General features: G+C 38.3%; 1 protein-coding gene and 1 long non-coding RNA gene across 2 annotated transcripts; one reads left to right on the top strand and one right to left on the bottom strand.

Annotated features, from left to right (window-relative positions):
• Positions 1-16,631: 16,631 nt before the first annotated feature.
• On the bottom strand, positions 16,632-18,975 carry LOC141621325 (uncharacterized). Its single transcript, XR_012532228.1, has 3 exons — positions 18,531-18,975; positions 17,029-17,084; positions 16,632-16,818 (listed from the first exon to the last, which is right to left on the bottom strand). It is a non-coding gene; the product is annotated as an uncharacterized LOC141621325 (long non-coding RNA).
• Positions 18,976-26,154: 7,179 nt separating this feature from the next.
• LOC141623205 (patatin-like protein 1) lies at positions 26,155-67,315 on the top strand. Its single transcript, XM_074439282.1, has 7 exons — positions 26,155-26,436; positions 26,698-26,882; positions 38,741-38,927; positions 39,082-39,243; positions 66,169-66,459; positions 66,734-66,909; positions 67,022-67,315. The coding sequence occupies exons 1-7, from the start codon at positions 26,302-26,304 to the stop codon at positions 67,077-67,079; spliced, it is 1,194 nt and encodes a 397-aa protein (XP_074295383.1). The 5' UTR covers positions 26,155-26,301; the 3' UTR covers positions 67,080-67,315.
• Positions 67,316-72,089: the final 4,774 nt, after the last annotated feature.

Raw genomic sequence — 72,089 nt, 5'->3', positions numbered from 1 at the left:
GCAGCATTCCCGTCAAGCTCTGAAACATGTTTTTGAGCTCAGAAGCCTCAGAACTTTGAGACTGCTGCTGCGGCTGAGGTACATAGGGTGGTTTTTGGTACGGTTGTTGCTGCTTATGAGGGGGCACATAATTCTGCTGCTGCGGAGGTGGAGTTGGATTTTGGACATTCTGGCTACTCCACCTCAAATTTGGATGCACATTAGAAGGATCAAAGTAGGTGTTGGTCTGCCTATAATGTTGAAAAGCAGCACAAACCTCATTGGGACTGATACAGAAATCTGTAACGTGTCCTTCTCCTCCACATCTCTTGAATGAAAAGGGACCGTCTGACACAACATTTAACTGATAAATACCACCTTTTGAAGCTCCTCCTAACTCATACTTGTCAAATCTCGCCGTAAGAGCCTCTAATGCAGCTACGGAAGGAGATTCAGCAGCTCTTCTTTGATTTCCCCTAGAGTTTCCATGCTCAGCTTTATGGGTGGCCATATCATCGATGATTTTCCACCCCTTTGTCTCACCGCTATTTTCTTGAAATCTCCCATTAGCTGCAACATCTAGGATAGCTCTCTGATCATCATAAAGACCATTATAGAACAGGTTGCACAGAAACCATTGCTCAAACCCATGGTGTGGAATAGAGCGAATTAGCTTCTTGAATTGGACCCAAGCTTCATGAAAATCTTCATTAGGTCCTTGCTTAAAACTCGTGATCTGAGCTCTAAGTGCGTTTGTCTTGGCCGCAGAATAGTATTTCTTGTAAAAAGCCAAGGCCAACGAATTCCAGTTTGTAATCCCTAAGGCAGCACGATCCAGATCCCTATACCACTCCCTTGCAGCATCTCGGAGTGAATAGATGAACATAGTCTCCTTGATCTGGTCCTGAGTAACGCCTTCAGGTGGAGGGATAGAACAGACATAGTCAACAAATATCTCCATATGCTTGGCAGCATCCTCATTTGCACCTCCTCCAAACTGGTTTCTCTCAACCAGATTGATATAGGAAGGTTTTGCTTCAAACCCTCTAGTGGTACCAGCTTGTAAAGTAAATCCCTTATAGAGATTTTCAGCTTTTGGCTCGGAATGACTCGCTATACTAGCTTCTTCAGCCATATCTGGAGATGTAACGGTCTCAGCTGATGAGGTAGAAATAGGAGATGAAGGTGGATCCTCCTCAAATAACTCGTTCTCGTAGTAACTGGACAAAGTACTCAGCTCTTCCTTTGTCGGCAATACTCTAGATGATCGTCTCAACTCACGCAAAGTCTTCTCGATCTCAGAATTTAACGGTAGTAATTCACCACCCTGTGACCTGCGCATAAGAGGAAACTACAAGTAGAATATGAGAAAAGTTTAAGGAACGGAAGTCCCTTAAACTTAGAGAATAGACTAAAATAAAAAGGAACAACTAAAACTAGCGTTGCCTCCCCGGCAACGGCACCAAAATTTGATGCGCTGTCGTTATGTGCACCAAAAATAAAATTTATAAAACCTATTAGGACTAACAGAAGCTAGTGGTAACAGGGTCGATCCGCAGGGAGGTAGGGAGTTAAGTTGTTTTATTTCAGTCTATGAATTTCTGGGGGGTTTTGGATTGGATTAAATCTAATAATATAAAATAAGAATGCTAATAACGAAAGAAATGTAAACAATAATTAAAAGAAGGCTAAGACGATCGGTTCACTGTAGCTACGATGGCGGTAAACCTAGGTAAGTCTGAAATAATCATGTAAGATGGGCAAATAACAGGTCCTCTCGGTCCGAGTTAACTAGTACCTCCTTTCGGCCTATGCTACTAATCCCTAAGTCTCACTAAAACTAGCTCTCGCCCTGAATAGTGATTCCTAAAGCCTAAATTACTTATCTTTCGATCTTAGCAATTTAGTCGTCTCAATTTATTAATCAATTTTCCCTCCCCTATCTCTCGATCTTGTGGGTCGGTCAATTACTAAGCATTTAACTAGTCGCATGCATTCGATTTTGTCAAATATTGCAATTAAAACATTGAAACGATGCTAATCTAACACGACGCAGTCGATCGACCAATGGAGGTAGTCGATCGACCAACAAGGTCAGTCGATCGACCATACCCCGACTCAGGTCTACCTATCTTACGCCATCTTTACTACGGATCCCCTCACATCTTAGCGCGGGAGATTTAGCTACTCATACTGGAATTAATAATGATAACGAAACTAAAGATGCAAATAACAGAATTCATAATTAAATTAAATAAACAGTAAAACCGCATAAAAGAAGGAATTAGGGCTTAGGGATTCTAACTAATCAATTCTAATCTATAAAGATAGAACAAAATTCAGAGCAAGAATTACCAGAAATAAGTAAAGAAGAAAGAACAAACCCGGATGCAAAGAAGAACTTTATTGAAATACTTAAGAAAACTGTAAATTAGGTATGATAAATCTGAACCCCTAATACAAAGTTAATGAATGATGAATCCTCCCTAAAGCAGCAGGAAGAGTTACGTTATATAGAAGTATTACGTAAAACTCTTCCTAAAACCTAATTACAAATGGGCCTAGGTTAAAAATCTTTTAATTCCCGTCAGGTTGCACAAGCGGTCGATCGACCATTGATATCAGTCGATCGACCAAAGGTCGTGATTATTAGAAGCTTCTGATTTGGAAATAAAACTTGTTCGTCAGCTCACGTGGTCGATCGACCATGGGACACAGTCTATCGACTGACTGCTCTTCCTGCAGTCAACTGTTCAGCATTCTGGCAGTCTATAGACCATGTAGGTCAGTCTATAGACCAAGTTAGCTGGTAATCCGCTTCTAAAACTCTCGCAAATATATCTTTCAGGCCTTGCTACGCGCACCAAGTTCATTTCCCGAGTCAAATTTTTATGTCAAATCCTATGCCAAGCACTTAGGGACGGATTCGGCTCGATTTCCGCTGGATTCTTCACATTTCTACAATATTACACAAAAACAAGAAAGTAGACGGAAATAGGGAAAATAGTAGCATAAACTACATAATTGAGCTCTGAAATGCGTGTGAAATAGGGTGTAAAACATCATATTTAGGACACGCATCATTGTGTTTACTTTATCTGCTGATCATCAGAGTGTTGGTGTTGTGGTGGTGGCTGTGATGTTGTGGTGGTTGTGATGATTGTGGTGGAGTCACTTGCGGGAGTGGCTTCACACCCTAGTTCGCCCTCCGTGGAACCCGTCACGGGAGGGTATGTGCACATTATGGGACAGGGTTATCGCTCGTTGATGAGCAGGATTTAGGTAGGGATTTGCTGCGGTCCCCCACTGGCGGCGAGGATTACCTGTTGCGATGGGTAATCTGGCAGGGCTACACACTTCGGTGTGTATTCGGTTACTGTGTGAGATTGGGAGACTGGGGTTGGAGGATGATCAGCTGGTTACCTTGTGCTTTTGTCTTATTTTGATTGAACAGTACTGACCCCGTTATTGTTTTATGAAATTTGTGGTGATTCATTCGGGGATGGTGAGCAGGCTCTGACAGGTATTGCATTTGGTGAGCTTGGGGAAGTCATGGGAGAGTTATCTCGCCAGATGTAGTGTCACCATCATGAGTCTTAGCATATGTTTTTGTAGTTGTTAGCATTCGGATTCACTCTTGTTGGCTTTTGGAACTTGTAACCTTTTTACAATTACAGTATTTTAATAAATGTGCTTGGGACAATTGCTTATGATATGTACTAACCTCGGGCAACCGAGATGGTAACAGCCTTTCATGCTAGGGTAGTCCTGGTAAGGTACCTTGGTATAAGGGGGTGTTACAAAGTGGTATCAGAGCCGACGATTCCGGCACCTAAACAAATGAACCCAATGAACTTAGGGAGTCTAAATAAAATGAACCCGGGGAGAGTTGTTTAGAGCTACCGCAAGGACTCGGGAGACGTCCCGGAGTCGCATTATGGCCCTCACGAACTCAAGCCGGTCACGGGGGGAATGTGTTGAGTGTGTTTAATATATGTGTGTGGTGTGTCAAACTTGAATGATTGGAATATGTGGTAGGAAGTGTAATGTATGAAATTGAGAAGGATATTGATATTGCTAAAAGGCGTGATGGAATTGTTATGTGACATCATTGGAAACGGTTTGGTATGAAAGTGATTGGCATGTTACGTGTTTACTATGTGGCATTCAGAATTACAACGTAATGTGTTTGATTTTTGGGTAGAAAGCATGATAGGATGTATTCCTTATTGTTTATAGCTCGTTTTGGCATGACTCGGCCGAGCAGGGCAAGTACTCGACCGAGTAGGGGGTACTCGGCCGAGTAACTAGGCACTCGACGGAGTGTTGTTTGGCAGTGAGTAGCTTTGGCTACTGGATGTGTATACTCGACCGAGTACTTAGGTGTACTCTACCAAGTAGGGCATACTCGGCCGAGTATGGTTTATACTCGACCGAGTATGTTTCGTATGAATTTGACGTTGGCTACTGAAGTGGATTACTCGATCGAGTATCAGTGATACTCGACCGAGTAGTCCTTACTCGACCGAGTATTGCTGCATACTCGGACGAGTGCTTCTTTGGCGGAGGGTCATTACATTTTGAGCCGTAGGCTTTTGTGCTTACGTTTCCTTCTTCTTGTCAGCTCAAAATGCCGCCAAAAAGAACTGCCGTGCAAATTCAAACTTTTGAGATGACCATAGATGAGATTGCTCGTATGATCGAGCAACAATAGGCTCTTCTTAAGGCTCTCAAGGATGTGGGAAAGGGGGCGGAGAAACCTGTGGATGCTACCCAACTTAGCATCATCATCGCCCGCTTCAACCCACCTACCTATAAGGGCGTTGGGGAACCTAAGTTGCTCGAGAACTGGCATCGTGAGATGGAAAGTGTCATGGAAGTAGTCAAGTGTCCGCAAGACATGATAGTCGAGCAGGTAGTGTACTACCTGAGGGGCGAGGCCGCTGTTTTGGTGGCAAAATTTCAAAGAGGACGCCAGAGCTTACTACCAAGCTGAGGGTTTAGGGGCTATACCATGGTCGAGTCTGAAGAGTGCTATGAGAGAGCAGTTTGTGCCAGAGCATATCCGTCACAAGTTGAGATTTGAGTTTGATTCCTTCACTATGACCGATGATATGATAGTCACCGAGTACTATCACCGGTTCCTTGAGTTGTCTCGTTATGCTGAGGACATACAGCTAGGGCAGAGGGGTTTCGCTCTTCGCTTTGAGAGAGGTTTGTCGGCTAAGATCATGAACCGTCTACCAGCTCGAGTCATCACTGATCTTAAGGATGTGTACCTGAGGGCGGGTCAAGCTGAGAGGTTGGTAGATCTCTCAAAGGAAGCTACGGAGAGGACTGCTGCTGAGAAGAGAAATGCTGATAGTGGAAACAACAATCAGTCGAGTAACAAGAAGGGCAACTTCAATCATGCCAAGGCTTTTTTTGGTGGGGCTGGTTTCTCTGGGGGATCCCGAGGTTGGGGTAGAGGTGGTGGTCGGAGTGTGAGTGACAACTCCAATCTTTCTTGCTTCAACTGTGGTGGCATAGGCCACAAGAGACGTGACTGCATGAGTGCCAGGACTGGAGTAGGCTCGGGAGCTTTTCAGGAGAACTTTTCACAGGGTCCGAGTCAGAGCTTTGCTAGCAACCGACAGGGTGGATCATGGAGTAATCGGGGTGGTCATAGCTACAATGACGGTTTTAACCGCAGCAGTGGAGGATCTCATCAGCGCCCGAACAACAGTGTCACCCAGGATTTGGCAGCCAAGCCGAGTACTTCTAATGCTTCGGTTCAAGGGGGAGGTCAGAAAAGGAGCGGGAAGCTCTTCATGATGGATAAGCAGGAAGCGCAGAATGATGCACATGTAGTTACCGGTACCTTTCTTGTTCATAATGTACCGTCTTTTGTTTTGTTTGACTCGGGGGCAACAAATTCTTTTGTGTCTAGGAGTCATGCTTTGTCTATGGGCTTGGGGGAGTTTGAGTTGGTAAAAGATAATGTGTTTATACCTTTTTGGGAGTCAGTGTCATGTGTTAAGTTGTACAAGGGAGTGTCTATGCTAGTTGGAGGGGTAGATTTAACGGTAGACCTGCTAGAGTTTCCTATGGATGGGTTTGAGGTGATTGTCGGGATGGATTGGTTGGGTAAGTATGATGCCAAGATAGATTGTCGGCAAAAGAAAGTGTCTTTAAGGGGTCCAAAGGGTATAAGGGTGTCTTATAAAGGTTTTGTTGTGAGACCGCCTAAGTGTAAGTTCATAGCTGTGATGACCTTAAAGTCATGCTTGAGGAAGAAGTGTCCTTTGATTCTTTGCCAAGTAAGAGATCGTCGAGTAGAGCCGCAGACAGCTGCTGATATACTTTTGGTAAGAGAGTTTGAGGATGTTTTTCCTGAAGAGATACCAGAGTTGCCACCAAAGAGAGATGTTGACTTCAATGTGGAGCTTAAACCAGGAACATGTCCTATATCCAAAGCACCATATCGTATGGCACCTAAAGAGCTAGCTGAGTTGAAGAAACAGTTGCATGAGCTGTTAGACAAGGGTTATATCCGGCCAAGTGTGTCACCTTGGGGAGCTCCAGTGTTGTTTGTGAAAAAGAAAGATGGGAGCATGAGGTTGTGTATCGACTACAGGGAGCTTAACCGTGTCACAATGAAAAACAAGCATCCTTTGCCTAGGATTGATGACTTGTTTGATCAGCTGAGTGGAGCAGGTGTGTTTTTCAAGATCGATTTGAGGTCAGGTTATCACCAATTGAGGATAGCAGATGAGGATATTCCAAAGACAGCTTTTCGGTCCCGTTATGGTCACTATGATTACGTGGTGATACCTTTTAGTTTGACCAATGTACCAGCAGCTTTCATGGATTTGTTGAGCCGGATTTTGAGTCCTCTTTTGGATAAGTTCGTGGTTGTCTTCATTGATGACATTTTAGTCTACTCTAAGACTAAGGAAGAACACGAGGAACACCTGAGGATAGTTTTGCAGACTCTGAGAAAGAACCAGCTTTATGTCAAGTTATCAAAGTGTGAGTTCTGGTTAGAAAAAGTGGCTTTTCTGGGTCATGTCATATCTAAGAAAGGAGTGTCCGTGGATCCTAGCAAGATTGAGGCTGTGACCATGTGGGAGTCACCGAAGAGTGTTGCTGAGGTTCGGAGTTTCTTGGGCCTCGCGGGCTACTATAGGAGGTTCGTGAAAGACTTTTCTACCATCGCACGGCCTATGACTGCTTTGATGAGGAAATAGACCAGATTTGTTTGGGTTGAGAGTTGTGAGACGGCGTTCCAGACCTTAAAGGAACGTTTGACCACAGCTCCTATTCTAGCTTTGCTAGAGGGATGTGAGAACTTTGAAGTATATACTGATGCTTCAAAGAATGGTCTGGGTTGTGTGTTGATTCAAGAAGGGAAGGTTATAGCTTATGCTTCGAGGCAGCTGAAGCCATATGAGGAGAACTACCCTACTCATGATCTAGAACTGGGTCCAGTTGTTTTTGCTCTTAAAATTTGGAGGCACTACCTTTATGGAGCAACCTTTAAGGTGTTTTCAGATCATAAGAGTTTGAAGTATATCTACACTCAGAAGGAGCTTAATATGCGACAGAGACGATGGATGGAGCTGATCGGGGACTGCAATATGGAGATCATTTATCACGAGGGTAAGGCTAATGTTGTTGCAGATGCTCTGAGTAGGAAGAGCGTTCATTCGCTATGTACAACTATGTCTTTGATGAAGCTAAGGGATGAGATGTCTCAGATGGGGATCTTTATGATAAGAAAAAGGGATACCATCGGGGATTTGACGATCGAGCCGGATTTGTATGAGAACATCAAGAGTAAGCAAGAGCTTGATTCTAAGATCCAAGAGTGGAAGTCTAGAGTGGATAGTGGCACAGTTTCCAGGTTTTCTATCCAAATGGATGGGAGTGTTCGTTTTTATGGGAGATGGTGTGTTCCTGAGGATGCGGATTTGAGGAGAGTGATCCTGACAGAGGCTCATTGCACTACTTATTCGGTTCACCCAGGTGGTGATAAGCTTTATAAAGACCTTAAGGAGACTTTCTGGTAGCCAAACATAAAGAGGGATGTAGCTGAGTTCGTGGCTAGGTGTTTGACCTGTCAGAGGGTCAAGAGTGAGCAGCGGAGACCACAAGGTAAGATTCAATCTTTGGAGGTACCTGAGTGGAAGTGGGAATCAATCTCTATGAACTTCGTGGTTGGGTTACCTAGGTCACAGCAGGGTAATAACATGATCTGGGTAATTGTTGACCGGTTGACAAAGTCAGCTCATTTTATCCCTATGAAAGATACCTGGTCCAAGGTGCAGCTGGCCTTGGGTTATAGGAGGCATGTGGTTCGGTTACATGGCGTACCTAAGGATATAGTATCTGACCATGATGCGAGGTTTATATCCAAGTTTTGGCAGGAATTGCAGGAGTTGATGGGTACTATCTTGAAGATGAGCACAGCTTTTCACCCTGCAACTGATGGTCAGACTGAGAGGACTATCAAGACCTTGGAGGACATGTTGAGAGCATGTGCTATGGTGTTTGGGGGTAGTTGGGAGGACATGTTTTATCTGATCGAGTTTTCCTATAACAACAGTTATCATACCAGTATCGGGATGGCGCCTCTTGAGGCTTTGTATGGCCGGAAGTGCCGAAGTCCAGTTTGTTGGGACGACAGTTCAGAGGCAGTGGTTCTAGGACCACAGCTGATACATGATATGGTTGAGCAAGTTCGGATAATTCGTCAAAAGATGAGAGCAGCTCAAGATCGTCAGAAGAGTTATGCCGACTTGCACCGCAGAGACATAGAGTTCGCAGTAGGTGACAAGGTCCTCTTGAAAGTGTCACCTATGCGAGGGGTGATGAGATTTGGAAAGAAAGGCAAGTTGAGCCAGAAGTTTATAGGTCCTTATGAGATTTTGGACCGCATAGGCGAGGTAGCCTACAGGTTAGCTTTACCACCAGCTTTGGATAGAGTCCACAATGTCTTTCATGTTTTACAGCTCCGGAAGTATGTGAGTGACCCGTCACATGTACTTGAGGTTGAGAATATCGAGCTTGATGAGTATTTGTTTGATGCTGAGCTTCCTAAGGATATTCTAGACCGCAAAGTACGCAAGACACGGAATGGTGAGACCGTCTTACTCAAGGTACTTTGGTCCAATCACAATGTAGAAGAGGCCACATGGGAACCAGAGGAGGCTATGCGAGAGCGTTTTCCTAATCTTTTTGATCAGGTACGGTTGGTTACAGAGACGTAACCGTTGTCTTTTTAAGGGGGTAGGAGATGGCCGCATGTGTGTTTTTGTCTTAGTTTGAGTAGGGTTAGTCGGGTTTTGTGATGTTTTGTGCCTGTATAGTGTTGGTATGTTGTGTCGGGAAGTCATTTTGTTGTGTTTGTTTTGGGTAGAGTGTGAACTTCGAGGACGAAGTTCTTTTTAAGAGGGGAAGACTGTAAAACTACGGATTTCATAGGTTGGTACTCGACCGAGTATGGCCTACTTGGTCGAGTAGTATGGGCCGTGTAGTCTGTTTGGCTACTGCCGAGGAATACTCGGCCGAGTTTGATGAATACTCGACCGAGTAGAGGATACTCGGCCGAGTATACACTATACTCGACCGAGTATCCAGTCTGGCGAGTAATATTTCAGCGGTTTGATTCGGGAGTAATTAGAAGTTATATAATTCGATAATCAGTTTCTAAAACATCATTTACAAAACCTAAGCAAACTTACAACGCTCTAATCACTCCCAAATCTCTCCTCTGTGTGTGTGGACGTTATAGCAATCGTATTCAATCTTTCACCCATTCGCCGGTAAGTCTGTATCTCTATATTATTGATGGTTAATTCTAGGGTTTGCCTTTAATCATGAATTGGGGGAAATGGGGTTTTGCAATTAGTAATTGTGTTATGTGATTATTGTTTAGGCGAGGACTTCGTAGATGAGCCGTTCTAGTGCCTGATTCTCTGCATTGCTGTTGTTGCTAAGGTAGGGTTTCCCTGCTCAGTTTCTGTTGATTGAATTAAGATGTGATTGTTTTGTTTTTACTGTATCTGCTGATCATCAGAGTGTTGGTGTTGTGGTGGTGGTTGTGATGTTGTGGTGTTGTGATGATTGTGGTGGAGTCGCTTCACGCCCTAGTTCGCCCTCCGTGGAACCCGTCACAGGAGGGGATGTGCACATTAAGGGAAAGGGTTATCGCTCATTGATGAGCGGGATTTAGGTGGGGATTGGCTGCGGTCTCCCACTGGCGGCGAGGATTACCTGTTGCGATGGGTAATCTGGCAGGGCTACACACTTCGGTGTGTAGTCGGTTACTGTGTGAGATCGGGAGACTGGGTTGGAGGATGATCAACTGGTTACCTTGTGCTTTTGTCTTATTTTGATTGAACAGTACTGACCCCGTTGTTGGTTTATGAAATTTGCGGTGATCCATTCGGGGATGGTGAGCAGGCTGTGACAGGTATTGTATTTGGTGAGCTTAGGGGCAGTCATGGGAGAGTCATCACGCCGGATGTAGTGTCACCATCATGAGTCTTAGCATATGTTTTTGTAGTTGTTAGCATTCAGATTCACTCTTGTTGGCTTTTGGAACTTGTAACCTTTTTACAATTACAGTATTTTAATAAATGTGTTTGGGACAGTTGCTTATGATATGTACTAACCTCGGGCAACCGAGATGGTAACAGCCTTTCATGTTAGGGTAGTCCTGGTAAGGTACCTTGGTATGAGGGGGTGTTACAGTAAGAGTTGCCTTCACGTGTTTGCACTTGGCAATTATGTTAGAATATGGGTGTTTCTGTATGCATGCTTTTTTGGGCGTTCCTTTTTTTTTTATCATTTGAATTCCCTATGAGATCTATTAAATCAAATGTGAAGAGGAAATTATATATCTGAGATTGAAGAAATATGAAAAAATACTTAGGAATCCATTCGGCATGAGATCTTATTATTTGTTTTTCTCTTTTCTCTTCTTTTGTCTATTACAATTTTTATGTTGCCTTTTCTTATTGATTTGTTTTTATTAACTCTATCAATATTTGACGTTACTCCCTCCATCCCATTGATATTGTCCTCGTTTTCTTCTTTGTTTAAGGGAGAATTGTCCCTAGTTTATATTCCGTATAAAAAAAGGAGTATAGGTGCTATTTTATCTCTTTTTAAAACATTAAAAAAAAGGACTATATAAATGGAATAGAGTGATTGCTTTTTTCTCTTATATTTTTGGGTTTTTTGTCAAACACAATCTTTAAAAAAAAATTCTTCCAAACACCACCTTTAAAAAAAAAGTTTGTAAAACACAACCTTTAATAAATTTTTTGTTGTCAAACACGACTTTTTGGCCGAATGACTGAACATTTTGTAATGGGGTAACTTTCAGTCGATGTTTGAGATAGCAAACGATGTCGGTTTGAGGCATTTTTGGATTCGTTGGAAAGGTGGGAATACAAGCTTTCCAGGGGTTATCAATACGATGGTCAAAGACGTCCTTATGTAGGGTCTATTGTTGTGTAAAGTAAGGCTGGTCGAAGAGATTAGCGAGTGGTCGGGGATTTTTAGTGGGTCTTTTAAAGAGGTTATGATGTTTTGTTTGGTCTGAAAATTTGTATGTAGATAGCGGGGAGTGTAAGGTAGGCCGTAGTTATGTTGTTTGTTGTGGTTGTTTGTTGTAAGTGCTGGTTTGAGGTGAGTGAATTGACCCACACAAAAGAAATCCTACTTTGACATTCTTTTGAACGTTTTTTACCTTCAAATTAACTCCCCTCGAACCACCACTTGTAACTAACAACCACAAAAAACAACACAACTAAGACCTACCTTACACTCCCCGCTATTTACATACCAAATTTCAGACCAAAGAAAGCATCATAACCTCTTTAAAAGACCCACTAAAAATCCTCGACCACTCGCTAATCTCTCTGACCTGCCTTACTTTACACAACAAATGACCCCACATAAGGCCACTTTTGACCATCGTGTTGATAACCCATGGAAAGCTTATATTTCCACCTTTCCAACGAGTCCAAGAACACCTCAAACCGACATCGTTTGCTATTCCAAACATCGATTGAATGTTACCCCATTGCAAAATGTTAAGTCCTTCAGCCAAAAAGTCGTGTTTGACAACAAAAAATTTATTAAAGGTTGTGTTTTACAAACTTTTTTTTAAAGGTGGTGTTTGGAAAAAAAAATTTTAAAGGTTGTGTTTGACAAAAAAACCCTATATTTTTTTCTTCTAACACTTGTTCTCATTCAAATCTACCCTCTCTTGTGAAGTTCTTCACTTTTTTTGCCTTCTCTTTACTACTTATTAGTTTGAATGCCCGTGCGTTGCAACAGGGTAATAAACTTATTTATAATGCAAAAAAGTTATAAGGGTTTAATGTTTACATTCTATGTCTAATGATTGGTTTACATATTATTAAAATATCTCTTTCAAAAAAAATAAAAGATTAATATATACGTGGGTTAACTAAGTATAACCATACCTTATACTAATCTTTCGATGTGGGACAATTCTATTATTTATATGTAATATATTCACCAAACTTGGATTATTTTTCTGATGTGGAACAATTCTACTATTTATACGTAATATATATTCATCAAACCTGCATTATTTTTCAATGTGGGACAAATAACATACTAAAATTACACCATCTTTTTTGCACTTAGTTCGACATCCAACCAGATCTCCAATACCGAATACGGACAATTGCTACTCATTATATCTAATAGTTATATTTAAATTTAATAATATGATCAAGTACTCTCCATTAATATTTGTACGTTGTTTTTCTTCAAAAAAAAAAATTCATAATTGAGATACGGAAATTTTCCGTGGTACCCCTTAATTTTGTCAAATTTTCCATGTTACCCCTGCTTTTAAGAATCTGCCTACGGTACCCTTGAGGTTCCATTTTTTTGCCCATGGTACCCCCTAATGTAAAGGTTATTAAATGGACGTTAAGTTTGATGGCGTGGCAATAAAATAACAATTAAAAATAATTCCCCCTTTATTGTTTTATTGGTACGAATATCTCTCTCTTATAAATGAAAATATAATTAACTATATCATTATAATATTAGAAATTTATCATGGTAACTTTGAATTTTAATAGATTACACATGGTACCCCTAATTTTAAGTTTCTACAAATGGTACCCTTGTGTTCACATTTTTCTTTTTCAGAATACCATTTGACAACTTCTGTCATAAGCCCATTACTCTTATGACTTGGGGACGCCTTTTTCTTTTGTTATCTATAACACAAACACTTCATTATCTAATCCCTAAATCCATATTTTATTTAATAAACTACTACTATTTAATACCTAAATAACAAAACACAAATAGCATGGCATGCTCAATTACTCATCTAGTTACTCATAGGAGTAATGGCATTATGAAAAAAAAGTAAACACAAGGGTATTATATGTAGAAACTTAAAATTAGAGGTATTATGTGTAATCTACCAAAATTCGAGGGCATCATGAAAATTTTTCGTTATAATACTGACCATTTTATCGCTCTTTCTCCCACCTAAAAAAATTGTTACAAGTTTAAAATTTTAACATTTAATTCAAGATTATGTTTAAAGTCTCTTATATAATAAGTATACTTTGAGAGATTAATATATTTGGGGTGATACCTAAGTTCTAAGGATAAATCCTATTTATAATCATGAGATCACCTCAGCTTATGATAATCTTCTGATGTGGGACAATTCAACTATTTATACGTAGTATATATTTATCACACATACATTCTTTTTCAATGTGGGACGAATAATATATTTAAAAGTACACCATATTTTTTGAACCTAATTCGACATCAAACCCGATTTAATAATAAGTAAATACTATATTATCTATTAATATTCATACATTTGTTTTCTATTTTTTTTATCATAATAAAAATATGTGCAAATGATATGAACCTATACTCTAATGATAGAATTTTTTTTAACACAGTTCTAATTATATTATTTAAACGTAGTATATTTACCACACCTACATTATTTTTTAAATGTGGGACCTATAAAAACAATAGGTAGAAAATATAATGATATAAACTTTTAAGAGCACTCAAAGACAGTACTTAAGATACTCAAATGATTTTGGGTTGATGCCTAAGTTCCAAGGATGCCTCTTATTTATAATCATGGAATCACCCACCTTATGTTATATTTCGATGTGGGAAAATTCTATTTTTTATATGTAGTATATTTGTCACACCTATATTATTTTTCAATGTGGGACATATGACATACTATGAAATACACCATCTTTAATATGTGCAAATTATATGAAATCTATACATACTCTAATGATATTATTTTCATAATTTTTTTACCGACATTATTTCTTTAGTTTTGTACTCTGTCAGGATGTACCATTAGTAAAACCTTTAGTTTTGTATTCCCGGGTAGTTCTCAACGATTTCCACTTTATTTTTTATATCATATCGTAGATAATGATTGAAAATCTTAAGAGCTCTTTAAAACAATATTTATGAGACTCAAATTTTTTTGGGTGGATCATAAGTTTCAAATATGCCTCCTATTTATAATCATAGGATCACATCACCTTGAACTAATCTTTCGATGTGGGACAATTCTACTATTTATATGTAGCATATTCATCGCACCTACGTTATTTTCCAATGTGGGACAAAACATACTAAAAAGTACACAATTTTACGTATTACGAAGTACACCATCTTTAATATGTGCAAAGAATATGAAATCTATACTCTAATGATAGCATTTTTTACCACAAAGCTAATTATATTATTTTCATAATTTTTTTAACGATATTTTTTTGCCAAATGAAATGTAAAAGGTTGATATAAAAATTGGAAATATCACTTGAATATAATTTAGGAAATATACATATTATAATAATTAAAAGATTCTCCACTTTATTTTTTACATTAAAAATTATACTTTCCTAAATTGATTTTTGATGATGTGGACGCTCTCAGATCGCTCGAAAAAACTCTCTTTTATATATATACTAGATTTAATGCCCGTGCGATGCACGAGCCTATTTGTAATGCACTACAGCATATAATGCAATACCAAAAATGTTTCAAGAATTGCATGTTTTTTAAAATCCAGTAATTTATAAACTCAAACTCTCTAATATTCGTTGAAAAGTTTTTTTTTTCTTTTTTTTTTTTACTTTTATGTGCAATCACTCCGAGAAAGTCTTTGATTTAATTTAGGAATTTAATAATTCGAATTATATTTTCTAGTGTTATACTTATAATGGAGCTCATCTCCTCATTAAATAATAATATATTACGTTTTGTTTTAGTAGAAAACTTGTAAATGATGTAAAATATTATATTTGATACTCAAGATCCATAAACTCGACTCGTGAAAAAATGTCTGTCCGTTTCAGTTATTATGTACACGAGCTTTTCTTTGTAACAACATAGAGGTTTTTCTGATATGTTTGTATCATAACTCGAACGTTACATGATGTCAATTACGGGTTGGAAATTGAGATAACACCACCCAGTGGTACTCAAATTCAGTACCATCGGTGACATTTAGTAAATTATTATTATAGTATGATATTTCTCTCAACAACTTTTCGAAATTCAAACTTGTTTACAATTGAAGGATAGTTTTGGAAGTTCACTATTTTTATAATAGAGAAAATAGAATTTTTATTTGCCAATTCATCAACTCAATTCATCATTATTGTTGCATCAAATTCATATGCAACCTTTTAATACTTTATCCAGGGATGCAACAAAAGTTAATTTAAACAACTTCCATGTTTGTCTTTCACACGCTTTAACATTAATCAATATATTGGTTGTAAAATTATTAGCACTATAATGCGCTATGTGACCTAACGATGAGTTAATGATGATGAATTAATATCTGGGGAGTTCCATTCATAACAGCTTGCACCACCACCTGCGCATCACATCCGAAGACGATATGTTGTATGCCAGCTCCTCTCGCTATAGCAAGGCCAAACGCAGCAGCTTTCGCTTCTGCCACCTCGGGTGACCACTTGGCCCTAAGCCGCCTACTACCCATCAGTACAATGCGACCCTCAGAATTACGACACACGAAACCCCGTTAAACAGAGCCGCGTCTGAATTAAATTTAATATAACCCTCCACTGGCTTCGTCCATGAGCTCCCACTCCTCTGTCTTATCCCCATAGGTATCCCAGCCACCCTCTCAGGATATAACTGATAATCAGTCACTTATTTGATGAAGCTCATCACCACGAACTCAGGAGCATGGGGTGACTCGTCACAAATAGACATGTTTCGCAACGACCAAATGAACCAAGCAATAGCTAAGAGCCTAAGAAGGGACACACCTCCTCGTCATTTAGCCTCTGTAGGAACCAGCCAAAGCACTCCGCCAACTTCGTCAATGGTGCCGCATTAATTGAATCCATATATCCACTACTCGCCCATACACTCATCGCTCCTCCGTACTAATTTATACATTGGGGCTTGGGCGCAACATAAATAATGAACATAACGGAATAAAATACTATAAAAATCACAAACAAAATTAATAGGGGGTATATTGGTAGAAAATTAAAAAATTGGAGGGTATATCGCATAGGAAAACCCTAGAAATTTTCAAAGTATGAAAAAGCTTAACATTGACTGCAAATTTGAAGAGACAAAAGACAGTAGCATTTGTCTGACGCAAATATCATTCCTAAATAAAAACTATGTATGAGCACAAGTCAATGCCTAAACTCAATAAGGACATAGACTATAAAGAAAATATTAATCCATAAATTTTCCACTTCGATCTTCAACTTTGTCGCCGCATACGTGAGTATCGTCTTCAAACTCCTATTTGAATACAAACACCCATATTACCATCAGTAGTTATTAGATTGTAATAAAAGCGGCAATCGTAGTCTAAATTGTTATGCACGGGGACGGAAAACTACCACCATATTCTTTTGGTTAAATTAAAATTAATAATTAAAATAACATATCCTTTAAAATTAATAATTAAAATAACATATATAAGGATGAAAAAATAAATCAGTTTCTTACCTTTAATTGTTATGCTCTCAATGAAGCCTTGCGTCCTACATATTCTACCTGACTACCTAAAAACAAAATATGGAGTAATTAGAAAAGATGAACAATAAATATGATAACGGGGTAGAGGTCGTCGTACCCGATCAAACAATTTAACTCAACTAGTAAGGGTAGTCGAGGTCGAACCACAGGGAGATCAAGTTTGAGTATTAGTTTTGTCTTAGATTATAAGTTAGCTACGTGAATCATGAAATTGATTAATATTAAACTAAATAACTAAACTAAATTAACTAAGACTACTAAATTAAATTAAGAAAGCAAGTAATATGAATAATAAAGGTCTAACAATAAAGGAAAGCCTAGGGTCCAATCTCACCTCCGACATGTTCATTTACTACCATAATCCCATTAATTGGTCATTGGGGTGATGTGTAAAGTGGAAAACGCCTCTAATTCGCCTACTAACTCCCTCTCGGGCTCATAAAAGGACACTAGCTATCCCAACTAACCCCCCTCTCGGGTTCGAAAGTCGGTATCCCAAGTTTAATACCCAATTACCCGAAAACACATGTAATTCTCAAGGTAGCCTAGTATTGACTAAGGTCATTAAGCTCACGTCGGTTCCCGGGTCATCCCTCCCCTTCTCTCGAAGGTTGATTTCAAACACAAGATTAAGGGTGCCCTCCCTTGGTTCTCCCTCTCGGTCTCAACCTAGGTCGGCAATTAAACTTAAATATGGTAACCCGATTCCCAACCTAATCGGCTCTTGCCAATGGACAAGGGTCAAGAGTCAATACTTACCACAAATAAGCCCATAAGACAAATCAAGTCCCCTAGTCAACCTTTACTACACCCAACAACTAATTAAAATGAAATTAATCAAGTAACTTACACATGTCGGGGTTAAATCGAATCCTAGTGAAAATACTATTCACTACTCATTACTAATCTAACATTAATTACATTTTTAACTATAATAAACATGGTGCTAAGAACAATAGAACAATAAAGATTGAGACTTTAAACTAATTTAATGACTAATAAACATGAGTAAATTAACATTAAACAAGGTAAGACTAAGAGTAAGTCCAATGGTGTAGCTTAGGGACTTGCTTGCAATTTCTTAAAATTGCAAGCTAGTTGCTACACCATTGGAGATGGCCATGTAGAATGGCTTGCCTTAAGCAACTAGCTTAATGAAGCTAGTAGCTTGAATGAGCCCACTATCACAAATCAACCAATAGAAATTTAGCTAAATAAATTTAGGTTTGATTTATTTTTAATTTTTTATTTATTAAACAAAAACAAAGCTAGAAACTCATAGCTTACCATTGGAATGGTTTAAGGGTTATAGCTTGAAATATGATATGGAATTACCAAGCTAGAAAGTTATAGCTCACCATTGGACTTGCTCTAATAAAGACTAAATCTTGGACTAATTAAAGTAATTAAACTAATTAAATACATAACAATAATTAAATAACAATAAGAAAAAGAGAGAGAAGAAATGATACCAAGTATTAAAAGAGATTAAGATTGTAGATCTTCATACAATTTGTAAACTTGAATAGATAAAACTAATCTAAGCTAAGAATAATAAAGGTAAGACTGGAATTTTATTGGAATTTTTGGAATAACGAACTAAATTACCCTAGTCTACTCTCCACTCTCGTCTCTCTGTTCTCTGCCCAGCTAACTCACACCCAAAAGACGGGGTTCCTCCTTTTTGTTTCCACTGCCTTCCGTCTTTTGTTCAATGACCAAAGGGATCAAAAATTGGGATTATGGGCTTCTTTCATTACATGCCCATGTGAAAACTTATGGCATCATCAATAAACCAAGAGGCCCACATTTAAAGAAAGTTGGCTGCCAAATATACACAATCCGGCACATGACTGACGAGTGACGAGAAAGTTATTCGTGACCCGTCTTGATTCGCTATTGATCCGTCTTGTCTCGTTTTATTCAATCCAATTCCTTTTTTCTTGGTACCTACAAAATAAAATATCGAATCACAGTACCAATATTCCAAAAAGTAGCATGAAATAACTTTATTCAAAACTATTCGGTTAATGTATAATTTAACACGAAAATGGGTCGATAAAGCTAACTCGAGTTATTTAGTTGATCAAATAAGATATAAAATGTGGGTCAATAATACGTAAAATAAAGCGTTATCAAAATACTAAGCAAAAATTAGGTATACATACAATGACATTTAAATATTACATCAAATCTTGCGGTGAATGGAAATTATTTAAAATATATAGAGGAATTTTTCTAGACTAAATAGATGACAACATTAGCCGAAACTTTGAAAGTATATATACACACAAGTAATAATAAATATGTTCATTATAGGATTGTAGTAGTACTCAATTGCTTATAGGTCAAACTCTATCTAACTTTCGAATTGAATTTTCTATATCTATATATAATAACATATTTTAATGCATCTTAGATTCTTATGTATTTTGTAAAGGTTGGACTCTCTGTAATCGCTCGAAAAAACTTCCTTTAATAATATAGATAAATAGATAGATATAGATTAGTTAGCTTAGGGGGCTATAAAACGTCGTCGACGTTTTATAACAAATCGTCGACGCTTTTCATAAAAAAGACGCCTCCTACCCTTCCTCTTCCTCTCTCTACCCAATTCTCTCCCAAACAAAAAACACTAAAAAAAAAAAAAAGATGTTCTAACTCGACATCAACAAAACAACTACACGAGAAATCGACATCAACAAAACAACGATTCAATGTCAAACAACGAGCAATCCACATCAAATGCTAACAACGAATCTGAGGAACGTAATTACACAATCTATTTTCATTTCAATCGATTTAGTATGATAATTGAATTAGATGTTAAGTTGATATATTGAATTACATGTTAAATCTTCATAGAATTAGGATGAATGTAACAAACACGCCCAAACCCGTCGAAAATAGTTGTAGTCGTGTATATGGACGTGCAAACTCAAAGTCCCCCATGGTGATGGACGTGCAAACTCAAAGTCCCTCATGGACTAGGACGTGTACATTCAAAGTCCTTCATGGACAGGGACTTTGAATTTCAATGTCCACCATGGACAGACTTTGAAACTCAAAGTCCATCATGGTGATGGACGTGTACTATTCACGTCCATGCATGGTTTGGACGTTGATTCTTCACGTCTGTCATGGTGACGGACTTTGAGTTTCAAAGTCCGCTCCTGGTTCAGACTATGAACTTGTTTTTTCTTCATTTTATTTACTTTTTTTCGTAAGTTTTAGAAATTTTAACATATTTTAGCATGTAATCGTTATTAATTTTGTGTTATAACATGATTCATTTGAGGAATTTGGTGGAAACGATGTTAATTACAATGCATAACATTAAAAACACTTAATTAAAACACGATACAATTTAACAGACATGATACAGACACAACACTTAATAAGATAAAACATAATCAAAACATAAACCACTTAAAACATAATTAAAACATATCATACCCTAAACCCCAAACCCCAAACCCTAAACCCTAAACCCTAAACCCCAAACCCCAAACCCCAAACCCCAAACCCCAAACCCCAAACCCTAAACCCCAAACCCCAAACCCCAAACCCTAAACCCCAAACCCCAAACCCTAAACCCCAAACCTCAAACCCATGCCATAAACGATTATTATTTAAAACATAACATAATTAAATAACTATCGAACTTAATTATCTTCCGATGATGAAGATGACGATTCCTTATCTTCTTCATGATCTTGAACCTCAATTTCTTCAGGTTGGGTAGAGATAAAGAATTCCTTGCCCCGGCACTCTACCAGCACATAAGTCTGATAGTCTTGGGTAATCGATCACGGTGAGGATACGCTCAAAATATGTAAAAACATCACTTCTTAACCTGCGAAACTCCCACATCTTCTCGGTTAATGCTTCATCAGAGACAACCTCATCTCTAACTGCTGGAGTTAGCACATCTTCTCGGTTTCCGGCTAAAATTATACAAAGGCTACCAATTGGAGGCTCTTCAAGCATGTGCCATACAGTGGCACTGGGAACCACTGATTCAAGACGCTCAATTAGAATTGGTAAATTTTGAACAATTAGATCGATTCTTATTTGATAAACTCTGGTTTTTTGAGCATTTGTGAGAACCATTTTATTATTGTAGTGAGTGAATAGGATTGGATGTTGTGATTGAGGATGTTGTGATTGTAGTGGCACATAGAATGGCCTATTTATAAGCTATTAATTGTAACGGCTATTTTTTAATTGTAACGGTAACATTTGAATTATAACGGTAATTTTGAATTATAACGGTTATTTTGAATTATAACGGTAACATTTGAATTATAACGGTTATTTTGAATTATAACGGTAACATTTGAATTATAACGGTAATTTTGAATTATAACGGTTATTTTGAATTATAACGGTTATTTTGAATTATAACGGACATTTTTGAATTGTAACGGTTATTTTGAATTGTAACTGACATTTTTGAATTATAACGGTTATTTTGAATTGTAACGGACATTTTTGAATTATAACGGTTATAGGCTCTTCTAACGGTTATTTTGAATTCCGAAATTTCATAATTAGTAATATGATTGTTATAACAAAGAGAGCATATTTTAAATTATTACATAATCAAACTTTAAATGCATTATCAAAGTTTAATTTCCTTGCAGTTTCTTCGTTAGTTGGTGTGGAACGCCGTCTTCTGCCCACTCAAACGCTTCATCCCGACTCGCAAAACATGTAACCGTCTCAAATAGGTGGTTGTAATTAACATCGTTTCCACCAAATTCCTCAAATGAATCCTGTTATAACACAAAATTAATAATGATTACATGCTAAAATATGTTAAAATTTCTAAAACTTACGAAAAAAAGTAAATAAAATGAAGAAAAAACAAGTTCATAGTCTGAACCAGGAGCGGACTTTGAAACTCAAAGTCCGTCACCATGACAGACGTGAAGAATCAACGTCCAAACCATGCATGGACGTGAATAGTACACGTCCATCACCATGATGGACTTTGAGTTTCAAAAATCATCCATGGTGGACATTGAAATTCAAAGTCTCTGTCCATGAAGGACTTTGAATGTACACGTCCTAGTCCATGAGGGACTTTGAGTTTGCACGTCCATCACCATGGGGGACTTTGAGTTTGCACGTCCGTCACCATGGGGGACTTTGAGTTTGCACGTCCATATACACGACTACAACTATTTTCGACGGGTTTGGGCGTGTTTGTTACATTCATCCTAATTCTATGAAGATTTAACATGTAATTCAATATATCAACTTAACATCTAATTCAATTATCATACTAAATCGATTGAAATGAAAATAGATTGTGTAATTACGTTCCTCAGATTCGTTGTTAGCATTTGATGTGGATTGCTCGTTGTTTGACATTGAATCGTTGTTTTGTTGATGTCGATTTCTCGTGTAGTTGTTTTGTTGATGTCGAGTTAGAACATCTTTTTTTTTTTTTTAGTGTTTTTTGCTTGGGAGAGAATTGGGTAGAGAGAGGAAGAGGAAGGGTAGGAGGCGTCTTTTTTATGAAAACCGTCGACGATTCGTTATAAAACGTCGACGACGTTTCGCAATCGGGTTAGCTTAAATGGTAAGTCTAGAACCCTCTTACCCAACCATAAAGTTGGAGATTCAATTCTCACCTGCTACAAAGTGCGCTCATTTGAACCCCCCAAAAAAACTATTTTTTCCTTAGATTTCCTCTTTCCTTCCATGTCATTAATTTACCTCATGTTAATTTACAGAATCCAAATTTCCTGAGCTACAACTCTGAACTATTATTGTCATGTTAGAAAATTGTTATTTCTTACTTCTTAGGTCACTTCACTTCCATTCACAAAATTTAAATTCATTCCACTTTAGATCAGGACTCACGACAGTCATATAATTTGAATTATGTTTAAATAGTTTGAATTTAAAAGAACATGGTCTAAGAATCGTATTTTTGGCTCTAAGTTGATAAAAATTGCACGACTTTAATTTGGTCTCTTAAACCTACCTCGGGGGTGTATTAATGGGCTTATATGAGTATATGCCCCATGAAATTGGGACAGGGTGCTGGTACTACCTTTGAAGTCAATTGTCATGTGATCCACATTGTATAGGTGGTCTTAACTCTTATGTACAAGATCATCCCATTGACGACTATCCTAAATTCCTAACAAAAAATTTAACTTTTTGGATGAGATGCCTTACCTACATACATCAAGCAAGGTTAATTGGTAGGTCATGATCTTGTTTGGTCACACTAATCACCAATTAACAAAAAAATTATGGTGGCCTGTGGAGAGGGGAGGTCAATTTGTGACCTTTGGTGGAGCAAATTGACCCAACTCATGACCTATAAGTGGCGATATGTGATTGGTTGACAATATTAATAATTAATAAAAAAATATATATATATATATGAAAAGGTGATATAATGTGGAGAGATGTAATTGGTTGGAAAGTAAAAAATGATTGGGTTAATGACCTAGGTCGTGACCTTTTGCTTGGGAGGGTGAAAGTAGGTCCAGATAAATAAAGTGGGATTAAGAGTAAAACCGGGTCGCGACCTAATTAGCGCGACTTCGGCTTGGGGATGGTCAGATGTGATACAGTTTATCTATGGTTATTTTATTTTTGTCTTTTGGTTTTAATTTTATTATTTTTGATATGTTTTACAGTAGTTTAGTGTGAGATCATTTCTTGCGATCAACTTTCGTTAAAATAAAAGTGCACGTTACCTAAATACTAGTATCGTACTATCGTGATTCATGCACTGTTTATTCTGGCTGTAACTTGGAAATTTCTTTCAAGAGTAATGAATAAATAAATTGTAAAATGCTTGCAAGTTTTCTTATAAAGAAAATGAAACCTAACTTTATAAGCTTTGCTCATTTTTCCAAACCACTCATAGAAGTTTTCTTGCCTCTTTGATTCACATGCTCTTAGCTTATAATTATTGCATAGTAGCTCCTATTAATTGCTTGTTCCTTGTTACAATACGCTATGGATATTACAGTATGAAAATCCTGTGTATATCATGTATTGTTTTTTTCTTTCTTAAATACTAGTATTGGTGCCCGGCTTCGCCCGGGCTACCTCTACTTCCATTAAAAAAATTTTCTCATTAAATAAAATTACTTAAAGTTGCATAACTCATAAATTTATCATTAATATATTTTTTATAACATATCCTAAAATTACGACGAAATAAATTTTGAGACAAATTCATTATTCCCGCTATTAATATTTTACTCTTATTAATGAAAAAATATCAATAACATTTCACTACTTACCCGTAATCATTGTTACTTTCACTACTCCCGCCGTAATTATTGTTACTGTCACTAATCCCGCATTAATATTTATAATTTCACTACTCCCGCCGTAATTATTGTTACTTTCATTATTGCCACATTAATATTGATTATTTCACTACTCCCGTTGTTGTTTCTACCACTCTCACTAATCTCGTTGATAATATTGTTACTTTTACTATTTAAATGAGTGATTACTATCGCAAAAATTCTACCGTCCTTCCGGAGGACGGTACTCCTCACACACAAACACATTCCACCCAAGTGAAATATTATAATGACTTGTGTGTGAGGAGTACCGACCTCCGGGAGGACGGTAGAATTACTCATACTATCATATAACTTTATTCAATGTTACTACAATTCTTTTTTTTTAGTGATGACATTACTTTTACTACTTAAACATGCAATTTTAAGAGGATTATATATTTACATAAATATATTACATATATGCATTAAATCATATCGAAAGAAGTATGCAATATTATATATTATGGAATCTAACTTGAATTATTTATAACCTACTTATTATATTTTTGTATGTTAAATAATTAACATCTCTATACATCTAATAAATTATAAAGTTGATTTTAAATTTAATATATAATTTTAGATGATAATAATTAGTATCATAGGTGTGCATGTTTATACTAATTAATTATTTTATTTTAAGGAAATTGACCATCTCCTAGTCTTCTATAAATATTTAGGAAAATTACCAAACATCTTCTTTCTTTTACTCTCCTTGAAATTGACTATCTTAATTAATTATTTTATTTTAAGGAAATTGACCATCTTAATTAATTATTTTATTTTAAGGAAATTGACCATGTTTAGGAAAATTACCAAGCTTCTATATAATTTAGTTTTAACCCAAACTATATAATATTTGCATTGAGATCCCTTAATCGGGTCCATCACACGGTGCTAGTAATTTAAAACTATATACTATAATTAATTTGTATAAGTTTCTTTAATTACATTGAAGTCCCTTGGTTTCTGGAATTAATATATAGTATTGATGTCCAGGAATGTATGTATGTCCATGTCAATGTCAATGCGGGAATGCTCGATGATATCCCCATTCTTAAATATTATTAAAATCCTGTGTTGATTGTGTGTGAGCTTAAATAACTATTTATGAAGTCATGCAGAAAATAAACACAACCAGCTTAATTAATTTATGTTTTCAACCCCTCTCATCACAATCACACACAACAAGTCTTGCTTGTGACGGTCACAAGCTTGTGACCTCTCACAACCCTCTTTCCCTTTTAACACTATTTAAATCGGGTGTGAGACGTCACACGCTTGTGACCGTCACAAATGAGAATCTGTGCATAACATATTGGCCAGCTAATGCAGCTCATAAGTTGTCATATTCGTGCATTGTATAGTTTACTTTTATAATGATGGGTGCAGACTGCAGCGTATAATGTTCAATTAGCTTCAAAATCCTTACTTGATATCAAAATCTGGTGAAAGCAATAAAGTAGTTCTCCGATAATAATGTGATCTTATAATAATGTACTTTTGTAACCGGGCAAATTCTTGTTTCAGACGGATTATTTTCGTCTAAATTAAGACGGATTAAATGTCAGCATTTTACGATAAAAGCTAAATATTTCTTGATAAAATGTTACCATCAGTTTTTTTTTTTTTTTTTTTTTTTTTTTTTTCAAAAAACTAACAATATTGGTTATAACATTTTATCAGTTACTTTCTATTAAAAAAATGACATTTTGTGGTCTTACCATAAGACCGTCTTACCGTCTTAAGGATGACCTACTCTTGTAATAGTCAATAGTGTACTCAAAAATTTAGTGTATATATATGAACATATACATGTATTAATCCAAGAGCAACAATCAACACCCCTCTACCAATTGCCAACACTGCACACCTCATTAGAATTATTTTGAGAAACCATTTGACCATAGAAATGGACGTAGATGCAGTTCCATCCTTGAGTAACGGCCAGAGGAGGAAGCTTACTACTATTCTTAGTATCGATGGTGGCGGCGTCCAGGGCATCATACCTACTATTGTTCTTGCTTTTCTTGAGGAACAACTTCAGGTACTTCACCGTTTCTCCCCTCCAAAAAACAAAAACTTCACGTACTTGTGCGCTCTTGGTTCATAATGGGACGTATATATCAGCGTACAAAGCTTTTTGGTACGTACATTACATGTACAGAAGTGTATGTACAAAATTTAATGTGAACGATGGAGTATTTTTGTCGTTTTTTATCATTTAAGCTTTTCAACATGATGATTTATGTTAGCAGACCATAATGCGTCTACGACTTTGTTGTTGGTGTGATGTCTATAAATGTAGGAATTGGATGGTGAAGAAGCACGATTGGCAGATTATTTTGATGTGATAGCAGGAACGAGCACCGGAGGCTTGATTACTTTAATGTTGACGGCACCGAATCAGAATAATCGTCCTCTGTATGATGCCAAAGATCTTCTTCCTTTCTACTTGGAGAATTGTCCTAAGAGTACGTTTCCGCAGGACAGGTATGAACTATGACTAACATTAATTTTAACATGAAACTGTCATATTGGACTTCGGCTTTCATTGGAAGATAAGTATAATTTGCTATAGAAGTCATATATGACCATATTAATAAACCACAAATTCTCAATTGGGCAGTGCTCTTAGATTTTATGAAGTTCAATTTGATGTGTCGCGGTTCATCCAAGAAAATATGAAGTTGTTGGGTTCCTTATGTTGATGATAACATGCCCATTTGATTTGTGTCATCTTAGTTTACCTTTTCAGGATATATGATCATATCAAGCATGGATTAAGAAGTGTTGAAGTTGTTATTAATCCCTTTGTAATTAGTCGTGTGTCATCCAATGTACAAGTGAGAAAGTTAAGTATATTAGAGTAATAGAAACAGTCCAGACGACTGTTGCTTTTTACACGCAAAACAAATTTGGATTATGCCACAACTCGAGAAACTTGAAGTCCCTTTTATCTTTCAAAAGCTTTCACGTGATTATCATTTTACAAAGATAAAAATCAGATTTTTATTAAGGAGGTAGTATCCAATAAAGAGTGGTTTGAATTATTCAAAATGTTTCCTCTTTATGCAAATTCAATCCTTTGGTTTTTAAGAAAACAAAAGTTGCTTTTTGCCATATTTGTGTTAACTTGTCATCATGTGACTTGTCTCACATCCTTTGTTTTCTGAAATTGCATGAGCATTTAAGGTTGTCTTTCAAACCTTCTTTCTCTATTCCTTCCTTTGCAAAAGACTCCTTTTTGGTGCAAGTTATTAGGTGGTTGCAAATGGTCTTCACATGTGAGGTCTTTGACCCTTCAAAACCCTAGCAACCCCTTCACTCACCTCCTCTATATAAACCGTGCATCCTCCTCATTAAATCCCCAAGACTTTTCCTCAAATAATTCTTTCATCTTTGCAAATTGTTTTTAAAGCTTAAAAGTTGTGTTTATTTGCAAAAACCTTTAAAAGTCTTCAAGTGTCTTCGATTTCTACGATCGTAGCTATCACAGTTGCTTTATAATACTAAACTCTCTTGCTTAAAAGTGTTGATCTTGTAAAAGTTGTCCACCTCTATTCTTTGTTAAGAATGTGTTAGTGGAAACTTGATCCTTTACATTTTAAGTGTGTTAGAAGAGTTTAGGACGGAGTAATCTTTTACTCTTGACAACCGGAGTAGGTTGTGAGTTGGCAACCGGAGTAGGTTGTGAGTATTGAGTTCTAGGACGGAGTAGTCCTTTAACTCTTGGCAATCGGAGTAGATTGCGAGTTAGCTTGTCATAGAACGGAGTAGTTCTTGTACTAGCTTTGCAACCGGAGTAGGTTGGCGTCTTTTATTACAAGGGTCTTTTAGTTTTCGGAGTAGATCACTAAAGGAAAGTAATAAAAAGTAGATTGGACGTAGGCACTTGAGTTTCTTGCCGAACCAATTCAAAAATCTCGTGTTCAAGTGCTTATTTTATTTCCTGCCTTTTTTACTTTGTTTGTTTGTATTGTTTCGCTTAAACCTTAGAAGTAATGATTCATCATCTTTCGCATTTGGTCTGCAAGTAATATTCCACAAACCGAGACAAATAGATACGGTCGAACGATTGTTGCTTTCATACTTCAAAGAACATTCATCGTGATACTTGTTCAATCTTTCAATATTATTCAAAGTATCCTTTAATCTCTTTTGTTCACTTAACTTACTTTAATCCAATAAAGTTGAAGTTAAATTTTAAAAGAGTACCTAATTCACCCCCCCTCTTAGGTACTTGAATCCATAAACTCAACAATTGGTATCAGAGCCTCGTGCTCTTGATCGAGGCTAACCGCCTTAGAGTTTGATTCGTGGGTAATGGATTCCGAGAAACACTCCAAGATCCCGGTCTTTACCGGTTCGAATTTTGGATGGTGGAAACTCAAAATGGAACATTACATCAAAAGTATCGATTATCAATGTTGGAACATCATCCAAAATGGACCTCTTGCCATTGAGGAAACCGATATTCTTAACGGTTTCACCAAGACAAAAGAGGAAAGAAATTACAATGAGAACGACTTCAAGCTTGCCGAAAAGAATTCCAAAGCAATGTCAATTCTTCAACGTTGTGTTGGTGAGGGGGAAGTTAGTCGAATCTCCGGGTGTCCTACTAAGAAAATCTATTTGGGATTCCCTTGTACTTGCTTATGAAGGGACGTCCCAAGTAAGAAAACACCGTATTGATCTTCTCATGCAACAATATGAAATGTTTAGAATGTCAAAGGACGAGTCTTTAAATAATTTTTCTTCTCGTTTTTCTTGTATTATTAATGAGCTTCAAAGTCTAGGAAGGAATTTCGAGTCCGAGGACATCATTCGAAAAATCCTTCGTAGTCTAACCCCTAAATGGCAACCTAAAGTCACCGCCATAGAGGAAGCTAAAGACTTGTCAACCCTATCTCTTCATGAACTAATGGGATCACTAATGGCTCACGAGTTTAATCTCGATAAGCATTCTAGTGAGTCATCAAAGGGAAAGAGTCTCGCCCTCACATCTTCTCCAAGTGATGAAGAAGATGAGGAGGAAGACGAGTTTGCTATGTTCACAAGGAACTTAGCCGGGTTGGTCAATGGACAAGGTAACAAAAAGTTCACTAATAACTACTCTAAAAAACGGTTTCCTAAGAGACGACCTACTTCCACCATGGGATGCTTTAAATGTGGTGATAAAACTCATCAAATTAAAGAATGTCCCAAGTGGGAAGAAATCAAATCTAAGGAAAGAAGAGAAAAGGTTAAAAAGGACTACAAACATAGAGTCATGAGTGCTATATGGGGAATGTCCGACTCCGAGGAAGATGAGGAACTCATCGAGGAGGAACTTGAGGCTAAAATGTGTCTTGCAAATCATGATAAAGAAAAGGTCTCAAAAAACCCAAAACTTGAACACTTAAGATGTCTCATGGCTAACCCCGACGATTCCGACTCCGATTCCGACAACGAGGTAAACAATCTAAAGGCCAAGGCTAGAACTTACTCCAAAGAGAAAGTATGTAAGCTTCTTGATCAACTTTTTGATAAGTGTCGGTCTCAAACCAATAAGCTTGATATTATGCAAAATGAGATTGAGGAAATTGCTCAAGAGAACTTTAATCTGAAAAATGAACTAAAAGCAACAGATCAATTCTTGTCACTTCGAGGCATATAATGAAGTCAAAAGAGTCAACAAGTTAAACAAGCATTTGACTAAAGAACTAGAGCGTCTTAGGTTGACCCCCACGGATGTCTCTGACCTTGAAAATGTCAACACAACTTTGGTGATGCAAGTTTCCCAACTAACCAAGGAACGTGATGACGTTTTGAAGGACAAAGATGGTCTTGAAAATGAGATCTATGACCTTGTAGTTGAAGTTGTTGACTTAAGAGAAACAGTCTCTAAGACTCATGTTTGACCACGAGTTAGACAAGTTTAAAAGAAAAAGTGAATGGTTGGAAAATGAAAATGAGTGTCTTAAAAGTGAGGTTGTTTGTCTCAAGAATGAAATAGAAGATCTCCATGATAGGCTTACTTTCTTTCAAAAAGGTATGCCCGAATGTAGCTCTTCTAGGTCTTCACCTCACCATAGATCCGATGAAGTCGTTGATCTAAACAAAAGACTTGACGAGATGACATCTAAATATGAAGAGTCCAAAGAAAGAATCATTTATCTCGTGTCTAAACTCAACAATCACACCCACGACTTCATTGTTGAGAAAAGATTGTCCATAGAAAGTGCTAACAATGATGAACTTAAAAGAGAAAAAGAAAAGAACTTGCATCTTCTCTCACGTGTCCATGACTTGACCAATGAACTTGTTAATGCTAAGAACATCATCAAAAAATGGGAAGGAAGTCAAACCGTGTTAAACTTCCTCACGAATCAATCCGAGAAATGTGAGAAATCCGCTGGTTTGGGGTTCAAATGGAACAGTCGACTGTTGTTGCATCCAGAAGCCTAAAAACGATTTTAGAGGAAGGAAGTATGTAGGTCTTCCCGAATACATCATTTGCAATTATTGTGGTGACAATGGTCATGTTTTTAATGGTTGTACAAAACGTTTTGATGACATTGATAAGAACACCAAAGCATTAAAAGAAATGGACATTAAGAAAGACACCACAAGTTATGTTGATCACAAAAAGGGACCCAAATTCATTTGGGTTCCTAAACTCAAAAACTAATCTTGTGTAGGGCTTGGTGAGAGGCGGTCGCAATTGGTACTTGGATAGTGGATGCTCTCGTCACATGACGGGTGATAGAAGCCAATTCCTCTCACTTAAAGCGTATGATGGTGGCACGGTAAGGTTTGGTGACAACAAGAAAGGTGAAGTAATTGGTATTGGAAAAGTTGGTAAGTCATCCTTACTTTGTGTCGACAATGTGCGGCTTGTCAAAGGTTTGAAACATAATCTCCCTAGTATTTCTCAACTTTGTGATAAGGGTAATGTTGTTGAATTTCATGCTAATATGTGTCGAATTTTTGATGCCACTACTAATGAACTAATACTCGAAGGAAGACGTGTCAAAGATGTTTACTTAACTAATTTGAACTCTCTATCCGGTCACACCATGTCTTGCATGAGTGTAATGAACAATGATCCTTGGTTATGGCATAAAAGGTTTGGTCATGTTAGTACAAAAACTCTTAATACCCTTAAAAGACTTGATTTGGTTGAAGGCATTCCTAATATAAGATTTGAAATTGATAAAGTATGTGATGAATGTGCTAGGGGTAAACATGTTAAAAGTTCCTTCAAATCCAAAAGAATTATGAGTACATCTCAACCTTTGCAACTTTTACATATCGACTTGTGTGGACCAATGAGAACTAGAAGTAGAGGTGGTAGTCGTTATGTGTGTGTCATTGTTGATGATTACTCTAGGTTTGTTTGGGCACTCTTCCTAAGCTCTAAGGATGAGACATTTGATGAGTTTCTAATTTGGTTAAAGAAGACTCAAAATAAACTTGGTTTAAAACTTGTTTCAATGAGAACCGATCATGGAACCGAATTCGAAAACTCATCATTTGGTGCTTATTGTGATGACAATGGTGTAGACCATAACTTCTCGGCTCCTAGAACCCCACAACAAAATGGTGTGGTTGAAAGGATGAATAGAACCCTTGAAGGAATGGCTAGAACAATGTTATTAACTAGTAAGTTGCCTAAGAACTTTTGGGCCGAAGCGGTAAATACCGCTTGCTACATTTATAATCGTGTCATGATAAGGAATATCTTAAATAAAACTCCCTATGAATCATTACGTGGAAGAAAACCCAACATTTCATATTTTAGATGTTTTGGAAGCAAATGTTTTGTTCACAACAATGGTAAAAACAATTTGGGTAAGTTCAATCCACGTAGTGATGAAGGAGTATTTATTGGGTACTCCGATCATAGCAAGGCCTATAAAGTTTACAATAAACGAACCTTGTTAATTGAAGAAAGCATCCATGTCATTTTTGATGAATCTAGTGTGCTTGGACAGGTACAAAACATGGATGATGATGATGAGGATGAGGATGATGAATTTGAGATTGGTCTTGTTCGAAAAGACTTCGTGTTCACGGATGAAGATGCTCCCAAAGACTGAATTGCAATGACACAGACTGTCGCCATCAAAGGAGAGCAAAGAACTCAGGGGAACTCGTAGTACTTCCGATTCCTCTCTGGAAGCAACAGACCCAACGACTGTTGCTTTCTACCTCCGTAATCAAGAAAACCAAAACAATGAGGATGAAGAACCTTCCAGGCCAATGGAAACAGTCATCGTGATGATGCGGTGAGGGGAACAAGAAACCTTTGTTCCAAAGAAGTGGAAACATCAAAGCTCTCATCCACTCACTAATCTCACAAGTGATCTCAACTCGGGAATTCGAACAAGATCATCCGTCAACAAACTCGCTCACCTCAATGAGTATTGTGCTCATAATGCCTTCCTATCTCAAATTGAGCCTTCAAATGTAACAGTCGCCTTGACTGATGCAGATTGGGTGCTTGCCATGCAAGATGAGCTCAATCAATTCAAAAGAAATGAGGTATGGCACTTAGTCCCTAGACCGCCTAATCGTACCGTCATTGGTACTAGGTGGGTCTTTCGCAACAAGCTTGATGACTCGGGAGAAATTGTAAGGAACAAGGCTAGACTAGTGGTGCAAGGTTATAACCAACAAGAGGGTATTGATTACGATGAAACCTATGCACCGGTAGCTAGACTTGAGGCCATACGATTGCTTATAGCTTTTGCGGCTCACAAAGGTATTAAACTCTTCCAAATGGATGTCAAAACCGCTTTCTTAAATGGCTATTTGGAAGAAGATGTCTTTGTAGAGCAACCACCGGGCTTTGAGAACAATGATTTGCCTAACCATGTTTTCAAATTAGACAAAGCTCTTTATGGTTTAAAACAAGCACCGAGATGTTGGTATGATAGATTGTCTAAATTTCTTATTGAAAATGGTTTTAAAAGAGGCTCCGTTGACAAAACATTGTTCTTGAAGCAACAGTCAGACGAACTGTTGGTTGTACAAGTATATGTTGATGACATTATATTTGGTGCAACAAATGAACTCCTTTACTTATATTTTTCGGAACTAATGAAATCGGAGTTTGAAATGAGCATGATGGGTGAGCTAGGATTCTTCCTTGGGCTCCAAATTAAGCAATCAAAGGATGAAATCATGATCCATCAACAAAAGTATATCAAAGAAATGCTTAAGAAATTTGGGATGACTAATGGTAAGCCTCATGATACACCCATGGTAGCCGGGTCCAAATTGGACAAAGATGAACTCGGTAAGAATGTTAGTGATAAGGTGTATAGAGGTATGATAGGCTCACTTCTCTACTTGACCGCAAGTCGTCCCGACATTCTCTTTAGTGTATGCTTATGTGCTAGGTTCCAAGCAAATCCGAAAGAATCACATTTCAAAGCCGTTAAACGAATTCTTCGGTATTTGATTGGAACACAAAATCTTTACCTATGGTACCCCTTATATTGTCCTTTTGATCTTATAGGCTTTTCGATGCGGACTATGCGGGGTGCACGGTGGATAGAAAGAGTACCTCCGGAATTGCAACGTTCTTGGGTCCTTGCTTGACTTCTTGGGCCTCAAAGAAACAAAACACGGTAGCTCTTTCTACGGCCGAAAGCGAGTACGTTAGTGCGGCACATTGTTGTTCTCAACTCCTTTGGGTAAAACAACAACTCTTGGATTTTGGTATTATTTTTGACTCCATTCCTTTAATGTGTGATAATACGAGTGCAATAAATATTTCCAAAAATCCTATTCAACACTCTAAAACCAAGCATATTGATATTCGTCACCATTTTATTCGTGATCATGTGGAAAAAGGACATATTAAACTTATCTTTTGCAAGACCGAAAATCAAATTGCCGATATTTTTACTAAACCACTTGCAAGAGAACATTTTGAGAAATTTAGACTAGAAATTGGGTTAATTAATAGTTTGTGATTTTTAGTATGAGTTTTACACAATCTCTTAATTGATTAAATTAAATTTGGATATATGTTATTAAGTGTTCTAAGTGCATTGACATCATGTTTGGACCAAAAATTGACACCGTATTTGTGAGTCGGTAATCACTCAACCTCATATCTAAATTTGCGTTTATTATATGCCACCTTGCGTTTTTATTTCGAGTAATTGAATTTGTTTAAGTCGGGCCAACCACCTCTCCTACATCATTTAATGGGCCATTAAACTCAACAACCCATCACCTACAACTACCCGTCCAAACCACCTAAACCCACTAACCCTTCATCTCCCAAATCCACAACTTCCTCATATCACCTACCCTAACCCACCATGGTAAAAACATCATTTAACACACCCATCAAACCCACAAAAATTACCTCCCTACCTGTCACATCCAACCCGCCTACATCACCAACTCCAACCATGCCACCAAATAAAAACATCTTACGCCTTTCCCCCACAAACCTCAAACACGACATCAACAAACCCAGATCCACCTAGCCCTCAACCATCACCAAAACCCACTGACCCTCCATCATCCGACGACATACCCATCTCCACAATGGTAGGACGACGCACTCGTGGTGGTCGGAAGAAAAGCTCCACTGTTCCGAGCTCCTCCTCTGAACCGGTTACTGTTTTGGTTGAAGATGTTGAAGATGAAACCGAATTTGATTTGAACAAAAATCCATCGAAGTCCCATGAGTCCGACCCGACTCCGTGAAAAAGAACAACAAAAGAAAAGAAAAAGCCTCCTCATCCCAATTACCCCCAATCTCCGAAAATGCTGAACAAAGTAACATTGATAATCCCATTGATGAAATCCCAATTGAAAATCCGAATGAACCTACCCAGAAAAAATCGAAACCTTCAAAGAAAAAGCTTGTTTACCTTGCTCCCTCTGATCCGGTCTCCCTAACCTCGAAGTGGGATCTAGCCATTGTTTGGGCTCACCTTGAGAGTCTCGACCTCCCTACTTCCATTTACAAAAATTGTGAAAGGTTGATGAACATTAAAGCCATTCACTCTCCTCGGGTGTATAATCAAAACTGGTTCGAGCCACCGGCTTTCCACTCTGTCCGTGACATGGTTTTAGCTCAAGGTTGGGAGAAGTTGTTGGAAATGCGTGAGCCGGTATTTGTGAGCGAAGTGATTCAATTCTTTGCAACGGTACGGGTTGATAAATCTGGTGAATTTGTTACAGCTAAGGTGAACGGTAAGCCTCTAAAACTGACTCAATCTGATTTCGCTACTGCTCTTAATATCACAGTTGGAGGCTATGACAAACTCCCCTCTGAAACTTGGGTAGCCTTACCATATGCCTCCCCTCTTAGCATTGCTCAAACCGTTTGTCCCAAAACTGTCTCCCCCGGACCCGTGAGCAACACCCAAATCCCACCTCCTCTTCGAATCATTTTTAACATGTTGTGTCGCTCAATTTATCCTTCGGGTGATAGAGGAAAACTCACCATTGCTTTACAATATTTAATCTATCACATTGCTACCCATAAGAAGGTGAACCTAGTTGGGCTAATGTTTAAACGTTTTAATCTTATCTCGACCAAGCTTCGTCGACCTTCTTCTAGCTTGATTCATTTACCCTATGGAATGTGGTTATCGGTTGTGCTCAAGGCACACGGGGTTTTAGTGAATACTAGCTTGGGTTCGTTGGATATGTGTGATACCATGAGTGATGGGCAAATGGGGAAGATGTTGATCAAAATTGAGAATGATGAGTTAATTTACTCGTGACAATTAAGAAGGACCCGGAAGTTGGGTCATCAAGTCAAGGTAACTCGGGTAATATGCGGGACGTGCTTAATGCCGTGGCTGAGTTAGGTGCGTGGATTAGGGAAGATGCTCGCCAAAAGGACTTGGCTATTTCAGCTCTTGCTTCTACTTTGGACCTCATCCGTGGAGAGGTGGATATTATTTCCACCCTTGTGTCAACAAAAGAGGTTGGTGAAGATGCTAATGTGGATGATGATCCGTTGGGTAGTGGCTCGGATGGTGAACAAGCCTCCTCTCCTTAGCCTTTCCATTTCCTCTCGGCCTATTAACCCTCACCCGTGCCCCTTTATTTTGCTTTACCTTGGTTGTGCCTTTCTAAGACTTATTTTCTTGCTTGTTATTTTGAACATTTGGTGGTGTACTTTAAACTTTGTTTAGCTATGTTGAACTTTGGTTAGCTTATGCTTAATCCTTGTTGATGTTGACCTTGTTACCTTGTCACACTTCCATGTGTCTTTTTGTGTTTTCTTATGAAATATCTGCACTCTAATGCTTGTGACATCCCTATCCTTTTGATGATGTCAAGAGGGAGAAAAGGTAAACTCATGCTTTGAATCTCTTTGCTTATTGATTAAACTAATGGCTTGTCTAACCTTCTTAGCTTGACTCTTGTTTTGGGGCAATGTAAAATTGTCATGATAGTTTGATTCTAGCTTTTGCCCTTGGTAAGGTAATATTGTCCCTTCTCTATCATTTGATCTTGCTTGCTTAAATCTTGAATTAAGGTGTTTACATTGCTTATACATTCGTTTGGGGCTTGTCATCATCAAAGGGGGAATTTGTTGGGTTCCTTATGTTGATGATAACATGCCCATTTGATTTGTGTCATCTTAGTTTACCTTTTCAGGATATATGATCATATCAAGCATGGATTAAGAAGTGTTGAAGTTGTTATTAATCCCTTTGTAATTAGTCGTGTGTCATCCAATGTACAAGTGAGAAAGTTAAGTATATTAGAGTAATAGAAACAATCCAGACGACTGTTGCTTTTACACGCAAACAGCTGTTTGGATTATGCCACAACTCGAGAAACTTGAAGTCCCTTTTATCTTTCAAAAGCTTTCACGTGATTATCATTTTACAAAGATAAAAATCAGATTTTTATTAAGGAGGTAGTATCCAATAAAGAGTGGTTTGAATTATTCAAAATGTTTCCTCTTTATGCAAATTCAATCCTTTGGTTTTTAAGAAAACAAAAGTTGCTTTTTGCCATATTTGTGTTAACTTGTCATCATGTGACTTGTCTCACATCCTTTGTTTTCTGAAATTGCATGAGCATTTAAGGTTGTCTTTCAAACCTTCTTTCTCTATTCCTTCCTTTGCAAAAGACTCCTTTTTGGTGCAAGTTATTAGGTGGTTGCAAATGGTCTTCACATGTGAGGTCTTTGACCCTTCAAAACCCTAGCAACCCCTTCACTCACCTCCTCTATATAAACCGTGCATCCTCCTCATTAAATCCCCAAGACTTTTCTGAAATAATTCTTTCATCTTTGCAAATTGTTTTTAAAGCTTAAAAGTTGTGTTTATTTGCAAAAACCTTTAAAAGTCTTCAAGTGTCTTCAGTTTCTACAGTCGTGGCTACTGTGGCTTTATAATACTAAACTCTCTTGCTTAAAAGTGTTGATCTTGTAAAAGTTGTCCACCTCTATTCTTTGTTAAGAATGTGTTAGTGGAAACTTGATCCTTTACATTTTAAGTGTGTTAGAAGAGTTTAGGACGGAGTAGTCTTTTACTCTTGACAACCGGAGTAGGTTGTGAGTTGGCAACCGGAGTAGGTTGTGAGTATTGAGTTCTAGGACGGAGTAGTCCTTTAACTCTTGGCAATCGGAGTAGATTGCGAGTTAGCTTGTCATAGAACGGAGTAGTTCTTGTACTAGCTTTGCAACCGGAGTAGGTTGGCGTCTTTTATTACAAGGGTCTTTTAGTTTTCGGAGTAGATCACTAAAGGAAAGTAATAAAAAGTAGATTGGACGTAGGCACTTGAGTTTCTTGCCGAACCAATTCAAAAATCTCGTGTTCAAGTGCTTATTTTATTTCCGCTGCCTTTTTACTTTGTTTGTTTGTATTGTTTCGCTTAAACCTTAGAAGTAACAGTTCATCATACTGTCGCATTTGGTCTGCAGTAATATTCCACAAACTGAGACAAATAGATACAGTCAGAACGATTGTTGCTTTCATACTTCAGCAAACATTCATCGTGATACTTGTTCAATCTTTCAATATTATTCAAAGTATCCTTTAATCTCTTTTGTTCACTTAACTTACTTTAATCCAATAAAGTTGAAGTTAAATTTTTAAAAGAGTACCTAATTCACCCCCTCCCCCTCTTAGGTACTTGAATCCATAAACTCAACAGAAGTTCTTAGATTGCTCATTATACTGGCAGTGTTTCTTTTCATCGTAAAATATATACTATTCATGCAATGAAGTCCTCAATTCAATTTTCATTACGAGTCGTCCAATCTCCTTAACCTGCTTATTGCTGGAGCCCTTGAGGTAATAGGGTAATGCTGCTATTGTTTGTCCATTTTCGTTCGCAATATTTATTATAATTTGTTGAATATGCAGGGGACGATTCGGTCAAATAGCAAGCTTTGTGAAATCTATGACAGGGGCAAAGTACAATGGAAGATATCACCATGAAACACATAAGCAAATGTATAAAGAGACAAGGCTAAATCAGACACTTACCAATGTCGTCATTCCAACTTTCGACATTAAGTTGCTTCAACCAGTCATATTTTCTTCTTACAGGGTTAGCATCTAATTTTTTAGCAACACTTTAGGGTTGAGTTTTTACGTGTATGTGATATATGCTGTATCTCACAGGGATTGACGAGCTTATTATCACATTTTATTTCCGTTGTGAGAAATGCATTGTATTGACTGCAAATTTCGGACTTGTGCAGATTGCAAGCAACCCCTCTCTGAATGCAAAACTATCTGATATATGTATAGGCACTTCAGCTGCACCAACTCTTCTTCCTTCCCATTACTTCGAAAACACATATGGAGATGGAAAGACTCGAGAATTCCACCTTATTGATGGCGCAGTTGTTGCTAGTAATCCGGTAATTCTGTTTTCTTACAACATAGGCAGTAGGCACAAAGGCAAATACTCCGTAATATAGTTAAGAAGGAAAAATTGATCATTGGAATATTACACCTAGGTTGTGTTCCCCGCCTTTCATGGGTTATGTCAAATGTTTATATACACCTAGGTTACAACCTATTATAACAATATTATGCTACAAGATAAGCTAATAATATCTAACAGGAATATTACATATTCTATGACACCCCCTAGTCAAAACAGTAGAAGAACGGACCTAGCGTTGAGACTAGAGCGGAAATCGTCAAAAAGAGCCTTCGGGAAAGCCTTTGGTAAAGATGCCGGAGATGGAACGTGGAGGACTTGTACCTGACCTATGGCTACCTTCTCGTCATATAAGGCTGGCTTTGGACAAGGGACAATGAAGTTCAAGAAGAAGATTACCTAACCAACACGCCTCGATAACATTGGCCACCCGAGAAAGAGAGAGAGTGGGAGTTGCCGCTTCGAAGACGAAGTGGAACGACGAGTGTGGGACATCCACCCCAGCATCAGAATAAACAATAAGGGAGCCCTGAGAGGAAGGCCGAAGAAGGAGGCCGTGGTCAATAGTACCCCGGACATAACGCAACACGCATTTGAGAGAGCGTAATTCAAGGTTCCTGAGGATCATGCATGTAGAAGCATACCTGTTGAACGCGATGAGTAAATGTGAAATATTGGAGAGCACCGACAAGGCTATGATACTTAGTCCAGGCTAGGCTACGATACTAGTATTGAGTTTTGAATGAGTGTCCACCGGAGTTTGAGACTCCTTACAATTAGACATATTAGCACGAGCAAGTATTTCCTATGCATACTTACTTTGAGATAAAAATAAGCCATCATTAGCGCGAGCCACACGGATGCCTAGAAAGTAGATAATTGAACATAAGTCAGTCATGGAGAATAGAATTTGGACTTGACTCGATGAATAAGAGACACACGCAAGACATCCGAAGAGGAGACCAATGTCGTCCACATAGCAAAATGAAAGCAGTATCACGACCCTAATAGAGGACGAATAACGAGTGATCCATGCTACTTGTGGACAAACCCAAGAGACGAAACATAGGTGGTGAAACGGTGATACCACGCCGGAGGAGCCTGCTTAAGCCCATATAATGATCTTTTCAGTAGACAGAAGTACAGAAGTACTAGTGAGGGATCACTAGTGCATTCGTAGTTGGTTTCGATTGGCATGTGTCGGGAATCCTAGTCACGATTATCAAAGTCCGACACACGGAAGCAATAAAAGTAAGCAATACGATTATTGAAAGCAAGAGACAAGCAATATCAAGCTAAAGGATGAGAAGTGGTTTTAAATTTTGATTGACTAGCACCTCTCATAGAGGCAAATTTGATAGTTTGAGACTTGTAGCATGATACATTAATTGTGTAGAATAGCGATACTTTTTTAAACACCTAAAAACGTATCTTAAACTAAAAACGAGACTCCAGGAAGTAGTCTTTGAGTACTAATTTTAACTAAAAACGGAAATGAAAATACATAAGTGCATAATCGAAATCTAAGGGTTCGAAATGAAGGGACCGCGCCCGCGTAATTTCAGGGACTATGCGGCTGAAATATGCGGCTCCTTACACTCTCCCCATCCTAATCCGTTGCCGTCATCGACAACGCTTGAAATTTGCATGGCTGGTTCTGGAAGTTGATTGGAACGGATGTTGGCACGCTTGCTCTTGTTGTGGGTGGGATCTTCAGGATCTTGATGGTAAGGCTTCAAACAGCTCACATGAAAGACAGGATCACACTTCATCCGGGCAGGCGGTCAAGCTTGTATGCTACTTCCCCAATCCGCTTGATCACTTGGATGGGGCTTTCGTACTTTCAAACCAGTCACTTGTCTTGTCCCTGGAGGAATCTCAGCTTTACCATGACCATATCGCCTACTTTGAACTCCCTTGGTCTCCGGTTATTATCTGCCCACTTCTTCATGTGGCGAGACACTCTCTCCATTTACGGTCACTGACTATACTTTGAGGCAATCCCAAATATTTCACCCTGTTTCTTCAGCGCTACACGCCTTAGGAAAGGGAATGAAAGTCGCATATTTCAAGAATCGATCCACTATGACAAGGATCAAACTTAACGCCACAACCTTCGGTAACTTATACTCCCCCATGGCCGTGTTGGCACTGGCAACAGATTTAGCAGCCTTCCCGGCTTCTGTTTCTCTCCCTTATCTTGCTGGAAAATGAGACAAGTCTTCGTAGACTCCATCACATCGTCCTTCATTTTTGGCCAATAGTAGCTCCTCTTCAATAGGCATAAAGTTCTCTGCCATCCCGGGTGACCCGCCCACAAGGTATCACGACACTCTTGTAGCAGAATCTTCCGCAATTTTGCCGCCTTTGGAACGAAAATCCGATGTCCCTTCGTGAATAGAAGTCCATCTTCTATCCAAAACTTACGAGTCTTCCCTTCTAAGGCCAACTATTTCAGAGTCCTCGCCATTGGGTCATGGTCGAGGTGTTCCTTCGTCGTAGCTCGAATATCTATGACCACTGTAATAGTGGACAAGTGAGCAATCATATCCAGTACAGACAGCTCGCACCTACGGCGTCGGGCATCATCGACCCTATTCGCCGCTCCCGGTCGATAAATGAACTCCACATCGAACTCCGCCCAACAACTCTTGCGATCTAGCTTGTCGGTTGTGCTTGGGTTGAGTCAGGAAGGAAGTGGGAAGTCAGGCAAGTCGGATGCACTGTTAGTGTTGTTAGTGTTATTAGTCTTGACAACGAACTTCGATCCCAAGAGATAGTGTCTGTGGGGAGGTAGTGTCTCCATCCGCGCAGGCAATGAACAATAGCGAGAAGTTCTTTCTCTTAGACAGCATACCGAGTCTCGGCCCCATTCAAATTTCTACTCTCAAACGCCACTGGGTGACACTCTTGGAGGAGTACTCCCCAAGGTCATAATCAGACGCATTCGTCTCTACTTCGAAGGGTTTTGTGATATCTGGCAGTGCGAGGATGCACTGCATCACCGCTTCCTTGAGCCTCTCAAAGGCATTCTCGTGTCGATAGCCCACTCCCTTTTGACGGCTATTTTTGAGTACTCTCGAATGAATCTGCCTGCCAGCCCTTTAATGGCTGTAATCTTCTTCTGATCCATTCTAAGTCTCCCTTTTACCACGATGTTGCAAACACATGCCAAGTGTTCTACGTGTTCAGACAAAGAGCAGCTATACACAAGGATATCATGCAGGTACACCACCACGAATTTGTCCAAGTACTCATGGAACACCTGATTCATCAACGTGCAAAACGTGGCAGGTGTGTTCGTCGACCCAAAAGGCATGACCACCCATTCGAAAGATCGATACCTCGTCAAAGCAAGTTGGCGTTGGCTCATTTCCTTCGGTAATTCGAACTTGATGATAACTATATTTGAAATCTAACTTGGTGAAGTACACACCAACTCATCGAACAAGTCCGCTACCAATCGAACAAGTCCGCTACGGGTAGCGGTTTCTCACTGTTAACTTGCTTAAAGCCCGATAGTCGATACACAATCTCAAACTATCGTCCTGTTTCTTTTGAAATAGCATGGGGGCTCCATAAGGAGCTTTAGAAGGTCGAATCGACCTCCAACGAATTAAATCATCTCATCTCATCTAGCTGCTTTCAAAGTTCAGCTAATTTCGGAGGCACCATGCGGTATGGCCGGTATGACCCTTAACAGGAGGTAGGTCTTATCCCTGAAAGTAATTCACGTTGATGGTCTACCGAGCGTCGTGGTGGAAGACTCCTAGGTAAATGGTCTAGCATAAGTCCATGTCATATAACACGTGCTTTATCGAGGGTTTCTCTGATTTAGCGGAAGTATCCTCGTTCATGAACACAGTACACAAGTAAGTAAGCCGACTTACCCTTTTGAAATCCTCTCTTCAATTGCATCGTCAAAAGTAGGGGCCCCTTCATCTTGCGATCTCCTCCTACGACCTTCACCAAACAAGGTCGGTGTTTGCTTTAGAAAATCCATTCCAAGGACAATCTTGAAGTCATTCATCGGGACAATGGTGAAGTCGAGCTTTCCGCTCCATTCGTCTATCTTAATCACTACATCTTTGGCCACGCCCTGAATTGGCTTAGCGCTGGAGTTGACAACCGTCATACTACCTCCTTCTCGGTTTAGGCTTAGCTTCATCCCGAGACGAAGAGCTTCGCCTTATCTGTGGTGTCAAAATTGTGGGAGGCTCCCGTGTCTATCATGGCACGAGTGCAAATTCTATTAATTCTTACTTCTACATACATGAGCTACTTGGCCTCGGAATGGTCAGTGCCTTTTCCCATCGAATACATCATATGCACCGCGTCCATCCGCGCCACTTCTCCCCTGGACTCCTCATCGTCCCCCATGTTCGCTTCTTGGTCCGTCCCTTCGGGATTTGGTTCCACCGACATCTTAGATAAGTTTTTCTTGAGAGCGAACTCACCTGGGTGCGGGCACTTGGACATTCGGTATGGTCCTTTACATAGGAAACACGCAAATGGCTTCGTAGCAGTGGACGCTTCAGACGTGCTCCCCTTTGAGGAGGTTGGGAGGAATTACTGTTTCCCGTAGGAAGAGGAGGTTTCACTTGGGAAGAATTTCCTCCAAATCGGGGGTTGCCCCCACTTGCCATAGGGATTCCCTTTTTTTTTAGCAGCTTACCGCTCGGTGTAGTAGTCGACTAGTCTCTCGGCCGCGGTTATTGCAGCAGAGAGGGACGGACTCGGGTCTGTCTCATAATCTCTAATCTCTCGTTGATCCGACTCCTTCAGGCCATTTCTCGGTCATGTCGGTAATCTATAGCATACATGTCGGTAATCTGTAGCATACATGTCGAGTAGGCTTTTACATACTCTCGGATAAAACCCGTATGCTTGCTCTTGAGTTTTCTTCGAGCTAGGAAGTCGGTAATCTCCGGATAGAATTGTTCCTTAAAGAGTCGTTTGAAATTGTCCCATGACTCCAACACCACGCTCCCCGCCTCAATCTCGGCGTATTTGGAGCGCCACCATTGTTTGGCATCATCGATTAGATACATGCTCACAATAGTGACTTTCAAGGGCTAAGTGACGTGTAGTGAGTTGTAGGCGGCTTCACCTTGGGAGTTCTAGCAAAATTCTCGTTCTCGTTCGTGACCAATTTCATCAATGCATTACACATGTTCTCGAGCGTGGACGTAGCCCATCTTTTCCCCGTCACTACTACAAAATGAATCTCTTGCAACATCATCAATGTGTTGCAAAATGTCTTAATAATGTTGCCATAGGGTTTAGGCAACACTTTTAAGAGTGCTGCTTAAAGTCTCGTTGCAATAGCCCAATGCAACACTTTGAGCAACACTTTCTTATCAAAAGCAACACTTTTCGAAAGTGTTGCACCTAATTTTCTTATGCAACACTTTTTTTCAAGAGCTAATGCAACACTTTTAAGAATGAGAAGCAACATTTTTATGCTAAGAAGCAACACTTTAAACGTGCAGAAGCAACACAGTCTTTCTTTTGTCAAAGAAGGATTTGCAACACTTCCAAGATGTAATGCAACAATTCTCCGACTACAATGGGTGAACCTTATTTTCACGTCACTTTGTTTTTGGCTTTGCGAAAGTTAAAATTAAATAATGCAAATAAAGTAGATACAACCATAACTTGATAAATCATATCTTTATTAGAAATTAGTTCACAAAATACGTATGTTTGTTACATCGCGTAATAGTACTTCAAAAATACATCTCAAATATGTTAAAAAAAAAAGTTAACATTATTGTTTCGCGCCCCCAACTTTGCGTATCTTTAATCTTCTCTTCACTTGCATTCTGTGACAATTACGAATTTTTACTCTTCTCTTCACTTGCATTCTGTGACTTTAAACCTATGAATCTGTTATAGATGACACCGCAAAACAACAAATTTTAAATTATATCTTATTTATGTGAATATAATCAAATAACAAGTAAAAAACATTCAATTCGTAAATGAGAAAAAATGCATACCTGTAGAATTGATGTGGTAAAGATGGAGGTGGGAGAGCGAGAGAGTAAAAACGCATTGTGTCATACATCACCTAGCAACAAAGGTGATGAAAATAAAAATTCAATCTCGGCCTCCAACAACAACAAAACTAACAACTTGAATCAAACACATCACGAAAACATAAAGAACATCAAAAGGCTATGAGGAGAGAAAAACAAGTTCGTCTTCCCCAATACTTGATAAATCCGACAATATAATACTCTTACTTGTTATCATCATAATTCATCTACCGTAAATCACATGAGAGGAAAAAACAATAGTAAGAATCCAACAAGAAAATACAAAATAGTATGCAATTCTCAATCACTTAAGTAAAATACACGTATACTATAACCTAACAAGTTACACTAATGTAACGCACCAATACCATTAAAATAGAAGAGTTTGAAATAGAAGAGCTAATCGAGTGCCATAAATTCAGAATGACCATAACAAACAACTCTTGGCTTTTGTATAACAGCATATGCGTTTTCTCACTTAACTTGGATACTTGTATTAGCAGGTTGCTTACATATATGTATGGCCTATATAATCATATCAATAGGAGTCACAAATCTTCATCTTGGACAAGAAGGGAGTTGGTAGGAACAAAATGGTTCTTGACAACTCAGATAACAAAACACAATATGATTAAGGCCAAGAAGGGTAAAGAAGGCTAATTATCTCATTAGTTGAGGGTTGAGCATCAGAAACAATAGATGACTAAACAAAAGTTGATATTGTGTAAGATCATCCCATGGTAAACATAATTATCATGACAACATCAAATGAACTAGATTATAAAAATAATCGACACTTTCTATAAATCAATAACCACTCATGACTGGTGCTTAAGAACATTTTTAGGAACATTAAGATTATAATAGCAGTGAACACCATCTAAGTATTCATCAATATTACAAGAACTCCAACAATGAGATAAGGTTTGAGGTTTCTGTAATAGACATAGAGTTATGTATCAGTAAAAAAAAATTATGACAAAATAGTGTGATTAGCCTCGTGTAAGATGGTTTTACACAAAGATTGTGTGAAACGGATCCAAACATATAACTACAATAGCAGGCAAAGTCGTTAAATTAAAGGAAACTAAACACACTTATGGATACATACCGCAATTCTTCATATACAAATTTTGATAGATGAATGGCGTTGACTTAAGAGACCACGAACACAGGAACTTATATCTCAAAGATTATTACAAGTGGTAAGGTAATGATGAATCAGGTATCTCAAGACCCACCAAAATCATATACAAGACTATTAAATTTGTACTCCCTAACATTTCCAACCTGGAATGATTCATATGGAGTTTCACTAGTGTTTCACACAATATAGCTAGTCCATTGACGCTTTCATACTTCTTTAGTTATAATATCAGTTTCCTTTGAACCTAAAATTCGAACTTAAGACACAATGGTCCAAATTTTCGTAGAAACCCTAAATCACAAATTGATAAATTTCATTTCAACAAAATCAAAACCACAATTCAACCGAAATAGTTGAGATGATATCGCTTCATAGCAATTAATCAATAAAAGCGAAACAAAAAAAAATAAGGTAGGGGTTGTACCAATATAGAAGACCGACAACGACAAGGAGCGAGGATCGCGATTGCGACAATACCTTAGCGTTTCCCATGAGATGCGGAGTTGGTGGTTCCAAGATATGAGCATCGTCAATCGTCATTGCTTGATTTGCTGTGGAGATGAGATCAAGACGATCTTGATAGAGATTTGAGAAGTGAATTGGGGAAGGTGGTTCAAACTTCAAAGATATGGAATAAGAATTTAGCGTAGACAAGCTCGAGCCCATTTACAAATTACTAACTCAATTTCATTTTAAACGGAGCATTTGAATTTTCTTTTACCCAAATATATGTATAGTATCAACGGGTCAATATTGGGTCAGGTGATAAATAGGGTAGTTGGATCGGGTATGGATCGGGCCGATTTGGATCAGGTCATTTCGGACTATCACACATTCTAGATCTGGTCGGATCGGAACGGTCATTTCGAGTTTCAGTAAATTTCAATGACCTATTGTTGGGTCATTTCAGGTTGGGTCACTTTCGGGTATGAGTCATTTTGGGTCGGGTTGCTTTTAAGTTAATGGTTAAACACTTTAATTATTAGCATTATTTTGATTAAGAAAAATTATTTTGCAAATTTAACTATTTATTAGGGACGGTTGTAACCAACGAAACTTCATTTTGATATATATAATTAATATGACTTAGTACTTATCGTTTCGGGTTATTTTGGTTCACTTCAAGTCATTTTGGATCGTGTCAATTAAGAGTTAGGTCTTTTCGAGTTGGGGCAACATTGGGTCAGACAAGGTTGGGTCGGGTCAATTCGGATTTCGGGTCAAGCAAGTTCGGGTCACTTTCGAGTCTCGGGTCAGCCTTATAGGATTGAGTCATTCAGGTCTGACCCATTTTGCTAGGTTTAGTCAGGTTCATATTGGCTTTTTGTTTTTTTACTTTATTATTAAGTCAAAAGTATCAAACTAAATACTATTATCTTTATACTATTTAGTAACATTTATTTTTGTTTTTCTAGTTATAAAGAGGAAATATTTTAGTAGTATCACATAATTAAGCACAAAAATCTGAACCGACCAATTCAGAAAGTCTAGTATATGTGGTTGATTTAATGTAATATCTATGTAAAGTGTTGCCAATTTCTTAATAAAAGGCAACCTTTATGAGAAGTGTTGCTATACTTGTGAATAATATGTAACACTTTTTGAAAAGTGTTGCATTTATCACAAAACGCAACACTTATTTTATAAGTGTTGCATCTCAGATACTACTTGTTCAAAATGCAACATTTACACAAAGTGTTGCATCGAAAGTGTTGCAATAGGCTTATTTTGTAGTAGTGCGTACTCAAGCGGGATCAATGCCTCTACGACTTCAAAGCGAGCCTCATGCCCCTTTACCGTCTCGTCTACGGCTTGGTGAGTGCTCCCGAGACTCACCACGAGTCCTTCCAAATTACGGAATTTGGGGAAGGATACTTCCAAATTACGGCTTGGTGAGTGCTCCCGAGACTCACACATCCGGGCCCTAGTTTCTCCTTTGTTTCCACTCGGCCCTATGGTCTTTCTCGTCATTGTATGCAGCTACTCGGTGTACCAAATGTTACGGTCCGATACTTTGAGCTGGAACGTGGCGCGCACCCTTGTCTATCACAGGACAAAAATGCAAGCGAGAGCGTTAAGTACTAGTGTGAGATCACTAGTGCATTCGTAATCGGTCTCGGTTGGCGTGTGTTGGAAATCCTAGTCACGATTATCAAAGTCCAGCACACAGAATATTGAAAACAAGAGACCAGGGCCGTCTCAAGAATAGTGGATACCCGGTGCGGAAAAAAAATGAGGCCTCAAATTTACAAAATTAAAAATCGTTTATATAAAATATCAATGCAAAATTGCAAACCACAAATTATTCAAAAAGCGGTTCTTTCGCATAGTTTTTCTGGAAGCGAATTCCTAACAAACAATCATAATCGACTTTATCATTGAATTCATTAAAATTATAATTAAATTCATTAGAATTCATTAAGAATATAATGTTAAGAAGAAATATTACCTATTTCGATTTCTTTGAAACTGACAAAGTGACAGTTTTGATTTTAATTTCTTCAATTGAAAACTTATAGTGGTTTGTGATGAATTGATTTGGGATAATCATATTTAAAGATTAAAAAAAACGTTAGATAGATTGAAGATTAAAGAGCAAGTTTACTTTTTTTGGGAAGGAAAATAATTTTATTTGGGGAAGGATGAGATTGAGGATTGGAATATGGAGTTTGGGGTATAGTAGTAATCAATACTAGTTTTACACCCGTGCAAAAAAATACACGGACTGCTTTTGAGAATACGAAATATGTTACCAAATTAATAGTATGTATGTAATTAGACATTTAGGTGTCATCTTTTAAACTAATACTACCTAATTTTTTGGCTAGCAAGATAAATCTTATACCAACTAACAACTTGATTGTCCATCCCCATAAATCTACATAAGTCTATAGAAAAAACGCTGAGTGAGATATTATTGTTAATATTGTTAATAAGCCATGTTATAACAAATTAACAACATGGTTGAACAAAATAGTCCAATTTTCCAATTCGATTCAATGTCCTATTCAAAAAAATTGATATTTGTTCTAGAAAAGAATTCCGAGTCGAATATCCACTTTGTTGCTGAAATCGGATTAGATACACATCTATTTTCTGAATTCTGGATACCCAACTTCAATTGGTATATCCTTTTTTTTGGGTACGCACTTCAATTAATATCTCTTAAGACGAATATATCCGTTTTACAAATTTAAACGGGTTACATATTACCCCATTTGGAAAGATAGGACAGTTATTTTGCAAGTTTTTAGAAAAAACATTTATCTACTATTTAACCCATCTTAAAGTTAAGACGGATATATATCCGTCTTTACTAAGAACTTGTGATCCAGCTTTTGGGCTATGTTAAGTTTTTTTTTTCTATTGAAGCGTATGGGTATACTATGCCTTACTTGAAGGGGGTATAAAACTAATCTATCTAACCTATTAATTACCTGCCGTCATTACTCATTACTACTTCCCTCTCAATATCTAATAGTAACCATAACAATCAATTCTCTTATCTTGGATGTTGTTTCCACCTTGACTTCTTCAAACATGCATCTCATTCTCATGCTTTCTCGTTTTTTTCTTCTAGTTTCATTCGGGTTCAGGTTTCTTCTATTCTATTGATTCATACTGATATATTTCATCATTTTTTTTTTCGGGTACAATTTTTTTTTTCCGAATGTAAAATTCAAATCTTTTAATTTTATTGTCGACTTTTTTGGATTTTTTCAGGAAAACATTCTTATTTTTAATTAATTTCAGTTTTTACACTTTTTTTTCATTTTTTATATTCTGTTTTGTTTTATTATACTAATGAGGTGTTTTTAGTATTTGTCGAGGATGATTGTTGTGTTATTATTCTAGATCTAGAAAATTTAAAAAAAAAATGAAAGCTATTTTTTTTTTCAGTAATTTCGTAATTTCGAGCACAATTATTATTCTAATTTATAAAGTATTTCGGCTATGCGGACGATTATTTGAAAATTGTATTGATTTTTTGTAATTGCAATTTATTAATGTGTAATTGTATAGCGTATGGTTTTGTATGAGTGAGAGAGTAATGAAGTCTGTAGAGATTATGGCGGTCCCCACATCAGGAAAAAAATGTTTTTCAATCCTAAAACCAATAGCCAATCAAAAGCCAAGAAAAAACTTGGCTCTTATACTATGTAAATACCGTGTCTTTTGACTTCATAACTTTACTTTTTTTTTCCTCAATTAGTATATGGGGTTGTCAAGTTTGGGCCTCAAATTTCAGTGCAAATGCACATAGAGCGCCCCTTAATAGAGGGGCCTGCAAGAGACAATCAATATCAAGCTTAAGGATGAGAAGTGGTTTTGTTTGACTAGAACCTCTCATAGAGGCAAATTTGATAGTTTGAGTTTTGTACTATGATACATTGATTGTGCAGAATAGCGATACATTTTGTACACACCTAAAAATATATCTAAAACTAAAAACGAGACTTCAGGATTCAACACACAGGAAGTACTTTTGGAGTAACGCAGCAAGTAGTCTTGGAGTACTAATTGAAACTAAAAACGGAAATGAAAATACATAAGTGCATAATTGAAATCTAAGGGTTCAAAGTGAACGTACCGCGCGTGCAATTTTAGGAACTTTGCGGCCGCACCCTTACACCGAACAGTTTCATCTAAGTGGCTATGTACATGTAGAAATGCGTTTTTGACATCGAGCTGATGAATGGACTAGTTTTTAGAAATGGCGGAGCACGGTCCAGCGGACACTCACCATGTGAGACCTGCCATTAACAACAAGACGAGCTTTGTGCCTCACAGTATCATCGTTATAAAATTATGTTTAAAAGCCACAAACAACGAGTAGTATTCACATCATTCGGTCAGGGGACAAGCACCCACGTCTCATTTTTAATAAGAGCATCATATTTGTCGTGCATGCTTGATTCCAATTTGGGTCACATGGGGCGAGGATGGGGTTATTTAGAAATGGGGCAAGGGTGACAATGGTAGTGGTGCATGGCACGAGGGTTTAAAAATACCGTGTTGGAGCCTTATGCGCATCTGGGTAGACGAGGGAGGAGGGGACTCATCAGTGTGGGGGAGGGGGAGGTAGAGGTCGGCTGGGGTGGGCTTAGCAAGTGGGCAGTTGGTGGATGGCGAGGTAGAATGGAGTTTATGGAATGAAAAAATTGTTTCATGGAAGGTGACATGATGAGAGACGAACATCTTACGAGTAGACAAATTAGATGGGTAACCAAGGAAGACGCACTATGTGGAGTGAGGTGCGAGTTTATTTATAGATTATTTATAGATGTAGAAGGGAGGTGGTGGTAGTAAAGACAAACGAAAACACGGAAGGTAGAATAGCAAGGTCAACGAAGATAAAGACTTCGGATACGAGAGAAATTTTTATTGGCTTTGCTAGTGAGGATGTTGTGGATGTAGATGGCCATGGCGAGGGCATAAGGCCACATAGTAGGGGGAACGCTAGAATAGTGTGAATGGTGTTATTAATGATTCCAATTTTCCTTTCGGCTTTTGCATTTTGAGAATAAGAGTGGGGGCATCTGGAGACTGTTTGAGCGAAAGAATGTGTGATAGGAGTTATTATCAGATTCCTTACATTATTGCATTGAAAAGTTTTTTTTTTAATTGAGTGTTAATAAGAGCGTAGAATTGTTGAAAGATAGAAAAGACTACTAATTTTTGTTTAAGGGGAAAGGTCCATAGATATTTCAAGTCATCGAGAAATGGAAGATAGTAACGGTGACCCATAGTACTGAAAGCATGAGACGTCCAAAAACAAGTTTTGTTCATAAATCACTGTGGGCGATGTCAAATGGTACGAGAAGTAGATGTATAAAGCGGCAATTTAATATGTTTGCCAAGCTAACAAGCATGGCAATGTTTTGTGCTAGGCACATTATTACAAGCAACTGAATTAGAATTTTTTAGCAACGAGAAAATAGGACTATAGGAGGGCCAGGATGGCTAAGTCCGGAATGCCATACATTTGGAGCTGAGAGGGCTAAATAGGAGTGTGGACAAGGCCCGCGGGAACTGCGTCCGCGGGATCCACACTAGGCACAATCGACTCAAAGTTCCTTCGAATCGAATTAAGACAAATTAGAGTCGCCACCAAGTTTTATGGGAACTTGGAACCGTTCAAGTCAACTTTACACCTTTCATCGAAAAGCATAAAGCCAATCGACTACGAGTGATTAAAGATAAAGACTTGTACCCTATATCACTCGATTTGAATGACTCTCGTAATCCAATGGTATTTAGACGGATCCACAAACCATAGATCTTGAGTAAGGGGTGAGGGTACGTGTTAGGAAGCCCATAAGGACACCTAACCCCGCCCGTCAATAACGGCCTCTACTAAGTCAAGTATCGGACTTCAAACAAGGTCGTAGCTACTACGATATATGATATGCAAACATCGTTTTAAAACCCTAACATGTGACAATAATTTCTATGTCGTTTAATGCATGAATACTAACTTTGTCAAAGTTGTTTTAGCATGTTGGTTGATTTGAAATAAAAGATGCGCAAACACGGCTTAGGAGGAATGGGGGAGCCATTGGGATCTATAATATTACAACCCAGGCATTTCATGCCGACACAACGAGAAATAAATTACAACTCGATCTAATTACAACAACTATCGAAATTATTTTGACTCAATTAAAATAAAACCTTTATACATGATACAAAATTACAATACAAACTAACAAAAACAACTTAAACTATTATGACTTAACAAATAAAATAAATGTAAACAAAAAGGCTAAAACTAAGTTAGATTGATTAATGATGTTAGCCGGTTTATTAATTAGTAAACAAATTAGACTAGAATTAAACTAATTAAATTAAATTAAACAAATACAAAGGTTTGAAATAAATTAGGTACAACTTATTGATTAAATTGAACCCAACTCATTAAAATTATTCACCAATCCATATTTATTAAAATAGGATTAGTAAACAATTAAAGAAACAAAAGAAGAAAAGAAATCAAAACTGGCAGACCCGTGCAGTGCACGGATCAGAAGTCAGAACAGACCCGTGCAGTGCACGGATCAGAAGTCAGAACAGACCCGTGCAGTGCACGGTTTTTTTTTGTAGAAAACAAAGTTAATTGCATTTTAATTTCGAAATCAGCAAAATAAATTACGGAAAAATTCATTAAACTAAATTTACATATTTTGAACCTTAAAAAATAATAAAAACAAAATTTACAATATTAGAAACAAGTAAAACAAATTAAAGGTTAATTAATTATAAATTAAATTAAATAATTACGAACTAGGATAAAAACAATTCTAATTTATCAACGAGTGCAAATGGAAAGGTGTTAAGCACGCACTTCCATGCTAGCGAGAAAATTAGTGAATGGGAAGATGAATTCAATTAAAAATTAGAAGATTGCAAATTTCATTTACAATTATGTTATTTTACTCCTAAGATGCCTAATAAATTAACGAACTAAATTGAGGTGTTAAATTAATTGAAAGAATTGTGTAAAGGTGGCCTACTATTACGATGAATGAAAAGATCAAAGTTAAAACAAAGGTACAAATAACATACTACGTCAATTAGATTGATTTAATTCTGTCCGATTCCAAATACGAGGATATGTAAATGAGAAGGGGATACGACCGACCAATCTGGCGGATTTCTTTCCCAACTCAAGTCAACGCGGGTATTCAGAATGGTACTTTAACTCATACTCATACTATACTAATGTTTCATAGTTAACGATGTTAGACGATGTATAATATATAAAATAAGCGATAGAAAAACAAATAAAAATAACGAAATAAAAAAAGGAAAGAAGGAGGATTTGATGCACCCTCAACCTACATGTATCGTTGACACCGTCTTGGGTCGTAATCGATCGTAGATTTTATCTCGAGGGGCCATCGTCGACGAAGACAATTGAAATTGAATTTTGAAATCACGAAACAACACGTTCAAAAGGCAGACTTGAGCAGCGATTTTCAATCACTCACCACGACTTCGTTTCTCAATGATTTTTCAATCCGAAAGATGTTTTGGAAACTAGAAAGACTGAATTTTGTGAATATGAAAATAAACCAGAAGTTTTAATAGTATTTGCGCACGATAATCAAGGCCAAAGACCACGACAGAAACTCGAAAACAAGATTTGTGTCCCTGTTTTCAAGCGGTTGTCACGGCTTTAGTTTAGGGTTTTTTTGGATGATTGATGGTTGTTATTTGCAGTATGATGTGGGGAGAACTTAGAGGAATGAATGTATGGTGGAGAGAAGGTATTTATAGGGAGTTAAAGTAGGGTAAAAGAGAGCAACAAGCAGTCGGGCTCGGTTTGCATGGCTGCTGTCCATCAGCTATTTCGTGGGGTTTTTAGGGTTTGTATGGGGGGTTTTCTTGGTGGTTAAGCTAAGGTAATATGGGTAGGATATTAGGGTATGGTTTAGGGTTAATGGGCACGGGTTTTGGTGGTATTTGGAGCGGGTTTTGGACTCGGGTTTGAGCACGCAAAACAGGGGGATAGGCCGTGTTATTTGTGGGCTGCTTGTTGGGTGTTTGGGAAGGGAATTGGATGGGTTTCATGTTGGGTTTAGTGATGGGTTGTTGTGGGTAATGAGGGGCAGAAATTGGGTTGGTTGTGGCGGGTTTGGGTCAAGCTTTGAAGCACACAAAACGGGTTGGAAGAGGGGAAGAGCTAACGCGGGTAAGGGGAAAGAGTTGGGCTGTTTTGTGTATGTTTGGGACGAGATTTGGAACGTGGGTATGGGGGTTCGAACTGGGGTTTGATAAGTGAAAGCCTAGGTCGGTTAGTGAACTCGATATTCGTGCCAAATCGTAAAGAAAACGGGCTCAAAAACCGAGCTACGATGGAGCTCCAAAACGTGTGATCAAAACGAATTTTCAACTTTCAAAATCGATCTTTCAAATCAATTAATACGTTAAAATAAATGATTTTTCAAATCAAAAAAATATATTTTATTTTCAATAAAATAAATTTAAGAAAATAAATTCAAATTAAAACAATAAAATGAATTCACTTTTTTAAAAAAACATTTAATTTAAATATCATTTAAATTAATACTTCGTCGACAACGCTCCTTCTACATCGTAAAACGAGCCCAAATAATGACAATGACAACTAAAGGATACATGTGTCCTATCATCATCGGGTGTTTGTCGGGTTCTCTATAAATTCCAATATCGAATGATATGGGTATTTACAGAGCCCCCACTTTGACTGAGGCTTGGACAAGGCGAAAGTCAAAGTATACCCCAGGTCCCTCTCGACCTGAGGATTCTTCGGGTCGTTTATAGTCCATTAGACTTGTGTATATAAGCTCGCCAGCCATAAGAAGAGATCATACCCGAAACTTCGTCGGGGATTAACTCTTGCTTCTGTTGCGTCAAATTGTCATCATTGGTCGTCGACCCCTAAAACTGTATATATGGTGGATTGAGCCTTATCCTTAGGCGCCTACGTATCCGTTTCTGACGGAATCAAACCCGGGTCGTAGTTCGGCAACTGCTGACACATGCCCAAAGTTTATCATCTGCTGGCGTATGTCCAAAATTCATCATCTGCTGACATTTGCCCAAAATTTATCATCTGTTGGCGCTTGTCCGAATGGGACGGAACTTTCCAAGGAGGTTGCCGCCACTTTCATCATTTGCTTTCAGCTACGGAATTCTTCCATTTCATACTCTTGTATTGAATTGAATTCTTGGTGGATGTCATCCTTTACATCTGATAATGGTCTCTCGAAGCCAACGGCCGAGCCCCTGATTTGTAATGGCTCTAAAGTCGAAGACTTTAGAGCCCCCAGTTGAAGCATATCCTGCTATATTTGAAACACAAAAACGTACTAGCAATAATCATCACATAAACACATTTGGATCATCGATCTTAAAATTGGATTATTTGAAAGATTGGGTCATCGACCCGAAAATTGAATTTGAAAATTTTGAAAAACTGGGCCATCGACCCGAAGTTTGAATTCGACATCACTTGGAATGTTGGGCCGTCGGCCCTTCAAAAATTGAATCTTGAATTTTGAATTTCGAAGGATTGGATCATCGACCCAAAAAGATTCCACTACTTGGATCATCTATCCATAATTCGCGAAAAGTTTTTGGAATTTTGAAAAGTTTTTTTTTTGCAATTTTGAAATTTTTTGAAATCGAACTTTGATGGGTGAGCATGAAATATGACTCAGACACTCTGTATGACTTGTAAACAACGTGGGCGTAGCTCTCTACCGTAAAACAAAAAAAAAGAAAATAAAACCGTAAGTGTGCACGGGTTTTAATTCAAATATTGGCTTGCTGGGGATAGAAAGGTAAATTGGCCATTCTGACGCCAAAAGATGACAAACGGGAATCACAAGGTCGTCGGACTTGGGATGAAGATTGCGTATGGCATGGGAGTGCTCCCGAGGGCACATGGGAATCAAGATCACTTGGCATTGACAAGGTGGATTAAACTCACGGAGCAACAACGTTGGCTTCGCCCAGACACTAAACACAGACTGATTTTATGAGAACACTTAGACATCACACATCACTCTTGTTGGGAACATTATGTCACTCTTCTCCTCGCCTCCTTTCTTTTCAGCGAGTTTTCATTATTTCTTGCAACCGCCTTCTTTCTTTTCAGCGGACTTTTACTATTTTTCTTCCACGCCTTCATTCTTTTCAACTGGTTTTTCATATTTTCTGTTCCTAACACAAACCCACATCTATCTGACTCGGCATCTTTGCTTACACCGTTAGATAAAGCTCATTCCGAGACTTGACATTACTCATCTGAACCTATATCCTTATCCTAGCCTACATCGAGTGCTAAGATCGACTCAAACAAAGGTTGCTTCATTTGGACTTGGTTAAGACCCATAAGAAACCGACAAGATGACAACTTGGTTGATGAGTGGATTGAATCCCTTATTCTGAAGGACTGCCTACTTATTCGCGTGGAGCGAAATCAAATCCGACGTAGTTCGATCAAGGTGCATAAACTTGGCATTTTAATTGTGTGTACACACTCGAAGGTTTCACCTAAGGTATCATGTCGTATCCCATTCTAGCACATGTAAGGTCTTTGTTAAATCCGTGTCTAGGGTTGGTACAAAAGGTTGTGGTTCTTTGGGATGTGGAGCTTGGTAATAACAAGTTTGAATGGTTAACCATCATTCTGAAGGTTTGTTTTGTGGTGCTAAGGCTAAGGGCTATGGCTGCTGATGTGGTTGGAATGGGTGTCTCGGGTTTGACAAAACCCGAGTGCAAATGGATTAGAAAATAATGTGGGTTCAAATCTCCATATCTGGACCCTAAAGGCTGGGTGTAACAGCACAAGCGGAATGATTCTCAAAATTCCCGACTATCCCCTTGTAACTGTCTCAGGAAGGACTTAGAGGGTAAAGAGGTTACTACTTACGCTTTTGGGCTTCGCCCATTGAACTTCAACTATGGGTACTTGACTTGACTTCTGGCCTCTGTAACTCCGACATTCAACCAAAAGCGTTCTGCAATGACTTCAACATCTTTTTTCTTTTTTTCTTTTTCTTTCATCACTTTTCATTTTTCATTTTTCTTTTCTTTCATCCTTTTATTCATTCTCTTAGTCATAAATGGATACACCTTGAAAACTGAGCTTCACCAACTAATTTGGGTCAGAATTAACAAATCCTTGTTACAACGGGTTGGTCTCTTCTCTCTTCGAGAGGGGATGATTTTATGGGGAAAAGGCTTGCCTTCCATCATCGATAGGGGAAACAAGGAGCTAGTCCGAGTTCGTCATAGAATCATCTAAAAGATTGTGTTAAGCATTGGTTTTGATTGAGGTTTTCTACCGCCAGACATGGAATAGGTAAAGGAATCAAACACGGGATCCTAGTGTACCTTAGGTTATGAAACGGGACATATTTCTACCCCAGGGATCTCTTTGAGTGTGTTGTGCATTTTATCATGCTTTCAGAATGATTTGAGGATTGAAAACAACACAAATTAGAAACAAAACTGCAACTTTTTTATTGGAAAGGCAATTGCTTAACAGACTCAAAGGAACGATTCCTAGGACACACCCTAGGTCATCGCGGGACAAACGACTCAGCTTCAAGAAAAGAAAGTCCTAGACTCGACTCGACTAAGAAAAGAAAACAGATCCCGACTCATAATTTTTCAAATCTGGTCTTGAGCTTTCCTTTGTTCAGCTGTCAGCTTAGATGCTCGGTTCTTGTCCTTGATCCCTTTGATGGTCTGCCTCCATCCCGAGGTAGTCCTCTGAGGATCTACGCCAGTGATGAAGGTTGGTGAATCGAATTGTCTTTCATTAACTTCGTTAATGAGAGGAGTACATTCTAGAGCGAGACTCCCGATTTGAATTTCATCCTTCGGGTTTGGCAAGAATTCAAAGCAATCCACAAATATTTTCCCGATAAACACCCCTTTCAAGTGATATGGGCGGATAAGATGGGAATAATCGACATTGTCTTCGACAGAAACAAAATTGGCGTGATCACTAAATGGATTGGTGATGTTATTGGGTTTAACAGTTGGGATCGGGAGTGTTCCATTCTCAATCATGTCTTGGATTTCGTGCTTCAGTCGATAGCACCTTTCAGTATCATGGCCTTTCCCTTGATGAAAGGCACAGTAGGCATTTGGTTTATACCATTTACCTTGTTGATCAGCGGGAGGGTCCGGAGTCGGACCAATAGGCTTCAGCTTTCCTTGGGCTATGAGCCTTTGGAGAGCGTATGTATAAGTGCATCCGATATCGGTGAATGCCCTTGGTGTTTGGCGCTGCGGATTCTTCGATTTCCCTTCTAAGAGATTGATGGCTTCATCAATATGGGCCGTTGCTGGGGCCTTGCCCTTAGACGATGAGGCCCCTTGGTACCCTTTCGGCCTTTCAGCCTCTGCCCTTATGACATCATCTTCTACCTTTATCCCGATTCTTATCAATTCTTTGAAAGAGCCAAAATTCTGGTATTTCAGAGCATTGCGGTAAATAGGTCGTAGATTCTTTACGAACTTATCTACCATTTCAACTTCGTCAGGCTTCTTGGCTAATTTCACGCTTTCAGCGCGCCATCTTGCAAGGAATTCAGTAAAGCCTTCTTTTTCTTTCTGCGTCATAACCTCTAGCGTTCTTATATTGGTCCGAATTTCGACATTGTCAGCATAGTGCTTACAAAACTCCACCGTGATATCTTCGAAGGTAGGGAAGTTCTTAAGGTCCAGATTATAGAACCACGCCTTCGGGTGTTCATCCAGAGATTGAGCGAAAATTTCAGAGAGCATGTCAGCAGGTACTCCCTTCAGTGCTAAGTACCCCTTATAGGCCTTAACATGGTGGACCGGATCTTCTGTGCCCTTAAACTTTGGGATATCAGTGAGTACCATGTTTGTGGGCAACTTATCCTGAACTGGGGCATAGGCCCTAGCATTTTCGTAGTGGATTTTTTTCCCCTGGGAGAGCTTCAGACGGTCTTCAATGAATTTGAACCGTTTCTCCAGATCAGTCAGAGGTGGGGTAGATGAAGAGGAATCTTCACCCAGCTTAGATTCGATTGCATCCATTCTGGCCATCTTGAGGTTCACGGCCTCAGTGAGTTTGTTAACAACATCTTCCATTGCTTGAAGTCGGGTTTTTGGCGGCCTTTCTACAAGAAAACCCCGAACTGAGTCAATATTCAAATGTAAGAGCCCCTGCACACTTAAGGACACGACACCAACTTGACTCAAGCAAAAACTCGACTTAAGACTGACTAACCAAAAGGTTCGACTCACGGTTGGATTTAGAGATCGATTCATTTTAGACTCGACAAAACGGCATGACTCAAACCATCATAACTCGATTCTAAACTGGACCCGGTGTGACTAAACCCGTGATTGGACCAACATAGCCCATAGGTTTAAGTGAAACGCCCTAAATGGCCTAGCTTGGACGTTTCTGTGGACTATCCTAGACCAATTGGTCGACCCACATGACTCGAAGCCCAAGAGGTGAGCTTGGGTGACCCAACAAGGTCGTGTTCTAGACTCTTGGGGCAAAACACGCCTAGCCTAACACGGCCAGGACCCGGACACGACTCGACGCATTTCATGCTTGGTTAAGGTTCGAGAAATATTTTGGATTGAATTTGAAAAAAAACGAATATCGATTTGAAAATGAGATTTAAAATGGGCAGCATGCCGGCTATAAAAGCTTATTTTGGGCCGAAAAATCTAGTTCTACTTGGGCAGCATTCCGCGTTTTTAAAACCATGCTATTTTGAAAGTCAGTTGTTCAAAAGTTCGGTTTTGAAATCGATACGGAAAATTTGAAAAGACTCGGGAAATTCATTTCGCACATTGTCATTCTCATGTTATAAGGATGTATGCTCCTAGACATCTCTAAGTCTCGGCAAGTCTTCTACAAGAAGGTCTATGCCCTCCATCCTTTTTGGGTCTTATAGAGCAAGGGCCTTTAGGTAGAGTACCTAGAAGAGCATCCCCACCATCAAGAACCACGACGAGGCGGAGCGGAAGCAAGCAATGTGCAAGTTCCTGGCATAGTGGGACGTCACCCCCCACGCGTCACAAAGAAGCGCTGGGACGGCTCGGGAAAGTCCTTAAGGGTTTATGCATGAATCGTAGCACTACGAGTAATGTTTTACTTTCCAATACTTTCTTTTCAAGTTTCACCTCGAAGGAAAAGACCCTAGAAACAAAGTGTAACTAGTCCTCTTTTCCCAGTATGAGTCGCCAAATCAGGGACAAGGCCCACGGGAACTGCGTCCGCGGGATCCACACTAGGCACAATCGACTCGAGGTTCCTTCGAATCGAATTAAGAAAAATTAGAGTCGCCACCAAGTTTTATGGGAACTTGGAACCGTTCAAGTCAACTTTACACCTTTCATCGAAAAGCATAAAGCCAATCGACTACGAGTGATTAAAGATAAAGACTTGTACCCTATATCACTCGATTTGAATGACTCTCGTAATCCAATGGTATTTAGACGGATCCACAAACCATAGATCTTGAGTAAGGGGTGAGGGTACGTGTTAGGAAGCCCATAAGGACACCTAACCCCGCCCGTCAATAACGGCCTCTACTAAGTCAAGTATCGGATTTCAAACAAGGTCGTAGCTACTACGATATATGATATGCAAACATCGTTTTAAAACCCTAACATGTGACAATAATTTCTATGTCGTTTAATGCATGAATACTAACTTTGTCAAAGTTGTTTTAGCATGTTGGTTGATTTGAAATAAAAGATGCGCAAACACGGCTTAGGAGGAATGGGGGAGCCATTGGGATCTATAATATTACAACCCAGGCATTTCATGCCGACACAACGAGAAATAAATTACAACTCGATCTAATTACAACAACTATCGAAATTATTTTGACTCAATTAAAATAAAACCAATATACATGATACAAAATTACAATACAAACTAACAAAAATAACTTAAACTATTATGACTTAACAAATAAAATAAATGTAAACAAAAAGGCTAAAACTAAGTTAGATTGATTAATGATGTTAGCCGATTTATTAATTAGTAAACAAATTAGACTAGAATTAAACTAATTAAATTAAATTAAACAAATACAAAGGTTTGAAATAAATTAGGTACAACTTATTGATTAAATTGAACCCAACTCATTAAAATTATTCACCAATCCATATTTATTAAAATAGGATTAGTAAACAATTAAAGAAACAAAAGAAGAAAAGAAATCAAAACTGGCAGACCCGTGCAGTGCACGGATCAGAAGTCAGAACAGACCCGTGCAGTGCACGGATCAGAAGTCAGAACAGACCCGTGCAGTGCACGGTTTTTTTGTAGAAAGCAAAGTTAATTGCATTTTAATTTCGAAATCAGCAAAATAAATTACGGAAAAATTCACTAAATTAAATTTACATATTTTGAACCTTAAAAAATAATAAAAACAAAATTTACAATATTAGAAACAAGTAAAACAAATTAAAGGTTAATTAATTATAAATTAAATTAAATAATTACGAACTAGGATAAAAACAATTCTAATTTGTCAACGAGTGCAAATGGAAAGGTGTTAAGTACGCACTTCCATGCTAGCGAGAAAATTAGTGAATGGGAAGATGAATTCAATTAAAAATTAGAAGATTGCAAATTTCATTTACAATTATGTTATTTTACTCCTAAGATGCCTAATAAATTAACGAACTAAATTGAGGTGTTAAATTAATTGAAAGAATTGTGTAAAGGTGGCCTACTATTACGATGAATGAAAAGATCAAAGTTAAAACAAAGGTACAAATAACATACTACGTCAATTAGATTGATTTAATTCTGTCTGATTCCAAATACGAGGATATGTAAATGAGAAGGGGATACGACCGACCAATCTGGCGGATTTCTTTCCCAACTCAAGTCAACGCTGGTATTCGGAATGGCACTTTAACTCATACTCATACTATACTAATATTTCATAGTTAACGATGTTAGACGATGTATAATATATAAAATAAGCGATAGAAAAACAAATAAAAATAACGAAATAAAAAAAGGAAAGAAGGAGGATTTGATGCACCCTCAACCTACATGTATCGTTGACACCGCCTTAGGTCGTAATCGATCGTAGATTTTATCTCGAGGGGCCGTCGTCGACGAAGACAATTGAAATTGAATTTTGAAATCACGAAACAACACGTTCAAAAGGCAGACTTGAGCAGCGATTTTCAATCATTCACCACGACTTCGTTTCTCAACGATTTTTCAATCCGAAAGATGTTTTGGAAACTAGAAAGACTGAATTTTGTGAATATGGAAATAAACCAGAAGTTTTAATAAGTTTTGTGCACGAGAATCAAGGCCAAAGACCACGACAGAAACTCGAAAACAAGATTTGTGTCCCTGTTTTCAAGCGGCTGTCACGGCTTTAGTTTAGGGTTTTTTTGGATGATTGATGGTTGTTATTTGCAGTATGGTGTGGGGAGAACTTAGAGGAATGAATGTATGGTGGAGAGAAGGTATTTATAGGGAGTTAAAGTAGGGTAAAAGAGAGCAACAAGCAGTCGGGCTCGGTTTGCATGGCTGCTGTCCATCAGCTATTTCGTGGGGTTTTTAGGGTTTGTATGGGGGGTTTGCTTGGTGGTTAAGCTAAGGTAATATGGGTAGGATACTAGGGTATGGTTTAGGGTTAATGGGCACGGGTTTTGGTGGTGTTTGGAGCGGGTTTTGGACTCGGGTTTGAGCACGCAAAACAGGGGGATAGGCCGTGTTATTTGCGGGCTGCTTGTTGGGTGTTTGGGACGGGAATTGGATGGGTTTCGTGGTGGGTTTAGTGATGGGTTGTTGTGGGTAATGAGGGGCAGAAATTGGGTTGGTTGTGGCGGGTTTGGGTCAAGCTTTGAAGCACACAAAACGGGTTAGAAGAGGGGAAGAGCTAACGCGGGTAAGGGGAAAGAGTTGGGCTGTTTTGTGTATGTTTGGGACGAGATTTGGAACGTGGGTATGGGGGTTCGAACTGGGGTTTGATAAGTGAAAGCCTAGGTTGGTTAGTGAACTCGATATTCGTGCCAAATCGTAAAGAAAACGGGCTCAAAAACCGAGCTACGATGGAGCTCCAAAACGTGTGATCAAAACGAATTTTCAACTTTCAAAATCGATCTTTCAAATCAATTAATACGTTAAAATAAATGATTTTTCAAATCAAAAAAATATATTTTATTTTCAATAAAATAAATTTAAGAAAATAAATTCAAATTAAAACAATAAAATGAATTCACTTTTTTAAAAAAACATTTAATTTATATATCATTTAAATTAATACTTCGTCGACAACGCTCATTCTACATCGTAAAACGAGCCCAAATAATGACAATGACAACTAAAGGATACATGTGTCCTATCATCATCGGGTGTTTGTCGGGTTCTCTATAAATTCCAATATCGACGGATACGGGTATCTACAAGGAGACGAAGGTGGCCGTTTTTGTGGTGGTGAGAGGGTAGAGGTCACCGCTACAATTTCTTCTTATATGTTGTGTCCCCGTCTAAAACCGAACCGAATGTGTCAAATTCCACGGAAACAGAGTTATCGGTAGTAAATTTGTGAACATTTGTGAACAGACACAAGGTTTATGATAAGGTTTTTGACAAGGTTCGGGGACGTGAAGGACATGATAAAGTTTTAAAGGGGTGTGGGGACAAAAAAGGGAAGCATTACCGTAGCCCCGAATAGGGATCTGATGGCCATTTCCGACAATGATACTATGAGGGGTGCTCATATTAAAATTAGACAAGGCGTTCGTTCCTCACTTTGGATTAGCGAGCATCTTTAGAGCACCTGACAATGTGCAGCAAGATTAGGGAAATCGGGATGATTTGTTGTTCGAGGAAGACGGCCCTAGAGTTCTTGTTGTCATGGAACAAATTCTTGAGACAGTTTGATTTATCTTTCGCTGAAGAACCGTCTTCGACGACGGTCTGAAGAAGGTCATTGGAGATAGTGCCATAGATCCATTGCTTGTCAACAGCATATAGGCGCGCCCAAAGGGCTTTGTCGACGGCAGGATGATCTGAGGCATCAGCGGGGGGTCCACAAGGCGATCAACGATCTCAAACGCGGTAACAGTATTAAAAAGCTCGATCAGAGAGATATTGAACACTATCATCCATCTCGAGAACGATGGCAACATGGTTCTTGAAAGAGGTGATGCAAAAGCAGGATGAAAGGCGGGTTTAGATGATTCACCAGGTGCCATGATTGAAGAGAGAAAGAGGGAGGAGACGGATGAGGTTTAGCGTGTGTTTGGATTGGGGTATTTGGAGGGAAAAGAAAGGGAGGGAGAGTAGGGGATTTAAAATCTCGAGTTTGGATAGCAAATGAGGGTGAAGAGAAATGGAGGGGGAGAGATTTGAAGGGATTCAATTTCCCTCCTCCAAGCCTAATCAAAATCTCTCCATAATAGGCAAGATTTGGAGGGAAATTTTATCCAAACACCCACACCCCATTCTCCCTCCCCTTCCCTTCTCTCCCTTTCCCTTCCCTCCTTCCCACTCCCCTCCCTTTCCCTCCACTTTTGCTATCCAAACACAACCTTAAGTGTGTGTTTGGATTGAGGGATTTGGAGATAAAAGAAAGAGAGGGAGAATAGGGGATTTAAAATCCCTTTTTGTGTAGCAAATGAGGGCGGAGGGAAATAGAAGATGAGAGATTTAGAGGGATATAATTTCCTTCCTTCAAGGCTAATTAAAATCTCTCCACAGTAGGCAAAATTTGGAGAGAAAATATATCCAAACAACAACACTCCATTCCCCCTCCCCTTCCCTTCTCTCCCTTTCCCTTTCCTCCTCCCCCCTTTCCTCCCTTTTCCTCCACTTTTGCTATCCAAACACACCCTTAGTGTTTTTTGTTTTTTGTTTTTTAGAAAATTGGAGAGAGTCCTGATTCCATCAAAGATTGTGTTCCCTGTCTTTTATTGATTATGCCAAAGTTTATATATATACACCTAGGTTACAACCTATCATAAAAATATCAAGCTACAATTTAGGCTAATAATATCTACAAGAATATTACATAGAAGTATTCTATTACTAATCAACGCTAACAAACAGTAACTGGGAAGAATGGACACTTTCTTCAGATTTAAGTAGTCTTATCAGATGCTGGCAAGTTTCAATTTCATTTATCTGCAAAGTCATTGATATTTATTTCATCTTATTTTTGCTCTTTTGCAGACCTTTATGGCAATAAGTGAAGTGACAAGAGATATAATGAAAGAAGATTCAGATTATGGGTGTATACATGATAAACTGCTGGTTATATCAGTGGGGACAGGATCAACAAGGAACGACTACAAATTCAACGCTAAGAAAGCAGCAAAGTGGGGAATTCTTTCTTGGCTAATTAAAGGTGGCTCATGTCCCATAATCAACTGTTTCTGCGAGGCTGGGGCTGATATGGTTGATTACCATAACAATGTTCTTTTTCACTCTCATCGTTGCCAAGATAGGTATCTTCGTGTTCAAGTAAGTCCCAAAGATGTGGAATAAAATACAGTTACTCGTTAATTTTTTTTCGTGTTTTAATAGTAGTCATTGGTTGAAGCTTACTTCCCAGAGACGACATTGAGGTAATGTGTCGTGTTTGTCTCCTAAAGATCCGACCAATGTTAAATGACAATCCGAAAAGACTGTACTTAGAGGGGATGGAGGGCCCTTCGCTCTCCTCTCCTTTCGCCAGTGTGATTAAACATGTTCATTGCCGTTGTATATAAACATGATAATTGTGGAAATGGACCAGGATGATAGCTTAACAGGAGTAGTAACATCAGCAGATATATCGACAAAGGAAAACCTGGAAAACCTGGTGAAAATTGGTCAAGAATTGTTTAAGAAACCAGTGTGCAAAATGGACTTAGAGACTGGACTTCTCCAACCAGAACCACATCTTGGCTCCTATTCTGATGCTCTTACAAGGTTTCCGTTTCTGACGAATATTTACTCTCTATGACTTTATCTTTATTTTCTTTTTAGTTTGAATCATTTTGTAGACATTCTGCCATCAATTTTACGTTGTTGGTGCACACAGGTTCGCAAAACAATTGTCAGACAAAAGGAAATATCGAAGAGGGAATATCTCGAGCTGATGATGGTCGGACGAACAGAGTAAAGTGTTTGTGTGGTGCCTGGTTTTAATTCTAAATTTGTCATTACATACATTTGTTCATAGTCATTGCTCTGAGTGAAATGACTATTGTTTTTCACCTATATGTGTGTTGTCCATTAAACTTGCCCAATGTACTCTACTCTAGTTGACACTCTTGACAAGAGCATATTTTCCCTTTTCCCAGAAGCCTTTAATTTGACAGAAAAATTTGATCTGTTTCAGCCTTGAGTGTAACCTAAAACTACGGTTTGCGGCAGTGACGATTCCTTCCCCATCGGAGTATGCCAATTCTTGCAAAGTTTAGTCTTTGAATTGCCGGGTTGGAGTTAGGCAACTATTTTGTTAGTTTGTGAAAATAATGACGGGTGAAAAATGATGAAAAAGTGGAGAAGGTGGGTGAAGAAGAGAGGACGATATTTTTTTTTTTTTTTTTGGTAAGGAAAGAAAATTAGGTCAATTGTAATCGACCCATAACATCCTCACGTATGAGAGTGGTAATCAAAAGTAAAAAAACTTTCAGTTATCCAAAGAACATAAATAACAAGGGATACAAAGGACACAAAACAAACTACTGGTTAAATTCATGTCTATTTTATACCTCAAGCTAGAGATGTATGACTGAAAGTAACTCTCTGGGGCTAAAATGGAGGGTTGTAACTGTTAGAAATCGTTATCTCATTATTTAACATATTCATATATGTGACATTTAATTTAGTCATAAAATTAAATATAGATCTTATGCATGCAAACATGAAAAAGAATAGAGAAGAAATCGTTTTCCTTACTATAAAATTTTGGATCAAAGGGCACAAGTAAGATCTCCTTCTTACTTGTTCTTGAGCTTTCCTTATATGGATGAACAAAGATTCAAAGATAGAATCCCTCCCAAAGATGAATACCCAAGATAACACCTTAAAAGACTAATATTATTTGAACTAGAACAATATTAATCTTACTAAAAATAGACCCAAAATATTGTTGGTACTCCTGTTTATTCGGCCAAGAGTAAGAAAGAATTTTGGAGTTTTTCTCTCTTTTCTTTCTATAAGTTTTATGAGAGATGTATTGAATGAATAATACACTAGTTTTTGCATGTAGAGTAAGAGTGAAAAATTAAGCAAAAAAATTTGCTCTTTTCTTATGGGAAAACCGGAAATGGGGAGGGGAGAAAACCCAATGCATGCTCTCCTTTTCTTCCCAAGAGAAAGCTATGTATGCAAGGCTATGTGTAGGTATTATAATTATGTTTTTTCACTTATAAATGATCAACACAATTTTATCCTAATACTCCCTCCATTTCGGTACACACACATAAAATGGATAAGTCAATTCTATTTGTGATTTTGTCAATATGTCACATGTGACACATTACATGACATCTTATAAAATGTATTTTAACAATTAAAAATCAACATATTAATAAAATATGTCACTTATAAAAATTAACATAGTAATTCACAATTACTTGTACCAAAAATGGTTTGCCAATTTATAAATCACAACATCTTGTATTTATAATAAATCATTCATTCCGTTTCAATTGTTTCCGTAAACAATAATTTCATCTAAATAATAAAACAATTCGATTACTTAGACTGTATCTTATTTAATCAAATTACAATGAGACACGTAAATATTACTTCCAAAATCGCCCGTCAATTTTAAGTAATTTAATTAACTCGTATCGTCATACGATCAATTAAATATTCAATTAAGAGTGTTACCCTTTAGGTATGACCTAAGGGGATCAACTGATCTCCACCGTCGCACGATAGTAATGTCAAACAATAGTCAGCCAATCATTACAGATATGTGTGGACCAGTTGACTGTAAAATATTACATCCCACATGTATTCTTAAAACGAGATTTAAACATGTGATCATCATGATCGACAGTTGTGATTGCATTATTGTCGGAGGACACATATTCCAACAATCTCCCACTTGTCCTCGACAAGTGTGCGTCACCAATTCTCTTGTCCTATTACTATCTTCCACTCAATGCAAGGTGTCTTTCAGGTCGTACTTGCAAGTGATCATATCGAGAGTGGTTTCCTCGATCTGGAGAATAACTGATTGACCGGAATTATCTACCATAGATACTTTCCGAGCGTGGCCACGCATTTCCAGTTCATTACTCCTCGAGTGGCCCTGAGATATTGTTATAACCCTGACAAAGGGTGGACAATTCCTATCGCACTTATTCCCTTCGACTAGCCACAACTATCATAACCCAAAATATGCCCATTTGACCCCATTTACGAAGGTCGTAGTAACATAAATCAAAGTTAATCTGTAACTGTACCACCTTAGGCGAATAGTCTTTAGTCAAAAGAATCGACTCATTAGAATACTATAGTAGCTCTCGCCACGACCAGGCTATATAAATTTGCCAGAACTCTATAAGCGGTCATTAGTCCGACAAAGTGTTCCTAACAGTCTGTCTATGTGATCGACTAGTTATCTCACATGACTTCATGCCACTTGAACTTGCCATCAATCGCATCACACTCTAGTCACTTCGAGACGTCACCTCATACAAGTGGCTATGGACAAATACAATGTTAATCCGTCTTCACTTTAACGAGGTTCAATTTGTCACTACAACCCGTTTTGATGTAACAATGTATAAGGAAAAGATAAAAGACAAATGTGATTATGAACATGAACAAAAAGAACACTTTTATTTCATTTCAAAATCTAATACAAACTTGGTACACTTTTAAGTCCCATGGACGCAACATGTCCATCATTCTTAGCCTGCGATAAAGGCTTGGTGAGCGGATCGGCTATGTTGTCATCCGTCCCAACCTTACAAATCGCAATTTCCTTTCTTTCAATGAAATCTCTAATTACATGATATTTTCTAAGTACATGTCTAGATCTATTACTAGACTTTGGCTCTTTAGCTTGGAAGATCGTCCCACTGTTATCCCAATAGAGAGTGATGGGATCATTGGCGGTAGGACTACTCTTAGACCTTCCATGAATTGCCTGATCTATACAGCTTCCTTGGCAGCTTCTGATGCTGCAATGTACTCAGCCTCCATTGTTGAATCCGTGAATTCTGACTTCCTTGAAGCTTCTCCATATGAAAGACACCACCATTGAGCATGAAAACAAAACCAACTTGTGATTTCATATCATCTCTGTCTGTTTGAAAACTTGAGTCCGTGTATCCATTAACACGGAGCTCAGTGTCTCCTCCAAATACTAAGACAGAATCCTTAGTTCTTCTCAAGTACTTAAGGATGTTCTTGACGGCTATCCAGTGACTCTCACCTGGATTTCCTTGATATCTACTCGTCATGCTTAAGGCATACGAGACATCAGGACGTGTGCATATCATGGCGTACATGATTGATCCAACAGCGGAAGCATAAGGGATCATGTTCATGCGTTCAACATCATGGGGTTCGGAGGGAGATTGAGACTTGCTCAATATAGTCCCAGTTACCATAGGTACCAAACCCCTTTTTGATTTGTCCATGCTGAAACGTCGAAGAATCTTATCAACATAAGATTCTTGACTTAGTGCCAATATCCTCTTGGATCTATCTCTATGGATCCAGATACCTAATATGCGTTGTGCCTCTCCTAAATCCTTCATTAAGAAGTGGTTACCTAACCACTTCTTAACGGAAGACAACATCGGAATATCATTTCCAATGAGTAGTATGTCATCGACATACAAGATTAGGAACACAACATTGCTCCCACTAAATTTCATGTATAAACATGGTTCCTCAACACTTCGAGCGAAACCATTCTCTTTTATCACATGATCGAATCAATGATTCCAACTTCTAGATGCTTGCTTAAGACCATAAATGGATCTCTTAAGTTTGCACACTTTGTTAGGAATTTTAGAATCGACAAAACCTTCGGGTTGTATCATGTACACCTCCTCTTCTAAATGCCCATTTAGAAAAGCGGTTTTGACATCCATTTGCCATATTTCATAATCATGAAATGCGGCAATCGCTAACAAAATCCGTATGGATCTTAGCATGGCTACGGAGGCGAAGGTTTCATCATAATGGAGACCTTGGACTTGGGTAAATCCTTTTGCCACTAGCCTAGCTTTGTAGACATCATCATGTCCTTCTATGCCATTCTTGACCTTGAAAATCCATTTGCATTGAAGAGGTCTTGCCCCTTTAGGCAAATCCACCAAGTTCCAAACTTGGTTTTCATGCATAGAATCCATCTCGGACTTCATGGCTTCAAGCCATAAAGAGGAATTTGGACTAGAGATTGCGGTTTTGTAGGTGGCGGGCTCGTCACTTTCTAAAAGCAACACATCGAGTGTTCCATCTTCTTCGATAAGTCCCACATATCGATCGGGATGGCGAATAACTCGGCCCGTTCTTCTAAGAGGAGGAGGGACAACCGCGCTAGACGACGAAGGAACATCTTCTTGCGTCTCTACCTCGGTTTGTGGCTCTTGAATTTCATCAAGTTCAAAATTTCTCTCACTCTTTCTCTTAGAAATAAAATCCCTTTCTAAGAAGACGACCTCACAAGACACAAACACTTTGTTATCTTGAGGTTTATAGAAGTAATAACCTCGGGTGTTAGAATAGCCTACAAAGGTGCATTTTTTCAGATCGTGGAGCTAGCTTATTGTCATTTTTGGTTTTGACATAAGCATTACAACCCCAAATTTTCATGTAGGATAGATTAGGAACTCTTCCTTTCCATATCTCAAATGGAGTTTTCTCGGTGGCTTTGGTGGGACAATTGTTCAAAGATCTTATTGCGGTTTGAATCGCAAATCCCCAAAACGAGTTCGGTAACTTGGTTTGACTCATCATGGATCGAACCATATCAAGTAGGGTTCGATTTCTCCTTTCGGCAACACCATTTAGTAGTGGTGTTCCGGGTGGAGAAAGTTGTGATATAATACCACAACCTTTCAAGTGTGAATCGAGTTCAAGGCTAAGATATTCTCCACCACGATCGGATCGTAGTGCTTTTATCTTTTGTT

This window comes from Silene latifolia, chromosome X (assembly GCF_048544455.1).
Source record: "Silene latifolia isolate original U9 population chromosome X, ASM4854445v1, whole genome shotgun sequence".
In the NCBI taxonomy this organism is placed as follows: domain Eukaryota; kingdom Viridiplantae; phylum Streptophyta; class Magnoliopsida; order Caryophyllales; family Caryophyllaceae; genus Silene; species Silene latifolia.
This window is presented reverse-complemented; position numbering and strand designations above follow the sequence as displayed.

Coding starts and splice junctions, on each gene's coding strand:
- LOC141623205 (XM_074439282.1), top strand. CDS start 26,302: ATGGACGTAGATGCAGTTCCATCCTTGAGTAACGGCCAGAGGAGGAAG. Junction 26,437..26,697: donor TTCTTGAGGAACAACTTCAG/GTACTTCACCGT, acceptor CTATAAATGTAG/GAATTGGATGGTGAAGAAGC. Junction 39,244..66,168: donor CAGTTGTTGCTAGTAATCCG/GTAATTCTGTTT, acceptor GCTCTTTTGCAG/ACCTTTATGGCAATAAGTGA.